The 72,089-nt window shown below is 41.4% G+C and overlaps 1 protein-coding gene across 4 annotated transcripts; it reads right to left on the reverse strand.

Moving 5' to 3' along the window:
• Positions 1-1,165: 1,165 nt before the first annotated feature.
• On the reverse strand, positions 1,166-21,876 carry LOC117878079 (mucin-17-like). Of its 4 annotated transcripts, XM_034772017.1 has the most exons (7): positions 21,151-21,331; positions 11,654-12,219; positions 11,299-11,506; positions 7,201-7,227; positions 4,660-4,739; positions 3,889-3,964; positions 1,166-3,444 (listed from the first exon to the last, which is right to left on the reverse strand). In XM_034772017.1, exons 1-7 carry the CDS (start codon positions 21,194-21,196, stop codon positions 3,428-3,430), a joined length of 1,020 nt encoding a protein of 339 aa, XP_034627908.1. In that variant the 5' UTR covers positions 21,197-21,331; the 3' UTR covers positions 1,166-3,427. The 4 variants fall into 4 exon arrangements, with proteins under 4 accessions (XP_034627908.1, XP_034627906.1, XP_034627905.1 ...); XM_034772015.1 differs by lacking the exon at positions 21,151-21,331 and adding an exon at positions 21,590-21,876 and having other exon boundaries at positions 11,299-12,219; XM_034772014.1 differs by having other exon boundaries at positions 11,299-12,219.
• Between the last annotated feature and the right edge of the window lie 50,213 nt (positions 21,877-72,089).

Consider the following 72,089-nt stretch of genomic DNA (forward strand, 5'->3'; position numbering starts at 1 on the left):
ATATCACTGTAAGATGTATAATTGTTTTAGCTTCTTCTCCCCCAAAGGCATTTTAAACTAATATAGAGGAGTGCTTTAATAGAGCTATTTTAAATTATTATTTATAATTTCCATAGCATCATAGCTGAGTATAGTGCAATTTTTAAATCATGTGAAATATAATCACAAATGTAAAATCCCCAACATTATTACTTATGTAGTATATATATTTCTTGCACTACCTTCTTGGATACATTTTCATTCCTTAAGTCATATTGGCACCAGTTTTAAAAACATTTCTTCACTTTTGTTAACAGACATATGTGATTAGTAATATTAGCTAACAGGGCCGGCTCCAGGGTTTTTGCCGCCCCAAGCGGCGGGAAAAAAAAAAAAAAAAGCCACGATTGCGATCGGCGGCAGCTCCACCACGCAGCTTTCTTCTTCGGCGGCAATTCGGCGGCAGATCCTTCCCTCCGAGAGGGACCAAGGGACCTGCCGCCGAAGAGCCCAACGTGCCGCCCCTTCCCCTTGGCCGCCCCAAGCACTTGCTTGCTGAGCTGGTGCCTGGAGCCGGCCCTGTTAGCTAATATGCATGAATAGACATCTGGACCATAGTCAGTACCTGACATAGAATCTTTGGCCCCAAGGCTTTTTTCAGAATGCGGATTTGAACTATACTTATACAGATTATTAGCAAACTACAGCACTGTCTAGTATTTTCTTTCAAATGCAGCATAAAGTATAGTGAGATTTTGATTAGAATAAAAAACAAACATAAATGTGCAGTATTTGTCCATTGACTGTAAGGCGGTAATGAAAATATTCCTTGATATTCCTGAGAAAGGCCTATCATAGATTCCCTGAACCTTTGAATCAGAGTAGCAAAGTGCATTGTACTTTTTTGACAGTGCAGCCAAAGCACAGTACACCACTAAATCCATGTTCACTGATGCATATGCTTAATTTATATAGAGTAATCCCATTGCCTTGAATTGGAATATTCTGTGAGCTGCTTCTGCAACGTTCCACCAGCTCTATAGGACCATACAGGGCAATAAAATCTAGTAAAGCACTTAAGCATATGCTTAACTGTCAATTAATCCAAATTAACTATGACATTTCTTTAACAAAATACCCTGAAATCTGCAGACTATGTCTATATCAAGCAAAACAAAATGATAGATTGCTCTTCCAAAATTCGGAGTTTATTATTCTTTTTGTGGAAATGAAAATATAATTATAATTGCAATTCTTAGTAAGACTGGCGTGAAACAGAATTCTTGTAATGAGCTCATCCTTAACTCAGATCATGTTTACACAAAAGGAAGATTTTAGTTCCCATTCGTTAAGCACATAGGAAAAAAAGTGGCCTACATTTTCAATTACCCGTCTGTGTTATCAGTCTTCTCCTGATCCACTGAAGTCAATAGTAAAATTCCCTTTGCCCTCAATGGTGCTGAATTAGGTTTCATCTTCTCTTCCCCTGATGCTTTAGATTTTGCATCCTCATAGAATGTCGATTACTGGTTGAAGGCTGATATAACTCAAGTCCATATTATTATTAAGAAGGAAGATATCATGCCTGAGCAGATTTGGAAACACGCCAAAACCTATTATTAGATTTTCTGGGTACGGTACTTGCAAAAGCACCTGTTACATGAGCACCTCAATCTTTAATGTATTTATCCTCACAACATCCTTGTGAGATAAGGAATTGCTATTATTCCTGTTTTATATATGGGGAACTGAGGCCTAGAGAGGCTAATTAGCTTGACTATAGGCCACCCAGGAAGTCTGTAGTAGAACAGGGAATTGAATCCAGCTCTCCCAAATGCTGGGTTAGTACCATACCCATTGGGTCATGCTGCCTCACCTTGCCACTTTATTAATATGCCAACTTTACATAGTATACTGAGACTAAAGTATGCGACTACTAAGTGCTGGATTCTGCACTCACATTGCATAGTACTTACTCACATGAGTCGTTCCATTGACATCAGTAAGTAAATAAGTGCTACCCACTCAGAGTAGGGTAGTGGAACAAGGCCCTTAGATTGTACTATGAAATTCAGGAAATGCAAGATTCCCAACCTTAACTGTCACCTTTTTATTGATTATTGCTATTTTTAAGCACACGGGCTGAATGAGATAAAAGAAAACCACAATTCTACTCTAAAGAGTTTACAATTTAAAGCTTGCACATTTAGGGGCCTGATTATGCATTTATACTAGTTTTTGCACACATGAATCTTCATTAGCTCCGGTGGAGAAATTCTTGATTTATACAGGTGTGAGAGGAGAAGCAGACAGGCCCATATATTTGAAAAGTGTTATTCTGTCTAGGATCATACAACCCTGACTGAAATAACACTATTTAGCAAATAACTTCATACCAAGGAAATAAGCTGCATTGTGTTCTTACATTGTGTTTGTAAAACTGTAAACGTGGTATACAGGATTGTAGGCTTCCATGTTAAAACTACACATTCTTTTATAACACTCTATGAACAAATACAACATTTTGTGTTATTGCATATATACGTGTTATGATTAGATGATAAAAAACCCTACTGTGCAAAAGTGTCTCTGGAAACCTGGGACCAGATCTTCAGTTGGTGTCAATCAATATGGCTCCAATGAAGCCAAGGAAGCTGTCAGTTTGCACCAGCTGAGGCTCTGGTCCCTTAACTCTACATTTTCTGATTTTAGTGAGCATAACATTTCAATCTTAACAGTGCATCAGTAACATTTTTGCATTTAATAGAAATACACTGTGCTGAGACTCACTTTTACTTAGGTCATTTATTATAAAACAAGCTATGTACAAATAATTAAGGGCTAGATTTTCACAGGCTTTTGGACGGATGAATTGGTGGGAGCAGGAGGCATAAATAGTTTTCCCCTCACTTCTTAGGAGCTCCACATAAGGGCCCAGAAAGACCCCAGTCCCTATACTCAGGGAAGCACAAAGACTGCCCGCCTCCGTGACTCCTTCCTGCTGTGCACCCTAAAGGCCACAAATCCTCTAAAGGAAGCAGGCTGGGGCAGGAAGAGGAAGGGCCATGGCATGTTTCTTCTGAATGCTGGAGAGCTGGGAGAGGGATTATGCCTCCCCCAGTTCCTCATATGCTGATGCAGATTTGTGCCTAAATGGTGGAATGTGGCCCATAGATAACTATATTAAAGTAAGGCGAGCTTTTTTCCACAACCAAAAAGTAACAGGCAATGAATAAAGATTTGTAGCAGCCAGCACCAATGAATATCTGCTTATTACTATGACTAGATTCAGGAACACTCCAAAATGTGCCATTTAAAAAGAAGTTTACACTATTGAGAGTGCCAGTGGATCTCTTTGAATTTCAATCCATTTTAATTTCTCTGGTGATTCAGCCATATTAGTTCTTTTTGTGAGATCTTCTTGAATGGCTATTAAGTGAGAGTGCTTTCATTTCTTCTCCCCATCTGAAAATGATACAAAGAAAAACAGGAAACAGTAAAAATTCACATGAATTAAGAATAAAATGGTTAACACACCCCACTGTAGTGTATAATATAGTCAAATAAAAAATAAGGACCATAAACCAGGGTTCAGAAGTGAAGCTGAGTCCCACAGGTCATGGTATTGCATGGTTCTAACGCTGTAGCAAATGGCTTTGATTGAGTCTTGTTTGGAGATTGAGGGTTTTTTTTCAAAATGATACTTTTGGAGTGTGAAACTATATTGGTTGAAAGTGAAGAAAATGTTGGCATGGATTCCTGTGAAGCACACAGCTCTAGTATGTAGGTTCACAGAGTGAGAGTAAAGCCGCAAGTAGATTGTATATGCCCAATCATAAAGAGTACTCTCCTAAACCCTCCATTTTAGTGGCCATTTAAAAGAACAGAACAAAACCAAGGATACTCTACCTGAGCTTGGTTCTTTTGTTTCAATGGTATTTAAGGGAATAGTTGCTTCTATTGAGTTCAAGTCAAATGAGCTTTTCTATACAGAAAATAGAAATATGTTAACATCACTGCTGTACACATTCAAGCTGTAGAAACCAAATGGAAATATTATTATAATAAATAATAATAAAAGATCTGTTGGTCTTATTTTTAATCTCTGCAATCTATTTTCCTCATACTGATCAGTTTCAGTCATATCATTGCATGTTAAAATTGTTCACGCTTTAACATTTCAGTAAGCATTAATTTATTTTTTAATATTAAGGTTACAGATAAATGGCTTGAAATATTAATGTGCCAACATATTATTAACTTTCCATGCGTCTTGCCTATAGTCCTCAGTCAATTATAGAGCACAATCGAAACTGGATAGGCTATGTTCACTTAGGGTCAGTGACATTTTCAGATGGACTGTCCTTTGCTGGTGCAGAACCCCCTGGTGACAGAAAAGTATCTCAGAAAGGGATAGCATTGCAAACTGGGGACCAGCATTACTCCAGAAGAGGCTGGCATTGGCCAGGACTGGAGTATAATCAAGGTATCAGGAAAATATGTATATCCTAAAAGGATTAAGGATGTCATCCACTGGCAGACTCTCACAGGGAGATCAAGCAGTGGGTGAAACCCCATTAAACGATCACTGCAAATCTGAGAGATCACTGAAGAAATTAAAAAATAAGAATAATATAACAAAACCATAAGAATAATAAATATAAAAAAGTTTACACTTACTCTTGACTTTTTCCACCTACAGCAACAAACAATGATGACAATAATAAGGAGTATCCCAAAGAAAATGCTGAGTCCTATCTCTGAATAAGCAAACACATAGCATCAGTTACTGTGAATCATCAAGAAAGGGAACAAACAAATACATCCTTTGGCAGGATATAATGACACAAGAGAGAACACTTATATAATACAGTGAAATCTCAATCTTCAAAAATGAAAGTGCAAAATTAAAAAAAAAATCTTGATGAGCACAGAAAGTAGCAAATCAGCTTAGGACAACTAACCCCTAATCTCCTCTAAGTGTCTGTTGAACTTCATGAAGGACAGCACTAAGTTTAGAAACATTTTCCCAAACAATAGGTCTATGTTTTATATGAAGACACTCACAGAGCTCCAAACTTTTTGACCTGCCTTGGAAAATGTTTGGAATACAAATGATTTGATTCAAAAACTTGGGTTTTGTTGTTTTTTGCCATCTTCTGCAGCATGGGCATGGACCACTTGCAGATTTAAACTAGTGTAAATGATGGAGTCTCTGTAACTTTAAGTCTTTAAATCATGATTTGAGGACTTCAATAACTCAGTCAGAGGTTAGGGGTTTATTACAGGAGTGGGTGGGTGAGGTTCTGTGGCCTGCAATGTGCAGTGTGTCAGACTAGATGATCATAATGGTCCCTTCTGGCCTTAAAGTCTGTGAGTCTATGATTAATTCCTTGAGCAGTAAGGTATCACAGTGATAGGGGAAGCTTGAAAATTTTACCTTTGGATTTGGTTCAGATAAGCAGCCTGTATTCAGGTGTTAATACTATGATTATCTGAACTTCTTGGGCTGTTAGTCAAATAAGAATAGGCTTTTTCAGTATTTATACCTGCTACTGTATTTTCCACTCCATGCATCTGATGAAGTGGGTTCTAGCCCACGAAAGCTTATGCCCAAATAAATTTGTTAGTCTATAAGGTGCCACAAGGGCTCCTCGTTGTTTTTGCTAAAACAAAACAGGATTTCTGCCAATCTGACCTAAGGGAAAATTTCTTCCGGCCCCCAGATATGCTGGTCAGTTGGACCCTGAGCATTTTGGCAAGACCCAGCGGCCAGACACCTAGGAAAGCATGCTCTGAGGTAACTCAGAGCCCTCCCAATGAAGTGGCTCATCATCAGGCGTTGGGGATATTTGCTGCTAGCAGTCACAGATAGGCTACATGCCAGTGTAGGCAGTCTTATCACTGGATCCCTCTACAAACTTATCAAACTCAGTCTTGAAGCCAGTTAGGTTTTTTGCCCCCAGTGCTCCCCTTGGAAGGCTATTCCAGAACTTCACTCCTCTGATAGTTAGAAACCTTCATCTAATATCAAACCTAAATTTGCTGATGGCCAGTTTATATCCATTTATTTTTGTGTCAACATTGGCCCTTAACTTAAATAACTCCACTCCCTCCCTGGTATTTATCCCTCTTGTGAAGTGCTGGGAGTTGAGGGTGCTTAGTACCACCTCATGGGATCTGACCCCCCCAAAATCCATCACAATAGATGTGTCTTTAAAAGCCAAAAATTCAGGTCATGTGATGAAATGGTATAATTTTGACTGAGTGTTTGTCTTTTCAACAAGAAGTCTAGCCAAATCAATAAATTCCTGAATGTAACCATTTACAGAAGGTTTACAATACAAGGCAGAGATTCCCAACTGTTGGACCACAGGGAGCTGGCTAGTCACATATTGTTGGCTCCTCTTCCTCACTTCAGCCTGATAAGACAACTACAATATGTAAAACCCTTGTTTATTTCTGTATAAGCAACTGCTGTAGTAGCCACAGAGATGTTATGTAATTGTGGAGGGGAGAGGTTCCATGAAACAATTCCTTTGTTAAAAGGTAGTCCACACTATGAAAAAAACTCAAGAACCTTTGCTTAAGGCATCTGAGTACTGTAAAACCTCAGCAAAAAGTTCTCTTTAAGGAGTTAAATGAAAAAAACATCATATAGCGGGGGGAAAACACACTAATAACTATTGCTAGCCACAAAACCAAAAAGTACGTTTGTAAAGTAATTGTAAAGTTTTCCTTTGTTTTGTCTCTCCTAGCCACTCACCACACTCTCCCATTCTTAACCCCAGTCTTGGTTTACAAGGAGTAACATTATCATTGGAATTAAGGTACTTAGTGAGAAAAAAAGATATTGAAAAAACAATGAGGAGTCATTGTGGCACCTTAGAGACTAACAAATTTATTTCCACTCTGAAAGATATTGAAGTTATTATTAAAATAAAAATAAATCAATAGTACTTCAGTGGATACTAACTACTAATATAGCACAATGCATTATTATTAGTCAGATGAATATACAACAATAATATTAAGGTTTGCGCTTAAATAAAAAGTCCTTTAAAATTTCCTTTATAGATGCAGTTCTTTTCAGGCCATTGTGGGCATGCAATATAATGTCTGGTCTTCAAAACTAGCAATGGTAAAATAAACCCAGCAATGAGAAAGAAAGGGGTGGCCTATTGGAAAGTGGAAATATACATATTAAAGTTGTTGACATACCTAGTTCAGATGTTTGCTGTTCTTTCTCTATGGAAAAAAACAAAACAAAACAACAAATTTAATTTGGAGGGGGAAATAGGCTTTTTGGAGGCAGGGGCCTAGCCTTCTTTTGCGCTCATACAGCATCTAGCATGATGTGGGCACTACCAGAAACAAATAATAATATGCAACTTCTTATCTGTCACAGTTAGTAATTTTCCTTCCAGCTATTAATTACTGCATGCTTATATTCACTCTGACCATTTTGCTTGTATGCTGCATCCCATTTCCCCCTCCCTACATCTCTCTTTTGTCTAGACCGTAAGCTCTTTGGGGCAGGGACTGTTTCTTCTTACATGTTCATACAGCACTTAGTGCAATGAGGCCCCAATCCTGACAGTAGCCTTAAGCTCCACTGTAATACAAATAACTATTAATAATAATCTGTTACTAATGAGGTAAGGTGGATCCTGACAGCGTGGGTTGAGTTGGAGAGGACCACGAGGGTGCGGCCTGATGTCACTTCTCCTTCCTGACTTTCTTCTGGTTACTCCACTCTCTGGCTCAGGTGTGTGTTGCAGTGAGAAGCATAGAGCAGACAACTGGCATAGGGGAAGGAAATCCAGCAGCCATCTGCAGGGCAAGCAGAATAGCTCTAACAGCTGTTGGAGGAGAATAATACACCACAAAAAACCATCAAACTCTGGCCTTGTGGCCATGCCATGACAAGAGCATAGCTCTCAAGTGTTGTGAAGCTCTGTGATTTTATGTAAATTGTTTTATGTAAAACTTCAATAAAAATGGTGGCATTAGTGCTTGTGAAAGGCATTGGTTTGACACCAGATTCCCCTTACAAGGTTCCCCCTAAAGCACAGGGCCGGCTCTAGGCATCAGCGCTCCAAGCATGTGCTTGGGGTGGCACTTTCCAAGGGGCGGCACTCCGGCTCCCTTTTTTTTTGTTTGTTTTTTTGCTTGGGGCGCAAAAAGTTGGGAGCCGGCCCTGAGTGGAGGTGAGCTGTGGCGGTGGGAAGCGCGGAGAGGGCCGCAGGAAGTAACCCAGGGGGGGCAGAAGAACCGCCTCCCTCCCCAGCTCACCTCTGCTCCACCTCCGCCTCCTCCCCCGAGCGCGCCGCTGCACCGCTTCTCCCCCCTCCCTCCCAGGCTTGCTGCACAAATCAGCTGTTTTGCGGCAAGCCTGGGAGGGAGGGGGAGAAGTGGAGCGGCAGCAGCGTGCTCAGGGGAGCAGGCGGCGTGGAGGTGAGCTGCAGCGGTGGGGGGTGTGGGGAGGGCCGCAGGAAGTAACCCGGGGGGGGAGGCAGTAACCACTTCCCGCCCCAGCTCACCTCTGCTCCACCTCCACCTCCTCCCTGAGCGCATCACTGCTCTGCTTCTCCCCCCTCCCTCCCAGGCAAGCCTGGGAGGGAGGGGTAGGAGGAGAAATGCGGCACGCCAGGGGGAGGAGGCGGGGCCGGGGATTTGGGGAAGGGGTTGGAATGGGGCAGGGAAGGGGCAGAGTTGGGGCGGGGCCGGAGGGTGTGTGAAATTTTTTTTGTTTGGGGCGGCAAAAAACTTGGAGCCGGCCCTGCTAAAGCAGCAGGAACAGGTTTGGGGAGGCAGGACTTTATTTCTTACATCACTCAGAAGATGGGGGGGACCTCAGAAGCAGCTTTGTGGAGAACCAAGGATAACCAAGTGATCACAGTTCATGGGCAGGATGGAGTCTGTGGGTTATTGGAGTGAACCTGGCAGAGTAACTGCACAATGACATTAGCCCCATTCCCCCCTATTCTGTTCTCCCACTAGATCATTTCCCACACAGAAACTCCTACTCCTCCCTTAGCTCATGTCCCCTCTTAGCTAACTTCCTATCTCCTGTCCCCAATGGTTTCTGCTCCCCATCATTCCTGCTCCCTCTCCACAGCTCCTGCTTCCTCTCCTTAGTTCCCCTCAGTAACCCATCTATTCCTCACAAATAGATCCAGCTGCTTTCCATAGCTCCTGTGCCTCCTCCATTAGCCCCTCACCTACCCTGACAGTTGGACACTGCTGCTTCTGCTGCTATCTCCTGCCTTCTGTGAGCCAGATGAAGGGCTAGACACAAGAGGCACAGGATGAGGGCTCATTACTAAATTCCTGTGTTGGCTTAGATTCTACATTTTCATTTTTAAAATTGATGGTTGCACAGAGAAGCTTGAACATGTGACCAGAATATAATCAACACAGTGATGTCTGACTGAATCTGCATAGAGGGAGGAGAAACTGCCAGGAAGCTGCCTGGCCTCACATCCATCATGAAAGCAGACCAAGTATGCTTTGGGAGTCAGTCTGATTAGGGACAGGCTTGGATGCCCCGCTAGACCTGTAGAACTGGCTTCTCCTTGGTGAGGTGTGAATATTCTGCTAGCTCTGCAGGATTGGCTCCCTTCAGTGAGGTGTGAGATTCTGTTTGAAATCCACTCCACTTTTGGCCTTTTGGCTCCATGGATAAATTTGGAGACAAATGCTGGTAATACCTCCAGTGACACCCATTCAATGCACCAAACAGACATGTCCCTCACATTAGGCTGAGCAGTCTTGTCCCTCTCTTTGTTTGGTGACGAAACAAGTTAAAAGCTTAGTATTTAAATTATCAATATTGAGCATCTGAGCTAACCCACCGAAGAGATGAAAGAGTCAGTTCACAACGCTCAGAAATATTGCTTTAGGCTATCTGTACACTAAGGTAGATGTCTGTGCCTAGGTTATACTTGTTCATATTTCCGTCATATTTGCTTCCTTGGGTTGTGATAAGGGAGAAAGAGAGAATGCACACACACTAGAGCTGGTTGGGAATTTTTAGACAATTTTTTGTTGTTGAAGAATTCCTGAAATGCTGGAACAGAAACTGTTTGCAAAACAGGGTCTGTTTCAACAAATTTCCCTACTCCAAAAAATGGAGACAGGAAAAAAAAAATCAAAATTGTCAAAATGTTTCATGAAATGAAAATTTCTTGTCTTACAGCTTCAAAATGTTCATTTTGAAATGTAAGCTAATTAGAGTTTTAAAGAGGTAAAAAAATGACCAAAATGTAACATTTTGACTTTAACTGAAAAAAAAAATCAAATTTTTGGTTCATAACATTTTTAAGATTTCAACTTTTCATCCTGATTCAAAATGGCAAAAAGTTTTGAACTCTTGAACATACACATGGAATGGGAATACCATTTATAGTTCTCCCTCTCTCTCGCATACCTCCCCCTACCCCGCCCATCCATGTACCTGGCTTTTTCCTCCTGCATGCTGGCAGGATGGGGGTATTTTTCCCTAACTATTCTAAAATTAGAGAATTAAAACAATTTTAAAAATAGGACTGATTGAAAAGCCACTGAAAATGAGCAATTAAAAATTCTACTTCTTTAATGTTTAAATTTTGTTTTTTTGGTGGTTTTTTTTAGAAATAGAAAAATGTCATACTAGTCTATGGCTGATCAACCCCCCCAACTCCCTCCAAAAGAGTCAATAAAAATTTGTCTGAAATTTTCAGGGGGTTGTAATCAAAATATTAATATTTGAAAAATTTAGTCCAACAATGTTAAAATAATTTAACCAGTAATGTTAATTCAGTCTCAATGAGGTTTATAATACTGCAGTTACTTCCTTAAATCAAATCACTGAGGCATTATTAGCTCTTTGGCCAGCAAGTACACTCTGGCCAAAATTACCTTGATATAACAGCAGGCCGCAAAGGACTGCTTAGCTTAAACCTGGACTGAGCCCTGCATTTTCTGAAACTGGGGATAGCAAGATCTTTGCTGAATCTCTAAGACTGAAGTGCAGGCATTTTAACTCCATGGCACCTTCTTGGATGGTGATTTAAGCAGCAGGTCTTAACAGCAGTTAAGAAAAGGAGCCTTGTACCATCTCCATTGCACTAGCAAGGATGAATGGGCAAAGAAAATTCTGTCTAAGCAATGTGACTTTGAGGGAGAAATCTGCTTTGAGGGGGAAATCTGCAAGAGTCCATCACTGGAGGAGTGGCAAGGAGAGCAGAAAATAGTGCCGTAACAGGACTAGTATATGCACAGTGAGGGGAGAACGGATTCAACATTGTAAGGAAATAATGAATTAAAAAAACAGACCTGGCCCAAAAGTCAGGTTGGTAGAGGTTGATCTGACTAACTTCTTGTCCTCCAAAGTTAGTTCTTTAGCAGTAGACTTGAAAAAGAATGTTGATTCTCTACTTATTTTCATTGTAGAACTTGAGAAGCTTTTTACTGATGGCAGCCCTGAAGTTGAGATTTTTTTATGTCCAAGCACTATGGTCATCGTCATGCCTAGGACGGTTGCCTCCGTGACGGGCGCCACCGTCTCTTCCGCTGCCTGCGTGACGGTTGCGTCCATGATGGGCAGCACCAATATATTCCTCAGCGTGTCTGGGACTGTCGCCTCCGTGGTGGGCGCCACCGTCTCCCTCATCTTGTCTGGAACGGTCGCCTCTGTGACAGGCGCCACCGTCTTCCCCGGTGTGTCTGTGAGGGTCGCCTCCATGATGGTAGCATCCGTGACGGGCGCCACCGTCTTCCCCGGCGTGTCTGGGATGGTCACCTTTATGACAGGCGCCACCGTCTCCCCCATCGTGTTTGGGACGGTCACCACTGTGACGGGCGCCACCGTCTCCCCTATCGTGTTTGGGATAGTCACCACTGTGACGGGCGCCACTGTCTCCCCCATCGTGTTTGGGAGGGTCACCACTGTGACAGGCGCCACCGTCTCCCCCATCTTGTCTGGAACGGTCGTCTCTGTGACAGGCGCCACCGTCTTCCCCGGTGTGTCTGTGAGGGTCGCCTCCGTGATGGTAGCCTCCGTGACGGGCGCCACTGTCTTCCCTGGTGTATCTGGGACGGTCACCTTTATGACGGGTGCCACCGTCTCCCCCACCGTGACGGGCGCCACCGTCTCCCCCATCGTGTTTGGGATGGTCACCACCATGACGAGCGCCACCATCTTCACCGTCACGTCTGGGACAGTCATCTCCTCCGGTGCCATCATGACTACTAAAACTTGTGGATACATAATATTAAAAGAAAAAAATTATTTATCACTGGTGGGGCTGGTAGCACTGCCTTTTATTAACTTTATCTGACACTTTCCTTATAAGACTCTGGTTTCAGCTGCTTATAACTTTGCCAAACTTTAATGATTCAGGCTGAGTTTTTTGGAAAGTTTCAGCTAAATTGGTTTACCCATTTAAACAACAATTTACCGCTGTGAAAAATATTCTTACATCCTTTTCTCCTAGATGGGCTAGCACCTCCATGCTTTGGTGCAAGGACTTGATATTTGGAATAGATTCACACTGGTTTTGGGGTTGTGCCTTTTGCCCTTCCTATGAAAATCTGCCTAAATCTGGCTGAGTTATTATTAAACCTCTGACTAGAACCCAGGATTTCCTTACGTCATCATTCCATTGCTGTCTAACAAATAGCTGTAAAAACGACTGGCAAAGTGCGTGTCTGATCCCATCTAGTGGCTGGTTCACACAGAAGATAACAACCTATTACTGCTACCAGTTATTCCATTAGTTCATATGTTAGAGTTCTATGCTGTGGCCCTAAAGGTTACAACCCTGCTAATGACAAATAGGAGAGTCAGTATTGTTCCACATGATAGTTTTGTTATTGTTGTTTGTTTGTTTGGGCTTTTAAGAGTATAGGAAACTACATACAAAAATCTATGTTAAAAGAATGTTAAAGGTGCAAAGTCAAGCTTGTAAAAGTTAGGAAATACCAGAAGTCAGGTTGCCTGTCTAACTTGAATTCATCTTCCTTGCGTGTAAGCAGCATGATACACACTGTAATCACACATTACTATTTCCACAAGACCCCTTGCCTCATTCAGTGTATGCACAAGGGGATTCCTCTTTATGAAGAACAGAAAAGGGATGAAAGAAGAGAGAAATTTACGTAAGTAGAAGGAAGGAAAAGTTAACCAGAGGGAAAACAAACATTGGACTACATTGAAATAGAGAGTCAGAGAGAGAACAAAAAACATAATGAGGGAAAAGAAGTAGAAAAAGAATGTCGTGGTAAGTTATCATATTTTGTTATTGAAATGGCAGTCAAATATAAAAGATATTGTATAGGAAGACAAGTAAAACAATGCATATATAATGTACATCAAATACAATGTTACCTATAGTGAGTAATGTGATGAGAAAGATTCACCTTGCATCACTGCATGAAAAATTAAATCAATCTATGTTTGAAATAGTTAAATGTCTACCTGGGGTGAAATCCTGCCCCTAGTAAAGTCAACAGGAGTTTTGTCATTGATGATCTTCAACTGTCGCCATGTATTTTACTTATAAACACGAAAAAAACTTATTTGGTTAAACTCTCTTATTTAAAAGAGAACTGGATAAATTCATGGAGGTTAAGTCCATTAATGACTATTAGCCATGATGGGTAAGGAATGGTGTCCCTAGCCTCTGTTTGTCAGAGGGTGGAGATGGATGGCAGGAGAGAGATCACTTGATCATTACCTGTTAGGTTCATGCCCTCTGGGGCACCTGGCATTGGCCACTGTCGGCAGACAGGATACTGGGCTAAATGGACCTTTGGTCTGACCCAGTATGGCCATTCTTATGTTCTTATGTAATGTCTTCATCCACCTTCTGCCACAACCAGCAGATCTGCATTGATATAGGCAGAAGCACAGGCTGGCCCCTTTTGAAGGCTAGAGCTGGAGCCCATCTGCCTTACTGTCTCCAAGAAGCATTGTGCCCCAGCACCGCTAGACCCAGCTATATGCTATGGTGCCAGCATGACTTAGGCACCTAAAGCGGCAGATCAGTGCCTAAATACCTTTGATCTGGACCTCTGGGCCTCAGATCCCCATCTCTAAACTGGGGAACTTTTTATCTTAGATACCATGGTAATAGGCAGCAGTATAAAAACTAAGTTCCTACCACGTAAAATCAATATCCATAACAAAGCCCCGATAGATTTCATGGAGTCATTGACACTTCTCCCTTTTGGGGGTCAAAACTGCTTGGGATGGAATTTTTTATTTTGATTGGTAGGGATTAAGAGTACATAAGGGGATTGGTGTTGTGAGCATTCTTATTCATAGATTCTAAGGCCAGAAGGGACAATTGTGATCATCTAGTCCAGGGGTTCTCAAACCGAGAGTCGGGACCCCTCAGGGGGTTGTGAGGTTATTACATGGGGGGGGGTCATAGCTGTCAGCCTCCACCGCAAACCCCGCTTTTATAAAGGTGTTAAATATATAAACAAGTGTTTTTAATTTATAAGGGGGGGTTGCACTCAGAGGCTTGCTATGTGAAAGGGGTCACCAGTACAATAGTTTGAGAATCACTGATCCAGTCTGATCTCCTGTGTAACACAGGCCTTAGAATTTCCCCCTTCCCCCCAAAAAATCCTTTTGAACTAAAACATAACTTTTTAAAAACATCCAGTCTTAATTTTAAAAATTGCCAGTGATGGAGAATCCTCCACAGCCTTTGCAAAATTGTTCCAATGGTTAATTACCCCCACTGCTAAAAATGTACACCTTATTCCAGTCTGAATTTTTCTAACTTCAGCTTCCGATCATTAGATCTTATTATACCTTTGTCTGCTAGATTGGAGATCCCATTATCAAATATTTGTTCCCTACATATGTTCTTATAGACTGTGATCAAGCACTTTCTTGGTGGAAAGACTTTTTCAAAGAGCGAGCATTTGCTGTATTTCCTAAAGACAGACACTGGAGTTACCTGATCTCCCTGGGTAATGGCACTTCCCTACCTCACAGGAATATTGTGAGAAAAAACACATAGAAGATTCTAAGGTGCTCAGATACTATGGTAATAAGTGTCATACAAACACCATAGATCGATAGCTTAAACATAGTGGGCTTTTTCCTTGCCTTCCTCCTACTTTTGTTGTTGTTTAGGAGTGGGCATGTCCTCTGTGACTCTGTTATAGTATGTTTAGTGGCATCCATCCTGAGTCTACGGATTTTAGTTTAGTTTTAGACTTTAGAGTTTTTTTAATTAGTTTCCCCACTGTTTTTTTAAAATCCTCCTTTCTAGACTTTGATGTTACAGTGCTAGTTTTTGGTAGGATTCTTCCCCCGGAGGATATCAAACTGTTCCACTGGCTTCAGTTGTCATTTAGTTTTTGTTGTGCTGTTTTGTTTTAACATGTATTTTCTGAAACAAAACCCAGACTGAACCCAGGTCTCCCCATCTGCAATTTAATTGCCTTTGCAGCTTTTGGAAGAAGCATGTTTCCTGTGGAAATCCATTCCAATGAATTGAACAACCAAATGCTCAAGAAACTTGCAGAAGCACTGCACAGATTTATTTACAGACAGTCACACGTCTGAGGGAACCAGAAAGAGTGGAAGGGAGAGAGAATATAGTGCCCTTGTTAAAACAAATTAATTAGTTTAATATAGGATGTGGGTGAAATTCCTCTCTGGGCAAAGAGCCAGCAACACAAGGCCTCAAATTAGGGCATATGTAGGACTTCAATAGCGCATAGGTCTCATGCTGGCCCTTTGCACAAGGTGGTGCTCATTCTGTATGAGGAGAGAACAGAAAGCAATGAGCATTCCCCTTACTAAAAATATGCCATTCTTAGACACTATCCCCACTCCAAAAATTTGATGATCTATGTCTGTATATGTACAGAATCTATCATAGCAAAGACCAAGCCTGATAGGCATCTCTGTGAGCTAGTATAATATAAATATTAAATAAGAAGAACATTCAGACAACAGACTGGTACATCAGTTAGCTGTAAAGGTGTTAAGTTATTGGTGTCTGCATTTAATAATTAAAGTTACAGCACTCTTCAGATAAATAGTGGATGTTCTCTAAGTCTGGGCTACTCTTTCAGAGTGAATTTCACCCCAGTGCAGAGGGCCAGCAAAAGGCCAACACCCCACTTAAGTGCCACCTAAAGCATATTTAGAAGATCAAAGTGGTGCATAGGCAGTGTGCTAACCTTCGGGCCCTCTTGGTGCAAATTCAACAAGAGAACAGTGCTTTGTTTACTCTGGAAACTTTACCTTAAAACCAAATGTCTAGAAATGGTAGATTCTCGTAAGAATTGCCATACTGAGTCAGACCAATGGTCCATCTAGCCCCGTATCCTGCCTATGACAGTGGCCAGTACCAGAGCTGCAGGGAGAGTATACAGAACAGGGCAGTTGAATGATAACCCCCGTCTCCTCCCGTCTTCTGGCAGTCAGAGATTTAAGTTCTTCCCAAGCTTGGGGTTGCATCCTTGACCATCTTGACCTATAGCCATTGATGGATCTATTTCCATGAACTTATCTAGTTCTTTTTTGAAGCTAGTTATACTTTTAGCCATCTCAACAACATATGGTAATGGGTTCCTCGGTTAACTGTGTGTTATGTGAAAAAGTACTTCCTCTTGTTTGTATTAAACCTGCTTCTTATGAATTTCATCAGGTGACCCCTGGCTTTTGTATTGTGGGAAAGGGTAAATGACACTTCTCTCTTCATTTTTTCCACACCATTAATGATTTTATAGACCTCTGCCATATCCCGCCTTAGTCGTCTCTTTTCTAAGCTGAATGGCCCTAATTTTTTTAGTTTTGCCTCAAATGGAAGCCATTGCATACTCTCAATCATCTTTGTTGCCCTTTTCTGAACCTTTCCCAGTTCTTCTATGTCCTTTTTGAGATGGGGTGCCTAGAACTGCACACAGTATTCAAGGTGTGGATGCACAATGGATTTATATAGCGGTGTTATATTTTCTGTCTTATTTTCTATCCCTTTCCTTTAAATGAAGACTAGATCCCTTTCTAAAAGTTATGCTATATATCCAAGAGAAGTTATGATTACTAGGTGAGGTTCTAGTCTTTAACTCGACCTGTTAACGTGTAAAAACAGTGAAAACTTGTGTCTTCCCTAGAATTTTATCTCTCAAGTTAGTTAGCTCAAGTTAAGAACACATCTTTTTTCCTAATGAAAGCACAGCCTTAATGCTTCCCCTGATAGTAAGCAAGCAGAGTGGAAGAGAAGGAGATGAGCCTGATGGGAATAGTGAAGAAGGGTGAGGAATGCTGTGGGGGCTGAAAAGCAGGTTGCAGGGGCCAGAGGTGGGAAGAAGCAGAGGGGCAGGTGGTCAGGAGCTGATGAGGGTAGACAGGAGCAGAGGGAAGGGATCTGGAATGGCATATATGCACCGAGAGGTAGTGGGTCAGGACCAGGGAGGGTCAGATAGGAGCAGAGAGGAGAAGGGAGAAGGAGTTGGGAGGGGAGCAGATGATGAATCAGAGCTGTATAGTGAATGAAGCTGTTGTCTGTAAGACCCTGGCCTCTTGTTGCAGAATTGGGAAGGCGAATGAAGCAGGAGATTACCAGAAGAGAAAAGATGGTCTCATAGCCAAAGAAGCTAAATACCACCCTAGAGAATTGGATTCTATCCCCGTCTTCCTATGTGATGCTGGAGAAGTCATTTAAACTAATTTTTTCACAGGTGGTCACTAATAGTGTGTTCCTCATTTTCTGGGTGCCCAATGTGATTCAGGGGGTCTGATTTGCAGAAGTGCTGAGCACTTATGACTACAGCTGAAGTCAATGGGAGCTGTGCTTAGAACGTATAAAGTGCTATATAATGCTAAGTACTTTGAAAAATCAAGGCCTAGGTATCTCAAGCTGGGGACCCAAAATTAGTGGGTACTTGACAATTTTGGCCTTAATCACTCAGTTCCCCATGTGTAAAACAGGGGTATTAATCTCACAGGGGTGTTGTGAAAATAAATTCACACTGATACTATAATGATGAGTACCACAGAAAAGTCCCTATGGAAATTCATTTTGTGCTCAGTGCAGGCTCTGAATGGAGTGCATTTAAATAATGGCCACACATTCAATGAAGACGATGAAAAGAAATATTGAGTAACTTCTCATTCACTGAATGAGGTAGGGGGAAAAGGGTATGTTATCATGTAATTAAATTAAATTAAGGTTGCGCAGGTAACCTGAACTCTGGTATTTCCTAATTTTTGAGTGCTTGACATTATAATTTTAATGCTCCTTTAATATAGTTTTTTGGATGTAATTTAAAATATATTGATGTATATCACATATTGGCATAGCATTGAGTTTAAATATTGGGGAGAGCTTTGTTACATTTTAGCATGCTTCAGTCATGGCAATATCTCTGAATTATATGTGCAGTGCATTATTACAAACTAATGGAAAATTAAGCAATAAGACAAAACAGTGTCTGGTATCTAGCCATCATTGTGATGATATCACAACTTGATACTGCAAGTTATCTTAGTTCACTTCCACTTTTTGTACAGAATAAATTACATCTTTTTCCACTTTTATTGTAAACATTGCAAACATTGGAGCTATTGACAAGTATTGCCATGTTTGGGGAAATTCCAGGACCACAATCAGATTCCTGTTTTGGTGCATGTCACTTCTAAAGCTAAGTAAGTACTCAAAATATTTCTCACAAATTAATAATAGTTTACATTCATCTAGTACTTTTCATGTGGTGAGTTTCTTAAATACTGTAGTCATAGGTGCTATAGAAACCTCTGAGACAGGTACAGTAGATTAGCTAGAACTCAAAGACTTTAAAAAAGTTGGGCAAATATCATTACTTCATTTTATGATGGTGTAATTAATGGAGAAGGTCTATGTGCTTATCATTGTAGTAGTTGAGGGATTGATTTTTCTCTTATTTACACAAGTTTAAATCTCCATTGGAGTCAGTGGAGATAAACTGGTATAAGGAAGTTGATAATCAGGCCCAGACAGAAAGTTTAAATGACTTGTCCAGGGCAACAAAGTCATTCAGTGACAGAAGTTCAGAACAGAACTCTGCCAGTCAGTTACAGAATGAAATAACAAATATACATTTTTAAATAAAATCTTAGGTACATTTAGGTTTACTTCTCAATATTCTGACATCAAAATTACTACTAGAGTGTAGCCAAGGTGCTATTTCCATTAATAAGGCTAGGTAACATACTTTTCACCTCTACTGGGGAAAATGTGCAAGAAAACAACATGAAAGTGATTTCTAGAAGGAAAAATTCCCATTGGACAATACATTAGAGTCTTTTTGTGGTGCTGGTTTTTTTTCATGAATCTTGTTAATTTCTCCATTTTAGTGTCACCCTCCCAAACCAGAAGCATTGACTCCAACATGGGAATCTGACTGACGGCAGTGATTCCAACTAATGCACTCAACTTCTGAGATAAAGTGACTGATGAAATATGCATGTGCCACAGAAGACAGCTTAGTTTATTTCTCACCCATTTGTTGGAATAGAGAAAAATTATTTTAGTATATGTACAATATAATTAGGAAACATTGGTTAATGTACAATACCCCTTTCCCCAAATCTTTCTACACTTTCAAACATATGAGTACATTCAGAACTGTTCTCCTTTGTCAATAAGTACTGTATAACTTTTTTCATGACAAACAAAAAGCCTCAAATCCGTTAATATGACTTTTTAATGGATACCAGTGTGATGGAAGGGAAGGAACTTTGTAAATTGCTGCAACATTATGTGGATGCATCTTAAAAATATTTAAGTCGTGATATTAAAAACAAAACAAACCATGCTTTATGGCAGTGAGTGAAGTCCCACACATGAATTATACATTCTGAAATGGCTTATGGGGCTAGGTTGTTGCAGCAAAGTTTCTTGGATAGACAATTAAGTAAAAAAAATAGCATCCTCTAGTGTACATGCTAATCAACTCCTATTGCCTTGCCTGAGATGTCTTCCCATTTAGAAAGTTCTTCCTGAGCTATTTCAGGATCCTCAGATATCACACTTATAACTCACAGAGTTAATCAAAAGGTGACCACAGTGGTGTGTCTATGAGATTGCAATAAGGGAAGGCAAGGACTCTACCTCCCTAGTTGAGATACCAGATAACAGTTGTGGATCTCCAGATTCAGAATATGCTACACCCATTTGCAGTCTGTTTATGTTGTTCAGTAGTTAGAGCAAAATATTGTCCTGTCACTGCTGCAAAGGAGGGTAAGAGTGCTGGCACACACATCTTGTTTCACAAGTATCCTGCTAGCCAGAACACAATTCCATGAGGTAGTCCTGAAGGAGGTGTAATTGGGTGCACCTGCCTACTCCTTTGAAAAGGAACAGCATGAACTCTCAGCTAGCACGTGCTTGAGTGCAGTATGTGCACTAAAAAGAAGATCATATTCCCATGTGCTAGTCTGGTGCATCAGACGGACACCCTCCCCTCCTAGCACCTTTCAGAGGGCTAAGTAGAGTTCCTGCAATACTACTGCATTTGAGGTGAGGGACGAGGTGGAAAGTAAGCTCCCTTTCCACCTCATATGCACCGACACAGCAGATGGAAGGATCTTGCCCTATCAAATAAGGAGGCAAAAACTTGATTAAAATTCAGGGGATAAAGGCTACTTAATGTTCAGTTGCACCAAATACAATCACGTTTCGAGCATTGCATTTAAAAATCTTTCATTAGACATGGCTTAGGGCAGGGCCACTGCCTCCCTGCTCCCCACACCAAATACTCCTTGCAAACTCCCAAAATAGCAAGTCCTAATAACACCAGTAGTAAGGATGTTGGAAAACTCATGAAAGCTCACAAAGGGAGAGACCATGGTTTTTCACTGCAAGAGACTACAACTCCCATTACTGTGATCAACAGCACTTTGGGATTTACAATTTAGTGGGGGGGACAAAGCTCTTGGAACATGAAGACAAGTGCTTCATATCTAAATGACGTGCACTTACTTATATATGCAGCAATAGTTCTAGTAATACAATATATTAATACATAGCAGTTAAGCATCAGTATGTTATTGATATTTAACTCATATGTAATAGGGATCTAGGTATGTCTACATAAAATCAGGAGACAAGTTGAAGCAAAAGCGATTTGTAACTGACAAGAAAAGAAGTAAAAAGAACAAAAATGTTCACTCACCTGACAATAATAGAATACAAGGAAGTATAGTTTTGCACATCTTCATTTCTAACCACAGAGAAAAACACCCAGAAAACAAACCAAAACTCCTCGCGTTGTTCCCTCCAACCAGCAAGCTATGTGTGATTCTATACCCACAGGCAACAGACTAAACTCGCTATCTCTCTGCCCCTGTGGCTTCCTGAGGTTCTAATCAGCCAATAAGAAGCAGCCCAAGTAATAAATTATCTGCTGAAAATGGCTAACACATCATGCAGGATATGAAACTTTCAGAAGTCAATTTCATACACTGAATTTCAAAGTGAACTGTGCAGAGCGTATGAGAGTTATAAAACTACCAACTGAATGGCAAAATCACATGTAAAAACAGGTTCTGAGCCGTGTAGTCATTTAGTAATGCTTAAATTATAAGGACCATATAATGATATTTAACACTTACCGAGTGATGTTCATCTATAGATCTCAAAGCACTTTATAATTATGGATATGTCTCATTAGCCTCATTTTGAGGATGGGAAAACTGGGGCCCAAGGAGGTAAAATGTTCTGAAGATCATACAACAAGACAATTGCAGTCCCTTGTGCTAGTCACTGGACCACAGTCCCTTCCAAAATATTCTGCATTTCATGAAAATAATTAATAGGTTCTTTTTTTAACTCTGTTATGATCTTGGTCTTCACAACGTCCTCTGGCAAGGAGTTCCACAGGTTGCATTTTGTGAAGAAATACTTCCTTTTATTTGTTTTAAACCTGCTGCCTATTAATTTCATTTGGTGACCCTTAGTTCTTGTGATATGAGAAGTAGTAAACACTTCCTTATCTACTTTCGCTACACAAGTCATAATTTTATAGACCTCAATCATATCTCCCCTTAGCTGTCTTTTTTCTAAGCTGAAAAGTCCCAGACTTATTAATCTCTCCTCATACAGAAGCCGTTCTATACCTCTAATAATTTTTGTTGCCATTTTCTGAACCTTTTCCAATTCCAATATATCTTTTTTGAGATGGGGCGACCACATCTGCACATAGCAATCAAGATGTGGGCATACCATGGATTTATATAGAGGCAACATGATATTTTTTGTCCTATTATCTATCCCTTTCTTAATTATTCCCAACATTCTGTTCTCTTTTTTGACTGCCGCTGCACATTGAGTGGATATTTTCAGAGAACTATCCACAATGACTCCAAGATCTCTTGGGGGAAAGGGTACAAAAAAGTATTCAGAGCCATTAGGAACAACTACCAGTAAAAATGTGTGATGTAGGATTAGATGTTCCAAGAAATGTTTCTTCACGTCATTTCTGAAAATTGCACGTGAACTGTGCTGGAGACTCTTACTTGTGAGCTCCTGTTTTGGACTGATAAAGTGAGAGTGGATGAAACCAAACAGCAACAAAATGCAGAACAGAAAAGCAACTGTGTCTCAGTGATTATTTGGCGTCTCATAAAATGCTACCTCTACAGTATGTGATACTATTTAAGGGCCTCATCCTTCAAGTAATCATTACCACTTGCTAATTGGCAAAGTCCAGCCGAAGTCAGAACACGAACTAGGAGTCTCCTCTCACCAAGATTACTTTGCAGGATCTCATTCTTTACATGTACATTTTCATAAGAGATTCATGTATCAGAGTTACATGGAAAATCAGTGCAAAAATGCTAATGTTCATTAAATTTCTTACACATAAAACTTTCAAATATGTAAACTTCTATTGAGCAGTTACAAATCCTTATGTAAATAACTGGTCACAAGTGCAAGATGAATTAGAGGGTGTGTCTGACCTTGTATTCCTGGCATACTTAGGCCCCTATCCAGTAAAGCACTTGAGCATGTGCTTAACTTTAAGCACATAAGCAGTCCCATTGTAATCAACATGGCTAATTATGGGTCAGACTGCAAGCCCCTTATTCCTATTCATAAGAAGTTAGCCACACAAGTAGCATCCATTGTCTTCCCTGGGACTATTCATGAGAGTAAATGTTCACCGGTGCGACTAACAGGGTCACAAATTGATCTGTGTGCCCAAAATTAAGCACATGCTTAAGTGATTTGTAGGATTTAGGGCCTTAGAGCTCCCGCTGATGTCATTGGGCATTTGTGATGGGCAGGGGATTCAGCAGGAGGAGGCTTGGTTTATAATAACCATAAAACTGGAAGCAAAACACATGACTGAAATGTGCACTTCATCCTGACACCCGTGTTGTCCCATGTAAAGAACACGTGACCCCCGTACATGAGTGTATTGACTAAGCTAAAAGCAGGCACTGATCCTGAAAAGGAATCTGTGTGGAAGGACCCCTGTGTTCCTATGAATCTCTTTGTAGAAATGCGATAAATGAGGAGTTCAATAATGCATAAATCCACCTCATGTCTTTATTCCTATTCTTTCCTCACTAAGGAACCATGTCACTAAATAGTGGAAAGTGTCACCTTTGTCTGCATTGTTCCAGTGTGTAACTCTGGTTAACGAACAAACCTAGGTAAAACGAATCTGGGCAGGTCTGTGAATCCCAGCAGGCATTGTGATTCCAGTACTATCACATGATCAGAACTTTTCAATGGAGAACAAGCTTCTCTAGCATCCAAAATAACTATTGGTGCTCAACTGCTCTTTTTGTGTTGAGGTCATGTCTTTCAGGTCAGAACACCAGCTCTGCAGTGAGACATCCTGGCACATGTGTCTGTATTTTTTTAAATAAAACAGAGGACATTAGATAGTCATAACTCAACTACCTGCCTTCAGAGTCCTTGCATCTAGAGCATTATAAGTAATTATCTGCTTTTAAATAATAGTGGCAGATTTTTCAGACTAAGGAACCTAACGCTGGGAACAAAGTTTGAAAATTTCAGCCACAGTTTAGTATATTGAGGTTAAATTTTTAAGTGCTAACATAACATGAGACACAGATCTATTTAGTATTTTTAAAATACCATCACTGAAATTTTCTGTTTAGACATAAGACAACAGCTAAAATATGAATGTACAAATAACTAAGTACATAAATTAGAAACCACTTTCATTTTAGTTTATATTTTGTTTATGCTTGATTCTAGATAACTACTGTGAAGCCAGTACACAAGACCACTCTTTTTAGGTAACCTCCTGTCTTAAGAGGCAGCTCCAAAACATCTGCAGATATAATGGGATAGGTTCTGCTCAGGTTTTATTAGAAGACTGCCACAAGCTATTTTTGTTTCCCGAGTGGTCACTTAAAAAGGTTTTACTACAATTAAAATAAATGGCAATCAAATCATCCAGAAAATTTCCAGTATGCACTAAATCTATAGTTAATTAGTCTCCAACAGGTTAGTGTTTTTAAACTTTATTACAGCTTAACAATTTCCCTATTGTGAACTTAGAAAACATCCAAATATAAATGAAGAGAGAAAACATAGGAATAAAATATGTATCCAAACACAGGGGAATACAGAAAAAGTGCAGAAAGACACAAAGAAGTAGGCTGTTCACTGAAGTTTAAATATAATAGAATCTCCAGTTGTAATGCTATGAAAGCCCTGGTATCCACAAAGATCAAAACTGTTTGTTGAGATAGTCTCTAGTGTAAGATGTTCATGCCCACTGTTCCATAACAAAAATCTCTCCCAGCAATTGGACAACATGGCCATGAGCAGACATTAATGGCCATATGCTCCCTGTTTTGAGCCAGATTCCTTGGTGAGTCTGATGGCCTGTATGAAATGAAACACTGATCCATATCACTGCATGGACTTTTTTGAGTCATTGCTTGTCACATCATCCCTTCAGGAACATTTGGGGGCAGAATGGAATGCTCAGCAGGGGCATAGGCATCTCTTCTTGCAGAGGCTGAGGATCCATGAGGGAAAATAAAACCAGTTTTTGTGGATCTCAGCATGTGTTTCCCCTAAAATACCCCTACCACACAGACAGAACAGCAGTCTACCCTGGCACGCTGCCACTGTTTTTTCTTTCACCTGCTACCCACCATATGTTCTGGATAGTTTGTCAAGCTATGGTGTTATCTCTGCTCCGAGCTGCCCAAGAAAAAAACCCCCCTAGAGACTGTCTTATGAGTACACCCGCTATCCACTTAGCTAGCACCTAGCTCCACGGTGCTCAGATTCCATGTAGGAGCCACAGAGGGGTGGGGCTGGTGCTTATGCCATGGGATGCTACTGTATAAACCTTCCTCCACATGTGCAGGGCCCTTCTGCATCTCCTTTCTTCCAAAGTGGTTTTTATTTTGTTTTGTTTACTCATAATTTTCATCCACTTTGGCACAATATATTTAAAAAGGAATAGAACACTGCTGCATTTCTAGCACTCCTGTTTCAAGGAACACATACCCACATACACCTCTACCTCGATATAACGCTGTCCTTGGGAGCCAAAAAATCTTACCGCGTTATAGGTGAAATCGCGTAATATTGAACTTGCTTTGATCCACCGGAGTGCGCAGCCCCAACCCCCGGAGCACTGCTTTACCGTGTTATATCTGAATTCGTGTTATATCGGGTTGCGTTATATCGAGGTAGAGGTGTACATTATCTCATAGTGCAAAGTACCATAGACTCACATTGCAATGAGCAACACACACAATACCTGAGAGTCATTGGCCAGCAGTCTTCCTTCACGTTTGGCAGACTTCACACAGCTGTGAGAAACACACCATCCCACATCCCACAGTCAGCCACATTGAGTGCCCCCTTTGGGCATCTCCAGCCATTGGCTCCAGCCCCTACAACACTTGCTTTGGCAATCTTCCTCCGCTCCTTCAACCCACATGTCCCACAAACTGAAGTTTTCTTTGTTTGATCATCTTGATCATAGAATCATAGAATATCAGGGTTGGAAGGGACCTCGGGAGGTCATCTAGTCCAACCCCCTGCTCAAAGCAGGACCAATTCCCAACTAAATCATCCCAGCCAAGGCTTTGTCAAGCCTGACCTTAAAAACCTCTAAGGAAGGAGATTCCACCACCTCTCTAGGTAACCCATTCCAGTGCTTCACCACCCTCCTAGTGAAAAAGTTTCTCCTAATATCCAACCTAAACCTCCCCCCACTGCAACTTGAGAACATTACTCCATGGTCTGTCATCTGATACCACTGAGAATAGTCTAGATCCATCCTCTTTGGAACCCCCTTTCAGGTAGTTGAAAGCAACTATCAAATCCCCCCTCATTCTTCTCTTCTGCAGACTAAACAATCCCAGTTCCCTCAGCCTCTCCTTATAAGTCATGTGCTCCAGCCCCCTAATCATTTTTGTTGCCCTCCGCTGGACACTTTCCAATTTTTCCACATCCTTCTTGTAGTGTGGGGCCCAAAACTGGACACAGTACTCCAGATGAGGCCTTACTAATGTCGAATAGAGGGGAATGATCACGTCCCTCGATCTGCTGGCAATGCCCCTACTTATACAGCTCAAAATGCCATTAGCCTTCTTGGCAACAAGGGCACACTGTCAACTCATATCCAGCTTCTCGTCCACTGTAACCCCTAGGTCCTTTTCTGCAGAACTGCTGCCTAGCCATTCAGTCCCAAGTCTGTAGCAGTGCATGGGATTCTTCCGTCCTAAATGCAGGACTCTGCACTTGTCCTTGTTGAACCTCATCAGGTTTCTTTTGGCCCAATCCTCCAATTTGTCTAGGTCCCTCTGTATCCTATCCCTACCCTCCAGCGTATTTACCACTCCTCCCAGTTTAGTGTCATCTGCAAACTTGCTGAGAGTGTATTCCACGCCATCCTCCAGATCATTAATGAAGATATTGAACAAAACCGGCCCCAGGACCAACCCTTGGGGCACTGTGCTTGATACCAGCTGCCAACTAGACATGGAGCCATTGATCACTACCCGTTGAGTCTGACGATCTAGCCAGCTTTCTATCCACCTTATAGTCCATTCATCCAGCTCATACTTCTTTAACTTGCTGGCAAGAATACTGTGGGAGACTGTATCAAAAGCTTTGCTTAAGTCAAAGAATAACACATTCACTGCTTTCCCCTCATCCACATACGCAGTTATCTCCTCATAGAAGGCAATTAGGTTAGTCAGGCATGACACTCTTGGTGAATCCATGCTGACTGTTCCTGATCACTTTCTTCTTCTCTAAGTGCTTCAGAATTGATTCCTTGAGGACCCGCTCCATGATTTTTCCAGGGACTGAGATGAGGCTGACTGGCCTGTAGTTCCCTGGATCCTCCTTCTTCCTTTTTTAAAAGATGGGCACTACATTAGCCTTTTTCCAGTCATCCAGGACCTCCCCCGATCCCCCATGAGTTTTCAAAGATAATGGCCAATGGCTTTGCAATCACATCCACCAACTCCTTTAGCACCCTCGGATGTTGCGCATCTGGCCCCATGGATTTGTGCTCGTCCAGCTTTTCTAAATAATTCTGAACCACTTCTTTCTCCACAGAGGGCTGGTCTCCTCCTCACCATGCTGTGCTGCCCAGTGCAGCAGTCTGGGAGCTGACCTTGTTCGTGAAGACAGAGGCAAAAAAACATTGAGTACATTAGCTTTTTCCACATCCTCGGTCACTAGGTTGCCTCCCTCATTCAGTAAGGGGCCCACACTTTCCTTGACTTTCTTCTTGTTGCTAACATACCTGAAGAAACCCTTCTTGTTACTCTTAACATCTCTTGCTAGCTGCAACTCCAAGTGCAATTTGGCCTTCCTGATTTCACTCCTGCATGCCTGAGTAATATTTTTATACTCCTCCCTGGTCATTTGTCCAATCTTCCACTTCTTGAAAGCTTCTTTTTTGTGTTTAAGATCAGCAAGGATTTCGCTGTTAAGCCAAGCTGTTCGCCTCCCATATTTACCATTCTTTCTACACATCGGGATGGTTTGTTCCTGCAACCTCAATAAGGATTCTTTAAAATACAGCCAGCTCTCCTGGACTCCTTTGCCCTTCATGTTATTCTCCCAGGGGATCCCGCCCATCAGTTCCTCGAGGGAGTCAAAGTCAGGTGTCACTCCAATTATGCTGTAAATCTCTTCATTTGTCCTGCAGGAGATATAGCTAACATGCATTGCCTGCAGCATTTCAATTCAAAGGCAGAAAGCCTCTTAATGTCCTGTTTGCTTATCATCCATGTCTCCCATGCATACAGCAAGAGGCTAACAACAAAAGACAGCAGCAATTTCATTTTACACTACATGGTAATACCTTTGTTTCTCCAGATGCGGCTGAATGTCATGAAAGCAGCAGTCGCAAGTCCAATTCTATGTTGGATCTCTAACTGATGTTGAGAGTCCCTTGCAGTGATACTAGTCACATATTTGAAGTGTACAATGCACACCAATGCCGCCTGAGATTTGGGTAGGGATATCTTTGCCTTTTCAACACGCTTAGGCATTGGCTTTGACTTTTCATGTGATATCTTTAGACCCAACTCCTTTGCTTTCACCACTACTCTTTTGAGGAATATTTTTCAAAGAGCCACCTGAGAAAAAATATTTTGGACTGAAGGGCTGAATCTTTGATATCAAATAAAATCTAACCTAAATGACATAGAACTGCACTCGTTTTGCTTTGCTTTTATGTTACAGGGATGGGGTTTCCCTTATTGTGGGATTTTGCACAGAATTATTCTAGGCTTCCTACTTTAATAATGACCATAGTGGCAGATCCTAGTGTAATATGATGTTCTCTGTCAGATAAAGGGCACGCATTGTTATGTGGATAGCTGTCCACTGGGAATTTGACTGAGAGTATAGTCCACCAGACTGTAACATCCGTACTGGACATTGAGGTGGGCTGGATTTGCCTATCTCACTTCCAATTTCCTCAGCCCTCCCATCTAAGACACTGTAAACAGTCCAGAAGTAAATGCAAATTGCCTAGATCAGTAACTTTTAGATCACCTGACCTAAACTTAGTTTCGATTCAGAAGTAATTTTGGCCACAAGCCCAGATCCAGAGCCTGGGAACTGGTCAGCAAAGGCCCTGCTCTCCAGTAGTGTAAACCTGTGTCTATTGAAATCAATAGAAATTTTGCTATGGACTTCAGTGATATCACTATTTCATCCTAGGAGTCCATCCCTGAAGCCTGAGCTGCCAGTGTAAGCCAGTCAAAGAAAAACACAAGGAGCCTAGGCCCTAGGACTCAGTCCCTGCTGTGTGGTTTGTTCCCAGTCCCTACAAGTAGACTTCTTTGCTCCTAAAACTTCAGAGGTCTCATGTTGCCAGTACTAAAACATTTTTGGAATTGTTAAACATTATAGATGACAATTTCCTAACTCAAAAAAGTGTTGCAGCCAACACAGAGGAATTCTTTATTAGATCCTGTACTAACAGATAGAGAGGAACTGATCACTGAACTAAAAAATAATGGTAGCTTAGGTACAAATTATCTTGATCACATTTATAACGTGCAAGCAGAATAAAGTTCAGACCAGTAATACATATACCTGGTACTTTAATAGAACCAATTTCACAAAGCTGAAAACAATTATGAGCCAATCAGCTGGGAGAAAGAATTTAATCAGAAAAATGTGAATGATAATAGGTAATAATTGAAGAACACCTTATTAGATGCCCCAAAAGTCACAATCGAGGAAGAAGGCCACATTGGTTAAGGGGTGACTTGATTACAGTCTGTAAGTATCTACATGAGGAATAGCTAATAATGGGCTCTTCAATCTAGCAGAGAAAGGTATAACATGTTCCAATGGATGGAAGTTGAAGCTGGACAAATTCAGACTGGAAATAAGGAGTAAATTTTTTAACAGTGAGAGTTATTAACCACTGCAACAATTTGCCAAAGGTCCTGGTGGAGTTTCTATCACTCAAAACTTTTAAATCAAGTTTGGAACTTCTTCCAAAAGATCTGCTCTAGGAATTGTTTGGGGGAAGTTCTATAGCCTGCATTATGCAGGAGGTCTGACTAGGTGATCACAATAATCTCTTCTGGCCGTGGAATCTATGAATATATAAAATAATCTTGTTTGGGGAGAGTGGGGAGATGTGGTGCCACCAGAGTACCTTAGGTTGTGGGATCTGATATACTGATGAATGTTCAATGGTTGCTCTATGGACAATAGGATGTTATAAAGCACACACCAAATAGTTGAGTCCTCCTCCTCTCTAACTCTAAAGAAATATCTTCAGAAACTGGACCATAGTGAAGGGAAACCTGTACAATAAGTAATTGAATTTGTTTTTATTTAAAATTAATTTACTATTAATGAAACATGAGAGATTAATACTAGAACTCCTTTGCTTAGCAACAAAATCCTGAAAATACATGTGTCTATTTAACCTCAGAGCAGGTAGGTATCCCCATGGTGCTCCAAAAACCTGCCTCAAAGGTGACCTCTTGAAGGGACACTTCCAGCCCCCTTTAGCAAAATTTGTGGTTGCATTTTATGATAACTGAAGAATGATTGCCTGGCTCTGTAACAAAATGAGATTGTTCAGACAGATTTGGGAGCCCCTTTTGGACAGCATACAAAGGAAAAAACACACATACATTGCTGCACCTACATTACTGTTGTGATTTGGAGTTGGAGAATGACCTCTAGTGGCAGATCGGTACTGAGACATTTATTACTGAGAAAACTGTCAACCATTCAACTTTGAAACTGTACTGTATGTAGCTATGTAATTGCAAGGCAGATTTCTATGTACCACATCTTTAAGAGTAAAGTGAGCCCCTCACTCCCATCCTTGTCTACTGCCTTTGCACTAGAATAATCCCTGTGGGTCAGGTTATGATGACTGTTATTACACATTGAGTCATACAAACTGTGCTCTTTTGCACTCTTTACACGGGTTTTTTTCCCCCATAGTTGACTACAAAATTTCATGCATATCTACACTGAGTTTCCTCAGAATCATTCCGATAGAAGAGCAGGGTTTGCCCCCCTGTGAAACTAGCAGTGGGATTTGGCTCCAGAAATAAACAGATCTTGGGACACCCACAAAAGTAACTACAGAGAAGCTGAGGCTTTCTGCACTGTTCCCTAAGCTTCCCTCTTCCCTTTGTGTGGGAGGGTGGCAACTTTTTGGCCCAAGAGCCACACCGGGGTTGCAAAACTGTATGGAGGACCGGGTAGGGAAGGCTGTGCCTGGCCCCCAGCCCCTATCTGCCCCCTCCCACTTTCCACCCCCTGACCTCCCCCCCCCGAACCCCCTCTCCCTCCCCCCCCCCCCTGCTCCTTGTCCCCTAACCGCCCCCTGGGACCTCCCCCATCCAAACCCCCTGCTCCCAGTCCCCTGATTGCCCTTACCCTGATCCACACCCCTGCCCCTGACAGGCCCCCCGTGACCCCATGCCTATCCAACCCCCCTGTTCTCCGTCCTTTGACCCCTATCCACACCTCTGCCCCCTGACAGCCCCCCCAGGACTCCCATACTTATCCAACCTCCCCTGTTCCCCATCCCTGACCGCCCCCCCAGAACCTCCACCCCATCCAACCGCCCCCTACTCCCTGTCCCCTGATTGCTCCCTGGAGCCCTCCGTCCCTTATCCGACCCCCTGGTCCTCTTACCATTCTGCTCAGAACAGCATGTTTGGCAGCCTTGCCGCCCTGTGAGAGCTACATACGCTGCCTCTCTGCTCGGCAGGAGCCCGCAGCTCTGCCGTCCAGAGTGCTGCCCGCGTGGCTGTGGGAGACAGGGACAGCAGGGGAGGGGCTGGGCACTTGCCTCCCTGGCCGGGAGCTCAAAGCCATAGTTTGCCCACCTCTGATGTAGAGGGAGTTATGTTAAGTTTGACTAGCAACGACTCCTAGGTGGATTGTCACTTGGAAATCTACCCAGAACTGAGGGATCAGGAGGTGGAGAGAAGTGGTTCCTTGCCCTCTTTGCTGACCTTAAGTTGTGAAACGCATATTAAACAAAAGGGCCTTCAGGAGAGCTGGAGGCAAATAAAGGTCCCACTTCAGATTTGGGGACTGTTGCCATGTATTTTAACACCCTCTATTTTTTGTACCAGAGAATAACCCCACATGTAGCCCCATTTATTTTAGGTCTCTCTCTGTGCCATTGCTTTAACCAACATGCAAGGAAATGGAAGATGGTAAAGGGTGAACCGGAGAAGTTCCTGTCTATTTTATTTTAAAAAGAACTAGAATACTGAACAATAGTAAGTACAGTCACACCATTGTAAATCAGGAATGACACCACTGAAGTCAATGGAGTTTCATTCATGTGAAACTAGCATAAAAGAGAGAAGTATCAGGTCCCCAGAGTACTGCTCACAGCCGTGCCTGTAAATTAAATAATTTCTACATGAAGAGCATGAGGCTATTATATTAAGAAATTGTTTTAATGTATTCTGTTAAAGCACCACTCAAATTCTTCTAAAAATACTTTATTAATTTAATACTCTGGGTCACGTCTCAGGTCTGGTGCTTTTCCTGCTGGGCTCTGCCTGACTTCTCTAGTCAAATTTCATGTTCATGAGATCTCTGGGTCAGTGTATCCCAGAACACATTGTGAAGTAACAGATTCAGGAGATCTAAGGACAAGAGTTGATCAAGCAGAGATTGTCAGGTCCACTAAGACCCTAAGAGGGATTTCAGCAAAATTATTGGAGGAAGATTTTTGGGAAGAAGAAAGGAGTTTCAACAAATGGTTGCAAACCTAGCCAAGAGCTTAGATATGGTTCTTCTTTCAATTTGGAATGAGGATTGGACACATTTTTATTCCTTATGAGCCATATTAAGCATACATAAGAAGTTTCTGGTTTTCCAGGAAACACAGACTGTGCATGTTGCACTTTGAAGAGAAGGACAGAGCCCTAACTGGAGCAGTGTAAAACTCAGTCCTGTGGTTCACAATGAGTTTGAACCATTTATACTTTTTTGTTTGTTTGTTTGTTTGTTTGTTTCATTTAACTTGGGGTTATGCCTGATGAGTTTCACTTTGAATTTTGCATTCAAACTTACCCCAAACTCAAAGCCAAACTTAGCTGAAGCCAATGATTTGGTGTGGTTTCATATAGAAATCATTATTATTATTATTATTTATTTGTATTGCGGTAGTGCCCACTCAAGGATCTGTGCCCAATTGTTCTAGACACTGCTCACAAATGTAATGAAAAGACAGTCTCTGGCTCGCAGAGTTAATAAGTAATGTGAGACTGTCTAATTTCTCATGCCTGCCACCCAAAATGATAGATCCTTCTCAGCTGCCTACGGAAAGGGAAGATTTGAAAACAGGCCCAGATACAATCAAAACTAAGCCTGAAATATAGCTCAAGTTATTCAAAAGGTTTGCCAAGCTGGTTTCAGTAAAACAATTCCAAATTTTGTGTTCAAAACAAACCCCCAAACCTGGTGAAAGTTTTGGCTTATGTAACAAAAGTCTCACAGAGATCTTGCCCTAATGATTATCTTAAATTGGCCCAACTCATCTCAGTTCACAAAATGAATGTAGTAGTTTGAATTCAGTGCCAAGCCTAATTTGCAAAAGGAGGAATGTTTTTTTACATGTACCTATTTCATCCCCAAGCTGTGATATGGTTCAATCACTATTGACTCCAAGTTAAGGATTTTGGATTTAACCTTTTCCTAATGTATTTTAATTAATTTAAACTTTAGTGTTTATTCTGCAATCCCTGTTCTGTTACCATAAGAACATAAGAATGGCCATACTGGGTCAGACCAAAGGTCCATCTAGCCCAGTAGCCTGTCTTCTGACAGTGGCCAATGCCAGGTGCTCCAGAGGGAATGAACAGAACAGGTAATCATGAAGTGATCCATCCCCTGTCACCCATTCCCAGCTTCTGGCAAACAGAAGGTTACCATCACCAAGGTAACCATAATACAGTAAGTCTGGATGTCTTTGATAGGTTCTGAAAGCTTCTCGTTTCAAATTTGGGGACATACTCTTCTATTCAGAGCAACAAAATATGGCAGAGAAAACTTGAAAACTGTGGAAGGGGTAGAACAGCATCTCTACTGAGTATTTCCCTCCTGCCTTCCAGAGGCCATGAAGACACCAGTGCTCTAACTTTGTCAGGGCTAGGCCTTTACTGCTTTGAGCCACGGTCGAGCAGAGGAGCAGCCACTCTCCATGGCATGCTACTTTAGATAAAAGGTGGTTTATTGAATGAAAATCCACTTGTAAGTTACTGCTGATTGGACTAACAGTAATTCTCACTTTGTGCCCCTCACAAGGAATGGGGGTTAGGGTGCCGATAAATAAGCAAAAACAATATGGCTCCCTTTTGAGCTGTGCGGTAATGGAAGGAGGCCAGTTAGCTGGTTGGGTGGGAAGATGCAACATAGGGATCCATGGGAATCTGTGGACCCACTTCTACTGCAAGTCAGCTTCCCTCACATCCCACACCCTACCCCTTCCATGTCCCCCTCCAAACCCTTCACTTAGGGGAGAATTAGGCAGAAGCTTCTCGAGTTCAAGGTTTTAACACTCTCTAGACTCCTTAGGAGGATAGCAGTTGGCTCCTGGGTCAGAAGTGCCAGAGAATGTACTGTTTTTCTGATGCCAAAGAACCACTAAAGATCACAATATTAAAAGACAGCAACAAGTCCAATCTCCCCAGAGACTTACTATAGTATGAGCCCAGCATGAATTGTATGTGATCTCGATGTAGCGGAGAAGCCTGATAGGGCAGAACATTCATGGATAAAGTAGGGCACCAAGCTATTTATCTTAACGTTTCTGAGCCTTGCAAATTGTTCTGGTTTGTGTTTGGGCTAAGATTCTAGCTGGTCGTATTACTTTAAAATAAAACCAGTTCACTCATCCAATACTATATAGTCTCTTTATTAGACTATTGCAAATCACTTTATTTTGCCTCTCTTGCTAAACCCATAAGTAAACTGCAGACTGATTTAAATGCTGTGGCTAGATTGCTTACATTCACTGCCCATAATCACCATATTACATCAGAAATCAAGTCATATAATTGGCTTGGACTTACCTGACATATTGATTTTAACTTGGCATTTATGGTCTGCAAGGGTGCTAATGGATTGGGCTTGGTGTACACTGCTGGCAGATGGTTTCTTGTCGCCCTCTCTCCGCACTCCCTTGCTCTGACACATGCTAAGATGTTTTTCAGCGAGCTAAGAGCTGTTTGTTGTTTCATCAGTAACGGTAACATTAAAGTCCTTTGAAGCTAGGCCATTAGCCTCTTGGGGCACAAGTTTAAAAATGTTCTATTACTGTTTTTAAAACAGCAGTTTTGCCTCGTCTACACTGATTCAGCCAATTGTTTATCCCACATTGGCAGAAAGCATTTGCAGACCTCTGTTGTAATAAAGTAATTTCCTAGCAAAGATAAAACTTCCAATGTAGACAGGGCCATACCCACGAAAACTCAATGTGAAGCCACATCAAAACCTTATGTTAACATTGTTTTTAATGTGGGTAGCTGACATTTGCCACATAATGATGATGGCTGTTTTCCTATAACCCTCTGAGAGGTTACTGTAGAATTAAAGCTCAGTTTGTATTTTTTTTTACACTCATACCACATCATACACTTATAGCTATTTTCAAAATAAAAGACAAACAATTATGGTACAGAAGATCTATAAAATATAGTTTATAGGGCCAGTTACTGTATGGACAGAAGAGGACTATTAGTGTAATTTTAAAATGGCTCATTTTTCTGCTAACTTAAAAAAATATGTGGCTAATTCACTAGCTTAATAATATAAGTGGGCAGATGTCACCACATTTTTTCAAAAGGATCTGAGAAGAGATATATCTGAACAATCCCATGTTCTTATGAAATGGAATATTTTTCCACTTTTATTTCGAATTTCTTCTATATGCTGCATTTCTTATCTGCAATGATGAGATTAATTAATAAATTATTAGGGTAATGTTTAGTGCAGTTTTAATTGAAGATGGAATGGAATACAAAACCAGAAGGGCTCTGTTTCCTAGATCAAAGTTTAATACAGCTCAAAATAATAGCAATCTCATCAGAACAACTAGTTTCCATCATTTGGGAACAAAATCTTGCAAGATTTTTAGTACCAAATATCAAAATCCTAGTTGTAGTTTGGCCTTGAATTTGAATTCTAGCCTAAACCAAATATAGATCCAAACATCTTTCTCCTTGGGCTAACACAGTGTAAAATACTTTCATCTCCTACATCAATATAAAGTGTATATTTTCAGTATCTAGAATATATCTCATGCTTCATCTTATGCCACAGGATTTATTTTATCACTCCAGACTATGTCCCACTTCCTTCATCGTTACTTACAGATAAGTTTTAAATTCCAAATAGTAGAGCTGGTTGGAAAATGGTAAATATTGTCCACAAAATGATTGAAAAGAAACAAAAATAATAATTTTCACAGCTATCCCCTAGTTTTTCAACAAAAAACTAAACATCTATTTTATTCATTACTATTTATTTATTTGTCATTTTGGTAACATTTATAGTTTTGGGGAGGCTTTTGTCCCCCAAATTGAAACATTTTGAACGAATCAAATATTTCCTGCAAATTTGTTTTTAAAAGAACAAGGTTTTATTAGAAAAAAAAACTTGATAGAGAATTTTCAACCAGCTTTACTGAATGGTGGTTGGTTATTAACTAGTGACTGACTTTGGAAGTTTTGCAAATGCATTAACCCTTGTCTTGGGGAATTGTTTTCTTTCCTCTTTGTTCATTTCTTCCTTAAAAAGACAAAAACACAATCTTGGAAATTATGGGCCAAAAAACAGTGCACTCCCTAATACAGTGCAAAGGTTGCACAGTTAAAATCACAAAGTCAAAAAATAACAGTAAGGGCTGAAATCCTGACATCATTGACGTGAATGGCAAAACTCCTATTGACTTTAATAGGAGTCATGATTTCCTTCAAGGTCCCAACAACTATATTAATTTAGCAGCATTCACCACATGTACCACTTTCTATCCCTCCTTCTTGTTAAAGAGAGTCAGTATACTTCTGTTGAGGTTGACAGATGTGTATTATGCATGACAGCTAAGTTAACATTGCAGTTGGAACCTTGGGACAGATCCTCAACTTGTATAAGTTATTGTAGCTTGGCTGTAATTAATAGAGCTCTGACATTTTACCTCAGCTGAGGATCTGGCCCCTTATCTTTGTCATTGCCTGGCTTTTTGTTATTTTAACTGTACAATTGTCAGATTGTCCATCTAGTGCAGAATCCTTTCTCCAAAGGTGGACAGCGGCAGATGCTTCCAAGGGAAGTGCCAGAAACAATTCAGCAGGCAGTTATGAGATGACCTTCACATAAGGAAAGTTCATTGCTATTAATGTTTTACTGAAGTGGGGAGCCCCACTTTAAAGACGATTCCATGGATCACTTCATAAGGGGGTCCAGTAGAGTCATGTTGCTGAAGTGTTTGCAGGTTCCAGGGCCAGCATAGATGGCCCTTACCTCTAGTCATGTCAGAGAATCTGTGAGCTTTGGAGGTAGAATTGCAGTTTGATCCAATGAGGCACCCCCTATTTGATTAAACAATTTGGAAGGAAATCCATGAGGTGAGAGTATTCCTCTCTATGTCTCTATCCATAGGAAAGGTCAATCTGGTCCTATGTTAGGGACTATTATGTGGCTGGAGGTGTCATAATGCCTAAAATCTTGAGTTCTTGACCACTGGATATTTTTGTAACAGAAGAGACTTAACCTCTCCCCACTTTCCTGGCTAAATTCCAACTGGCTAACAACAATGTGCCCTACCTACATTTCCTCTGTAGTTTCAATTCCATCTTGAATTGTTGTGTATAGTGTTGCTATGCATTGATCCTGAAAGCATCTCTCTGCTACTGCAGAAGTGGCTCCCTTTCACTAGTAAGGGAAGTGATCCAGGTATGTAAAGCTTGGGAAGTGCTTTGGGATGCTTGGATGAAAGAGACAATATAAATGTGAGTACCATTATATGTAAACAAGTGTCACTGTGTCTAATTTGTTTTCCGCTACATGCTTCAGGAGGATATGGCAACATTTTGAACTAGATTTTTTAGAAATCCATGATATTTTATTTTCATAAAAGATGACTTTATATTTTTCCAAATATATATCTTTTCTCTGCCCCATAAAAAAAAAAAAAAACCTCCTTACAATAGCAAACTAAAATAAGTAAACCAAAACACAAATATAATATATGTAGGCTGTAGTGTGAAATTACTGAAGTTCATGTAGTAGTTAATGTATTCTGCAAACCAAATATACATTTTCTCTCACTATATTAGGATTTATGGTACTGTAATCAGAAAATATGTTACAATATAGACAAGGTGGGTGAGGTAATATCTTTTATTGGACCTACTTCTGTTGGTGAGAGAGAGAAGCTTTTGAGCTTGCGCAGAGCTCTCTTTCCAGTCTGGAAAACCAACTCAGAGTGTACCTCACCCACCTTGTGTCTCTAATATCCTGGGACCAACAGGGATACAGCACTATGGCATGTTACTATATTTCATTTTGATGAGAAGAAAAACTCAGGAATTGAGACCTTGAATTAGTATTCTCTCCACTGAACACTAGAGGTCACCAAAACCACAGACACAGTTAAAGGGTTTGATGCTGATGCTTTTGAGCATTTCAGACAGATGCTTCAACCTCACTCCTGTGACTTTGATTTAGCTCTTACTGGAAGCCCTTTGGCTTCTCATTTTTAAGAAGAGCGAACCGCTTAGACTATTTCTTCCAAGCATTAAATGTCTAAAAGTATGGTTATGTAGCTAGTTGAAAGAGATGGGTGTTTCATGGAAATATGATTTATTTGTCCCTCAGATACTTGAGAGCTCCTTGGCTGATACCTGCTGTATTTGAGTTCTGAGTAATGTTGTTGAGACAGAACCACAGAACACCCAGCAGAAACACATGTCGTTTCAAATGAAACAGCATGGCCCATTTCAGGGAAGAAACAGTACTCCTTTACTGGTTCCATATGTGGTGTCTGAAGGGTTCAGTGAAGCAGAACATTCAAGAGCACCGATTGCATTTTTGATTAAGCAAAAACACTACCTTTTAATACTTTCATGATTTTGAATTTCTAGAACCAGTGCTTATGACAAAATACCCCAGGGCCCATGAGTGTGGAAGAGCCAGGAAATGTTCAGATACCTCTATATCATACACCAGAAAACAAACACTCTTTAAAGAAATTATATTAATCCTTCAACTATAAAAGATGGAAATCGATTTGAAGATTTGAAGAAAATGTTTTCTACCTACCACATTGATAGTTTAATATTAAACAAGTGATCCGTTTGTATGCAAAAATCAACCAACTGTATTTATGTAATACATGATAGTGATGCAACTCTAGAATAGGCTTTTTAGCAATGATTCATTTCATAGCAATATACAACTGGTGGAGTGTAATAAAAATACTGTTGTACTTGTGACTAGGATCAGATGGTACTAGCTAACAAAAAATCCTCTCAGTAAGTTGCAAGTTACTCCTTCTTTAAGAAGCTACTCAGACCTTGCTTTGTCACAAAATTGACAGCCCTTGGACACTATAGCAATCCAAGATTGAAATTTTGGTACACCCATAAACCCTACAAATTCAAGCAAATAGCTATACCACATAGTTTTTATTCATGCTTGTTTTCATCATGTAGCCTTCATCTGACTTTGAACTTCATTTCACTTTGAGGTAGAGTACACACAGATTTTTTTTTTTAAGTTATGCAAAGTTAAAAGTTAAATCAGACACGGGAAATCTTACCCTTGAAAGAAATCAAAACAACTGGACACTGTAAGTTATATATTTTCACTACTTTGTTTAAAGTAGCCCATTGCTGTACTTAAAACACTTCACATCAGTGTGTTATTTATGCTGCTGTAAACATATAGAAAAGCATGAAAGTCACATTTTCCATTGCATTCAAGGAGACAAATTTAATACTACAGCTATTGGAAATCTGTTTTATGATTCATGTGAAAGGTGTAGTTAAATGCAATGCTAGCTGCAGGCTGTAACAGCCTAAACACTGCAAGTACTAGACAGTTGTTAACTGAAAGAAAACATATTGGGCTAGATTCATTGGCATGCTCAGCCTTTTTTGCACCTCTCCACAAAGCATTTGGAGCATACTAATGAATCTGTCCCAGTATATTTAATAAATACATTCTAATACTGAGACAGTCCATGAATGAAGAGTATCAATTATATAAAGATAGATATAGTGTGACTAATGTGATCTAATATTAACAAGGGAGGAATCTCAGAAAAGCAGGGCCATCAGGGAACTGGTTACAATTCCTTGATTCTAAAGGGGCAGAGATCATACACTGAGCCTTGGAGCAGGTTGGAGCATCTTGGAGACTCCTTTAACTTCTCCCTGATAATCCCCCTTAGAGGCCGTGTGCCATCTGAGCATAACCAGAACGCAGCGTGCTGTGACTACATCACTTCCCTGTTCATACCCAAACTCAGCCTATCCCCTGGGCTGGGACAAAGTTTGAGAGAGGGAGGTGAAGGGGCCAGCTCCACACCAGCTGAGAGCTCCCCAAGCTAGGGAATTCAGCTCTGCTTGCTTTCTGCCCCCGTCTGTGCCACTCAAGCAGTGCAAAGAAGCTGGAACACAAACCAGAATCTGGCCCCACATGCCGGCAGATCTACAAAGTGAGTCGGAGCCAGTTTCTTTTAAACAATTGTTATACTTTAGCTTAACCCCGCTGTCATTGTTTAAAGCCCAGTATCTCTGCAGAACTAACAACTTGAAAGTCAGAATAACTCATTATGAATTAAGGACCTGATCCAAAGCCAATTGAAGACAATACAAGGCTTCAAAAGGCATTGGATCAGGCCCTAATTATTCCCCCTTGGTCTTTAGCGCCCAGTTTTGTTGATGTTCAGGGCATGCTGCAAAGCCCATCTCTTTTCTCAGGCTTTTGCAGATGGAGGGCTGAGCTGAGGGGTGGGATACGGGATTGTGAATGTGGAGTCAAGGGCATTTGAGGCTGAGAGAACTGGGATTGTTTAGTCTCCAGAAGAGAAGAATGAGGGGGGATTTGATAGCAGCCTTCAACTACCTGAAGGGGGGTTCCAAAGAGGATGGAGCTCGGCTGTTCTCAGTGGTGGCAGATGACAGAACAAGGAGCAATGGTCTCAAGTTGCAGTGGGGGAGGTCCAGGTTGGATATCAGGAAAAACTATTTCACTAGGAGGGTGGTGAAACACTGGAATGCGTTACCTAGGGAGGTGGTGGAGTCTCCTTCCTTGGAGGTTTTTAAGGCCCGGCTTGACAAAGCCCTGGCTGGGATGATTTAGCTGGGAATTGGTCCTGCTTTGAGCAGGGGGTTGGACTAGATGACCTCTTGAGGTCCCTTCCAACTCTGATATTCTATGATTCTATGATTCTATATTGGTTTCAGGGAAGGTGCTGACTTTTTTATTGTATTTGTTTATCGCAGTCTTACTATTTGGTGAATGTGTCTGGAGCTCTGGAAAAGCCTTGTGAGTGTATATATATAATTCTACAATAAAGAAGATTTATTTCTTTCATATAGCCATCGTGTCACTCTGGAACTAGGAGAAGTCAATGGCAGATCCAACAAATGTAATATCTCATGCACATAACCATTTTGCTCATCTTTTTGCTCTTCAATTTCACTTTCATCATGTTGTAAAAGCATTTTGGATTTTTATGTTTAGGGGGGAAAAAAACCTTTCAGTTAGAAAGATCTTACTCCTACAACTGAAAAATGTGGTTTCAGAGTAGCAGCCGTGTTAGTCTGTATCCGCAAAAAGAACAGGAGTACTTATGGCACCTTAAAGACTAACACATTTATTTGAGCATAAGCTTTCGTGGGCTACAGCCCACTTCTTCGGATGCATATAGAATGGAACATATATTGAGGATATATATATACACACATACAGAGAGCATGAACAGGTGGGAGTTGTCTTACCAACTCTAAGAGGCCAATTAAGTAAGAGAAAAAAACTTTTGAAGTGATAATCAAGATAGCCCAGTACAGACAGTTTGATAACAAGTATGAGAATACTTACAAGGGGAGATAGATTCAATGTCTGTAATGGCTCAGCCATTCACAGTCCTTATTCAAGCCTAAGTTGATTGTATCTAGTTTGCATATCAATTCCAGCTCAGCAGTCTCTCGTTGGAATCTGTTTTTGAAGCTTTTCTGTTGTAAAATAGCCACCCGCAGGTCTGTCATTGAATGACCAGACAGGTTAAAGTGTTCTCCCACTGGTTTTTGAGTATTATGATTCCTGATGACAGATTTGTGTCCATTAATTTTTTTGCATAGAGACTGTCCGGTTTAGCCAATGTACATGGCAGAGGGGCATTGCTGGCATATGATGGCATATATCACATTAGTAGATGTGCAGGTGAATGAGCCCCTGATCGTATGGCTGATGTGATTAGGTCCTATGATGATGTCACTTGATTAGATATGTGGACAGAGTTGGCATCAGGCTTTGTTGCAAGGATAGGTTCCTGGGTTAGTGTTTTTGTTCAGTGATGTGTGGCTGCTGGTGAGTATTTGCTTCAGGTTGGGGGCTTCTCTGTAAGCGAGGACAGGTCTGTCTCCCAAGATCTGTGAGAGTGAGGGATCATCTTTTAGGATAGTTGTAGATCTTTGATGATGTGCTGGAGAGGTTGGGGGCTGAAGGTGACAGCTAGTGGTGTTCTGTTATTTTCTTTGTTGGGCCTGTCTTGTAGGAGGTGACTTCTGGGTACTTGTCTGGCTCTGTCAATCTGTTTTTTCACTTCAGCAGGTGGGTATTGTAGTTTTAAGAATGCTTGATAGAGATCTTGTAGGTGCTTGTCTCTGTCTGAGGGATTGGAGCAAATGCAGTTGTATCTTAGAGCTTGGCTGTAGACAATGGATCATGTGGTGGTCCTGGATGGAAGCTGGAGGCATGTAGGTAAGTATAGCAGTCAGTAGGTTTCCGTTATAGGGTGGTATTTATGTGACCATCGCTTATTAGCACAATAGTGTCCAGGAAATGGACTGCTTGCGTGGATTGATTTAGGTTGAGGTTGATGGTGGGATGGAAATTATTGAAATCATGGTGGGATTCCTCAAGGGCTTCTTTTCCATGGGTCCAGATGATGAAGATGTCATCAATGTAGCGCAAGTAGAGTAGGGGCGTTAGGGGACGAGAGCTAAGGAAGCGTTGTTTTAAGTCAGCCATAAAAATGTTGGCATACTGTGGGGCCACGCGGGTACCCATAGCAGTGCCGCTGACTTGAAGGTATATATTGTCCCAAATGTGAAATAGTTGTGGGTGAGGACAAAGTCACAAAGTTCAGCCACCAGGTTAGCTGTGACATTATCGGGGATACTGTTCCTGATAGCTTGTAGTCCATCTTTGTGTGGAATATTGGTGTAGAGGGCTTCTACATCCATAGTGGCCAAGATGGTGTTTTCTGGAAGATCACCGATGGATTGTAGTTTCCTCAGGAAGCCAGTGGTGTCTCGAAGATAGCTGGGAGTGCTGGTAGCGTAGGGCCTGAGGAGAGAGTCCATGTAACCAGACAATCCTGATGTTAGGGTGCCAATGCCTGAGATGATGGGGCGTCCAGAATTTCCAGGTTTATGGATCTTGGATAGCAAATAGAATACCCCTGGTCGGGGTTCTAGGCATGTGTCTGTACAGATTTGTTCCTGTGCTTTGTCAGGGAGTTTTTTTAGCAGATGGTGTAGTTTCTTTAGGTAATCCTCAGTGGGATCAGAGGATAATGGCCTGTAGAATGTGGTGTTAGAGAGCTGTCTAGTAGCCTCTTGGTCATATTCCAATTTATTCATGATGACGACAGCACCTTCTTTGTCAGCCTTTTTGATTATGATATCAGAGTTGTTTCTGAGGCTGTAGATGGCGTTGTGTTCAGCATGGCTGAGGTTATGGGGCAAGTGATGTTGCTTTTCCACAATTTCAGCCTTTGCACGTTGACGGAAGCAATCTATGTAGAAGTCCAGTCTATTGTTTCGACCATCCGGAGGAGTCCACGCAGAATCCTTTTTTTTTGTAGTGCTGGTAGGGGGGATTCTGTGGGTTAGTATGCTGTTTAGAGGTATGTTGGAAATATTCTTTGAGTCGGAGACGTCGAAAGTAGGATTCTAGGTCACCGCAGAACTGTATCATGTTCGTGGGTCTGGAGGGACAAAAGGAGAGGCCCCAAGATAGGACAGACTCTTCTGCTGGGCTAAGAGTATAGCTGGAAAGATTAACAATACTGTTGGTTGGGTTAAAGGGGGAGTTTACTCCAAGGAAGGCGGAATCCAGCATAGTCCAAAGTTTTGCATTGACTTTTGTGAATCCTTTTTTCTTCATAGGTGAAACCCAAGTGATTTTCAAGAGAAAAATCAGTTTTTAAAAAATTAACTGGCAAGATCCTCATCCCCACTCTAGCTGCTTTGCACTGGCCTGGCAGTGCAAAGCTGCCCTAAAGCAGGCTTCCTCAGCCACTTGAGATTCCTTGTGTGCTGTAGCAGTATGTATGTATGTATGTAACTTCCCACCCAGTCCCTGGCTCAGGATGTATGTTCAAGAAAAAGGGGACCTAGCCAAGGCACTCTATGCTTGGAAGTCCCTGGCTACTAGAATAACTTTTTGGGGACCCTGTTCAGCCTGCATAAGTCAGGACAACCTGAGGCACTGGACCGTGCAGCTGGACCCCTGATTTGGGGGAAGGGGTCACAAAGGTGGCGTAAAGACCCCTTTGAACCTTTCTGATCAGGGTCTTCTGATCATTTACTGAGTGCAGCATGGCAGGTCCAGAGGATGTGGTCCCATGTTTTTTCCTACCAAGTCTTTGTTATGCCTGCAATGAAGATAACAATGAAAGATAACTTTGTGTTCTGATAGCAAGGCAAGGACATTCTCCCAGACCAGTGAACGGCTGCCCAGAGACAATGTAGCTGCTAGATTGCAATGGAAATCATTGTGCCACACGGAGAATATAGTGTATGTGCTGGGGGAAATGCACAAAATTTATGGCTACCCATTGCATAAGAAAGTCTGGGTGCTATTTTTGTTTCACTGGTGATCATGGAACTGTTAGTAGACATTATCCTAATTTAATGCATATTTCTGATCCAAAGTCCTTTTATGTGGCTCTGCATGGAAAAGGGCTGTGGTATTTGTCACAGAAAGTTGCAACTGATTAATTCTGCTTTTAGAATTTTGAATGTTTTATGAATTAGAATTGTTAATGAGACATAGTTGTAAGTGCAAACTCTTGGTACAGACAGGAGCCACAGAATCACAGCGGAACAACTCTTTCACCCATTTCAAATTTTCATGTAGCAATGGAAACAACAGAACAACACGGGCAAAACCAGAAGAGAGCATGAACATAATTAACCCCTGACATGCAGTGAAACATATCTCAGTCATTGTTCAGTTTTCTAGACAGTTATGCAGCCTCTAAAACAAAAGTAAACTTCTTGTGCTATGAAATCTTCGCAGTTCACATTTAAAAATGCTAGATGCTCTGCACATTCTGGTAGCAATCTGGATCTTGGGTTTGTTATATTTTCTTCCATGCTAAAATTATATTCAGAACATCCATGTGTCATGGGTAGTTTAGCAACTCAAAGGTTACACAGGCAAGTTTAGGTCAGTGTGATTTTTCTTTCCTGTATTCAAAAGATAGGATATGATACCCGTAAGTGGTTCACTGAGGCAGCAGGACACCATTTCTGGTATGGATTGCTCAACCTGCATCTAGATTAACAAAGAAATTACCTGTGACACATTCCTTCTAAAGCTATCTGTGAAATCCCCAATCAAAGAAATTCTGCTATTGCCAGTATTTTGAAAAACTGAATACAGTAAGGAAGGGCTTGAGATACTATTGTGCCAGAACTCTTATGTCCTTTCTTTACACTCTAAATTCCCTGCTTAGCCAATCACTGTGATGGTTTTTTGCCAAGTCCTATGTAAGCTATGGATCTAAGCCGTAAACTTTGGATCCATTAACACGGCAAACATATGTCAATTTGTACATGCCTTGCAACCTTTCATCATTTCACCGATGGTCAATGATTTTCGGAGCCACACTGCTGCATATCCAGTGTGGTCCATTAAACCATTAAAACGCTCTGTGAAAAGTAAAGCTGTTTGAACAAGACGACATTCTGTAAACTTGTTTTCAACATTTATTTCCTGTTCCCTCCCCTCCCCAAAGTGCAAAATTTGAAAGTCAGAAATTGGAAATTTCATCAAATATTGAAAATTTTTGACCATCTCTTATGAGAACAATTTCATGTTCCAGAAAACCTAGTGGCATTATGACGGGACTTGTGGAAACTGTTTCAAATTAGAGAAGGATCTTGTATAATTGCTGTATCTATAGCTGTGTCTGTTCATTAATATATATACAAAGCAGAATTGCATCTTTTTGTAATATACAGTATCAGTTCTTCTCTGGGTCAAATTTATTCAACGAACAATATAGTCATGACTCTGAGAGAACAACTAAAATGACCTGTAAGTTTTCTGGACGTGGTAATTGAATTCTGTACTTTCCACTTATTTTCCAGAAATTCCAACGATAAAATTAATACAATGTGCAAAACAAAGGACATGCCTTAGGATCATAAGCAAAAAGCTTCTGTGTATGGCAATGCAATGGTTAGCACCAGCAGTAGCTATGAACAGCTGTAGAAAAAAAGCTTCCTCCTCACACACATACTTTGCTTCATTTATGTACCTACTGCATATATTTACTTTGATCTCTGTTTTTAGTCAAAGGATTTTACTCCTTTTTGCTGTTATGTTGCAGCCTGAAATATATATTTGTTCTTTGCATTGCAAAAAGAATTACCAATTATTTTATTTTAATGACTAAAAATATCATCCACAGTTACATTATACAGGGTAAAAATGTACAGTGCTTCAGGGCATAAGACAATTACTAACTGCCTGGAGTTAGGAAGGAAAAAATCCAAAACAAAAACAAAAAACTTTGCCTATGAGCAGATTATTGTGTTAAATTAAGACAGAATAAGTCTTGGAATTGGAGGCAAAGGCAAGGGAAATCAAGGAGCACAGATAAATGAACAGATTAAACTCACAACAATTAGATCCTCCCCAAATAAAAATATCCCTTCTAACAAAAGTATTCAAAACCCCACACAGACGGGGTGCTGCAACAATGTATATAGTGGGGATGCTGAGAACCATTAAACTAAACTGTAAACCCTGTATATAATGGAAACCACTTCAAGCCAGGGGGTGCGCCAGTACCCCCAGCACCCCTAGTTCCAGCACCTATGCTCAGAGATTTAAAACAAGCACAAGTCTAGAGCTTACCTGCAGGTTTCAGGTGAGTGGAGTATACACATTGCCCCATATCTGGAGCTCTTTAGGTATGACCAAAAATTAAATACAGTTACAGGTACATAAAAGTCACAGGCCTGACAATTGCTTGTGTGCAATGTGATGCCTATACAAACTTTCAGCTCTGCGTGAACACTCACCAGGCACCTACTGTCACTGAGCCAGACTTTCCTCAGCCTGGAGACCTTTCCTAACTAAGAAGGTGCAGAGAGCTAACAATGGATGAAGAACTGGCTGTGTCATCTTGCTATGAAGCAGGCAAACTTCTCACTGAGCAGAGTAGGTTCTGGATGTCTCAAACCCTGGCCTTTCCTTGGCCTCCAGAGCAATGGAAGCCTAACTAGTGAGGGACTTCTGCTAGATACGGACTCTGCAAGCTTTATCCCTTTGCAGGTGATTGCTAGACTGGGAGAATTGGCTTCTCTCTATATCTGATACTTTCGATAGCCAAGGCATTTCATGGGGCATGGGGACAGTCACCCCTTATGATCTGGGTAGCTTCTGGGCAGTGGGGTATCTCTGGCTGAAAGATAATATGAAATTCTCTCCCATACTGAGCAGAGAGCAACTCAGGAGCTACACTTCTTTCTGTGGCTGGAAGCTGATACCCAGCATCAACTCCCTTCCCCCATGTCTGTCCACCATGTTTAGTGGAGATCTTTGGGCAGGTTTCAGCTATGTGTAGGCTGTTGGGGTTCAACTTCTGCAGTTGGTTGCCCTAGCATGTCAGTCGGGCCTCTGGTCTGGTAACTCCTCTCCCTTTTCTCTGTTTCAGCCCCCACAGCTGGGTTACATCTCAAACACAGGTTACACAGGTAGTTCCAGTTCCTCAGCGTTTGCCTCAGTGCTGCTCATTGTCTGTGTGAGCTACTGGAAGCTGTGTCTCTCTAGCCCTCAATAGGTCCAGGGGGGTACATAAAGAATCTACAACTGGATCATAATTAACAATTCTGCTGATGTAAGAGCCAGACTAGACTTTCACTCATCCTCTCCCAGTTGTGTTGGTTTCATAGGGCTAATCTGATTAAAAAATAGTAAAACTTTATATTAGTCATTATTGCAAGCAGCTGTGATTGTGAATGAATGCAGATAGCAGATTGGTTCAGCAAGAAGCTGCCACTTTTATACAGTCACTCTTGTTGGGCTCAGTAACTCAATGTATTAGCACCCTACCTTTTCACCTCTGGAAACATGTCTAAGGACACAAGTGATGGTGAATTTGATGGATTTGTTTTATTCTGTCTTTGTATGCACCACAAACCCACCACATAATTTAATACCACTTGAGTTTCTAGTTTAGGAGAAGCCCCGGGGTGGAATAGCAAGGGGGCGAGAGATTAGAACTGAGATGCAGTCAGTGGTATGCGAAGAAATAATGCAGTAGCACCCGCATTCTGCTGGAATAAGCAGTAGTAATAGATATCTTTGTGAGAACAATACCTTATATTGTGTTCTCTCTCTAGATTGTAAGCTTCTCAGGCCAGGGAGGGTGATTTCTTAGACACACTATAAAGGATACACACACAGAGTATACATAACATTTCCCTTTCCCTTCTGGATGCTCAAAGCAGAATAATGAGACAATCCCACCGGACCTTCCTCCAAGGCCCTTCTGCCCAAAAAGTATTTAAAGAAGAAAACAATACATCTTTTTCACATGTGTTCTCCACCTCCCAAGCAGCCTGACACTTGGTTCCTGGAGCCTCAATGTTCATGACACAACTGTTCTGAGCATCAGTTAGGCCACTGAAGCATCAGTAAGCTCAAGGGTCTCATGTGGCCCCTAGCCTAATACAGAAGCTATTCTAGCTATAGGCAGCCTCGGCAGCTGCCTAGAGTAGCATATTTCTGAGGACAACAGATTGGTGGCTGCAAGGGATGAGGCCGGCAGGGCTGCCTGGAGAAAGAGTTGACCAGCCAGGGCTCCGAGGGGCAGGAAATGGCCCACACCTGGGCTGCTGGGCAGTGGTAGTGCTCCCTCCCCCTCCTCAAACACTCTCCACTCCCAGCACAAGTTAGATCATGGGCATGGCCAGGGCTTGGAGGCCGAGCAGCTCAGGGCTGCACCAGGTGGCACCGCAAGCACTGCCAAGGCTTTGTACACGAGCGCAGTGACCCATCTGGCTCTATGTTGACTTCCAGCCCACCCCAGCCACCCCACACCCAGCCCCTATGGGCCCTGCTGCCTAAGAAGCCCCCAGCCCCTGCCACTGCTGCTTCAACTTGACTGTTTCTGGTTTCAGGAGGTTCCTTGCTTGCCTGACATATTGTCCCTGAAGGGGTTAATTGAGTTGCTCAGACTGCCAGTGCTGAGTTGGAACTCTGAGGGAATGTGTATAAGCTTGTGAGGGCTGAAGCACTGGTTTGGAGGTGTAAGGCAGCCAGGCTGCAGAGCCCCAAGTCCCAGGGAAGGATGGCAGACATGAAGTTTGCACCTGGAGTATGCCTTAGGGTATGTCTACACTGCAATTAAAAATGCACTGCTGGCCCATGTCAGCTGACATGGGCAAAGGAACTGTTTAATTGCAGTGTAGACATTTGGGCTTGGGCTGTGACCCTGTGAGGCGGGGCAGTTCCAGAGCTGGGGCTGCAGCCCAAGCCCTAACGTCTACACTGCAATTAAACAGCCCCGAAAGCCTGAGTCAGCAGGCACAGGCCAGCCATGGATGTCTAATTGCAATCTAGACATACCCTTGGAGGCCCAGAGTGAGGAACAGTGACCTGGCTCTGGAACTTTCTCTAAAAAAGTAAGTGGAACAACAAGCCATATAAGGATTGGTTGGAGAAAAAGCCTGTCAGCAAAGCATAAGCTCTCACTCAATAATCCTCCACTTGTGTAGAATATAGCATGCAAGAATACTGCACTGATAAGCAGTAAACGACATGCTACCATTTCAGGAAGTCTTGAAGCTTCATGTTTTTTGTTGTTCTCTGCCAAGTCATGATTTCTTCTTTCATTCACACAGTTCTATTTCAGGAGAATCTCTAAACAGAAGGTTAGCTCACCTTGTCTAGAGAGAAAGAAAGGGGAGACTGCATAGTTGGGATGAGTCTATATTGCAGGAACTACTGTGTCTGACATCAGTTGTCAATCACTGGTGACCCCATTGGCCCAAACACGGTTGAACAACGTTCACAGGACAAAAAGTCAAATAGTGGTTAGTGCAGATGTAAAAAGCACTAGTGGTCCCTGTTAGAATGAGGGATGAGCACGCCTCTTGCAATGGGTGTTGAAATGGTGAATGCTGCCCATTGGTGAGCCCCCTGTTTGCAACTATCTATTTTAGATTTTTATTCTATGCCTATCACTGTGGTATCTAAGTACAAACACTGCCTTCAGCTGTCAATTGCAGCTGCCCCTCTCCAGGTCAATAACAGAGTTTCTGTATTGTTGATACTGCCAGACAGCTCTCTATATAGCCAGATGCCACAAATTTGTTTGTAAGTGAATTTAGTGCTATTTGAAAGGTGCCTCTGTTTACCTACAGAAAAGATACAGCATGGGCAGTAGAAGTGCATGCTTCCTCGGTTTTCCTCACCCCTGATCTGGAGCAACCATCTTCAGATTTCCAGTCATCATACCAAACTGGACTATGATTCAGCAAATCAATGGGATTCAAGCCCATGCTTAAAGTAGAGTTAAAGGCATACCCTGTTTCCCCGAAAATAAGACATCCTCCGAAAATAAGGCCTACTTACAGTTTTGCCTCTCGTTGTAATATAAGGCATCCCCCCGATAATAAGACCTCCCCGATAATAAGGCATCCACCGATAATAAGGCATTTTTCATTTCTGAAAAATAAGACATCCCCTGAAAATAAGACCTAGCGCATCTTTGGGAGCAAAAATTAATATAAGACACTGTCTTATTTTCGGGGAAACAGGGTAGGTATTTCCAAACCTCTGAGAAGCTGCTTATCTCTGGTCTCTTTCTCCTCCACCTCATCAAAACATTAATAGTTGATGTTGTTTAGTGTGATATACAGCAAATTACATCTCTTAACCTTGATGTGTGTGCTAGCAGACTGATGGACTGGTGTAAAGAAAGTTTAGCAATGCAGAATGTCAATTAACTATCCTTTGGAAATGATAATGAGGCATAAACTATAACACAGTCAGACATAAACAAACACAGTCAGATCTCCAGTGTTTTTCAAGGGTCCATCCACCATTGGCAGAAGAGAGGGAATTTATGCATAGGGGCCTGATCCTGAAAGGCCTCCACATGCAGAATTCTCATTGACTTCAATAGGAGTTCTGAACAAAGAGGAGTTTGGGGAATTAAAACTTTAATAATTAATGTCCTAAAACCCCACAATGTTATTAATTTTATCTATTACTTCATGAAGAAACTCTATTAATATCATAACAAATATTGCATATCCATTAACTGCAAAAACCAACCCATCTAAAATGGCTCAAAACAAACCTGACATTTGCCAGTAACTGATTTCCATGGTGAACAAAAAGTTATTTAGTAATTCTGAAAATTATACCAACATGAGCCTCAATGCTTTCAATTATTAAGATTAACTAAGCCAATAAGCATCTATATTGTTTAAAAAAAATCAACATGAATTTCATTTTATCAGAATGAGAACTGCATAGGATTTACTTATCCTAAGTTTGTCATTTTAAAATGTAGCTTTTACTGGGCTAAACCTGGACTAGAGTCCTATTAAAATGTCTCAGTCTTTGCAGTGATTTGGTGAAATGGATACGATTCCTTCCAGAGGTGAATGTGCTCTTGCCAGATCATTCAAATCTTTGCATCTTTAAACTATACTTTTCCACTGTGCTATGGTGAACTGGACTTTTAGCCTATCATAATCTGGACCTAATTAAGAGAGAGGGTTTAGACACTGTGACTTTTCTGTCTTAGCCAGACTGTCGAGGTTCGTTCAGATACCTTGGTGTGTACCCATTACTATTTTTCTTAGTAGCCAAATGCCTCTCTTTTCTCCTGGGAAGAGTACTCAGTCAGCCATGGAGACTGAGATTATGCCTTTAATACCACCATCAAAATGGCATAAAGGAGGCATTTTTGATGAGACAGCAATATATATTAGTTTAGTACAGTAGGTATTCACTTCTGAAGCCTTTTAATATGTTTCTAACTCATCCTCCATATCAATAAAATAAAAACCACACAGGAAAATATCTTTTTTCTTATTAGACTGCTAAAAATCCCCAAATTTAGTGATATCTGTTTCCAATTTGTCTTTATGGAATAGAGGCCAAATAGTTGCTTTTCTTCCTACATTCAGAACTCAGCCAGACTGTAGTTTAACCTGGGTGCACCCACACACATTCACCAGTGTGTGCCTTTTAGTCATGATTCTACTCAATACATTTGATTAGGTTGTACAGCATTCCAAACCAGCAGCCCACAAGGCAGGTTCAACCAATACCTTTGCTTTAGTTGCGGTTCTCGGCAGGCCACCATGACGCTTGTTTGTATTTTTAAACCTGGGTTAAATTGTGGCATAACCACAAACCATTGTATGCTATTAACAGTGGGGTTACGATGGATGACTGATAAACAAAATCTTAGCACACTGAGCCTCCTTCTCCCAGTAGTAAACATATGTTGTTAATAAAATGGTTCTAACAGGCTAAGAAATTGGAAGCTTTTTCTTGATTGACAAGACTATAATTTCTAAGTGGGCTAAACAAACAGCATAAAAGTTTTTGTTTTACTTTGTTAGAACGTTTAAATAAAACACAAAAGTATATGTTACAGATTCAAATACTTCAATGAATCTTTCTTCCCCAGTCTTGTAGCCTAGTGTAATATTTCTACCTCAATATTCACTGTATGTTGTGCTGAACATAGAGGACTAAAAACAAAAGGGGGGCAGAATGTGCTTCCTCTTTTATTCTTCTAAAGGTACAAAATGGAAGGACAGATCCATGGCATGTGTCCCACTCTTGCTCCACCACATTATCATTGGCACAGCTTGGCAGAGTAGCAAGCTGATAAGAAAAGGTACCAGCATGCATGTTGCATGGGACATGACACAGACACCCTGAACTACTGCATGCTAATATAATTCGGTTGTCAGCTGCTCAAAGCATTGTTTCCTGGGTTGGCCTGGGTAGTATGCAGTGGGATGGAAAAGACAGGTTTGCTCATATATGGATACTGTAGTTTGAATTCTTGAATAAGTCTATCTGTGGAGAACAGGGAGAGCCAAAAAACAAAATCGCCCAACAGTGTCTCATTCTACCACCCATTTTTATATTAGGAACACACAAACTCCAAATTCAGCATGACAACTTTTATGCCACAATATCCTATCACAACTTTCATCGCAACATTCAAGGCTACTGAACTTGACCTGTGACATTCTGATCTAATCCGGTGATGCCAGACTGGTTTAGTAGGTTTATATTCTGAATTGTTCCCCCAATCCTAATTACCATTGTACTGGAACGGAGGGAGCCGCCAACCAGTAACTTGTGATAGGCCAATGTGTTCTGATTACTAACTAATTGGTGTGGTCACACAGTAGCCGTGGAGTTCCTACACAATCTCTTGTGGCCTGACCACCTACACAGTGGAGCCTTGGTTGTTACACTGCATAGAGGGGCTTCTGTGCCCATAAGGAAGGAAATGAGGAGATAGGTTTGTCTTTCAGGCCAGGAGTACTTAAGTCAGCAAAAGAAATTACATGCTCAGCAGCACACTCATCTTCTTCTTGTCTCAATCCCTTATCAGACCATGCCTTGCTCACTGACTCTGTGTAGAGACCAAGAGTGAAACATGGCTTTGGATAGATGGGAGGGGGGAGGGGGAGATGAGGTGAAATGCTTGATAGAAGGATCATGTGCCAATCAGACAGGCTCACAGCATAACCCTCTTAAACTGCAGCCAGGCAGGGGGAAAAAAGATGTTTCAAATGTTTCCCCGTTAGGCTGAAGAAGTTAAGGACAGACCCTGGGCTCCTGGCCTGCTGCCACTCTGCTACATCATCCCTTCTTGAAGATACAGCCAGGGAAGGACTAGATTTTGTAGCCAGGGTGCTATGAAAAGTTGAAGCTTGGGATCTGCAGTTCCTTGGGCTTTTTGTGCAGCTGGATCTCTCAGCTCCATGACACTGCTGCATGATGTATCCCATTCCCAATATGTGCATACCCTATCATCGACTCTGAAAAACAGCTAGGGTGGTCACTGCTGCCTCTAGCAACAATGATTTATGATACAAAATACTTTGCTCTGATTGCCTACAAGGGATACTTGCACTGTACAGGCCATGTAGAGTGCCCCTGATTCCTTCTATTTTGGCAGAGGAAAACATCTACATTACAGTGACTTGAGTGAGGAGAGGCATACATGCAACTATAGAGGAAAAGTATGCAATTCCTCTGCGTATCATCCCCTTCTAGCTTCCACCCTCCTCGGCAAGAATTGTGCCATTTAGTTCTCCTATCTTTCGAGCTATGGCCTGGAGCACAATAGCCCTGGAAAATCTCTAAATACAGCATAGACTAAGATAAAACTGGAAATTTTAAAGTATGTACTAATTTGGATTATAAGTCCAGGCTGTATCCCTTCAGCTGTCTGATCTCAGTATTCTTGTCAATGTAAGTAGAACAAATGCTCAATTGTCCATGAAATTTGTGAACCAAACAAGTTCAGCTCCTCTTAAAGAGAAGAAACAAAGATGAAATTGATGTTAATTTGAGAAAGCAGCTGTAGTAGCAGAAGCAGCAACTTCTGACTCCATCTGTACATGTATTTCCCCACACTCTGAGCCATCTTGTGTTCACTGTTACCCTGGTGTAAAGTCAGTGGAGTTACTTCACATGTACATAAATGTAACGGAGAGTAGGATCTGGCACTGTACAGCCATTTTTTTTCTCTTCCACTATTATGTATACTAGTAGGAATAAAGCTGCCGCTTAAGTCAAAGAGCTGAACAGATATGTCAGGGGTTTAAACTGTAGTCACAAAGATTAACAAAATATTATATTACTACATTTGTCAGAATAAAATTGCTTCACTTATACCTTGTTTTAAAAGTGGTTACTAGAAATTGATCTGTAGATATGTTAGACACATATGAATGATATTGTTGCTGTAGAAAAATATTTTCACGAGATTTCTGCTTTCATCTTACAGAATCAAGCTGTGGAAGTAGGAGAGAGATCGAGGCCCCCTAACAGGTCAGAGTGCATGTCAGACCCATCCTCAGCAGAAGAACTGAGTCACTGGCATTCAAAAGACTGTGGTGTGTTGTCCTCCTCCCAAGGAGTGGCCCTGCTGAGCTGCATGAATTGTGATAGTTTGGGCTTGGAAAGGGTTTCGCCAGCCTCCTTTGTTTTCCTTTACACCTTTAGAGTTTGGCTTCACATCTCTCAACTTTTACAAACTATATGGGGGCAGAGAAGTGTGTATGTGGGTGGGGAAATGGAATCCTAGGGAAGGAGGGCCTGAAGGGAATGCAACAAGCTTCAGGCAAGGTAGTGGGGGGAATGTCCTGTGGCTTCAGATTCCTTTCAAAGTCCATCGAGGACATGGCCTGCTTGCCCTGCCAACTACTGCTGGAGACTTTACTTACTGAGCCTTAAGCTATGGAACCTATTGCATGTTCCTTCATCCATGCCTCTCCTCCATCCTTCCGGCACACTGTGGGAATGAAACACTCATTCCTCTGAAGCTTTTGAGAAGTGACTAGAGCCAGCAGCTTGGCTGTTAGCAACTCCCCATCTTCTCCTGCTCATGGCTTGCAGTAGCCACAATCTCATCCTAAAAGCCCCCTGCGGATTTTGGTCCCAAGGACTCTTTCCTCTCAAGAAGTGAGCAAGCCCTGTTCAAATAGGCAAGGACTCAAACAAAAGCTGAGATTCTGCCTGATTGTTCAACTAGCATTGCTATTATCTTCTGTCTCCCTCATAATTGGAGCAGCAGTACCCCAGCCCCATCCTTTACTTGGAAGCTGAGACAAAGCAAGATGATAGAAAATAACCTATATTTAAACTACTTTAAAAACAAGTTTTTAGAATCCAATTTAGTCAGGGCATTTCCATATCCTTCAGAGCATGGCGTATTCTGAAATAAGGTGACATCCACACTTTAAGCCCTGGCAATTAACAGGGAATTGTCCTAAAGCTTTCACTTGTTGAAAGTAGCTTCAATGGGATTAATGGCTTAAATGCATTAATATAAATGTTGATCCTAATTTTCATTATTCTATATTAGATGACAGGCAAAAGGTAATCTGAGCTGTTGCTAACTAGGGATTGTTGCTTCTTAAAGACTAAAGGGAGAGAGAATCTGGAGTCCAATTTTTATTGCTCCAGGTTTGCTGGCTAGAACCACGGACTGATTCTCTCATCACATAGTACAAGCAGTTCCCACTGATGGCAGTTAGACTCACTTGTATTCTATGACAGGAGAATTGGGCTGAGCCTGGGAATGCTATATACTTTGTGTTGCTATGTAAACACCATGAAATTCATCCAGAAAGACAAGAACACAGATGAAACAGGCAATTTGCCGCATATTAAGTAATGGCATAAATGTCTGTGAGTGAGAGACAGAAAACAAAGAACATGCCTGCAACAGAGAAAAATTGACCCGTCTGACCTCAGTAATGCATGTAAGAAAGTAGAGGGGCCAATGTTATATTCACAGCATGCACACAGAGAAGCTGGATAAAAACATAAAATACTCTTCCTGGAAGATTGTGACATAACACTACTTTATTTCTTATAGTTCAAAATGATAACACACAAGAACCCCAAAATAGAGACAGACACAAAGCAGGCTGCTCCCTAAAACAGAGAGGCACAACTCACCACCTTACTCTTGGCTAGCTCTCTGCAGAATGGATTCGTATTGCATAATTTCCTACAATGCCCTGTAGCTTACAAGCAGGACCAGGAAACCTCGTACAAATGAAATAGAGAGTTTGTAATTTAAACACGTCAATATACCAGAATCAGTTAGAATAAAATATAATTATTCCTCTCTTTCAAAGGATACAGCAAGGGTCAGTTGGCATTAATGCAAGAGAAGCCACTTGTTGATTATGCATTTTCATTTATAACAGGGCAAATATTGCTTTCAGTTGGATTCAATTTTAGAAAATAGAAAATGTATGGGCCTGATCCAAAGCCCATTGGAGTCAATGGAAAAATTTCAGTTGCCTTTGGATCAGACTATATAATAGCTTCCTTGCATATATGCACAACTACCCGTTTTGTGCATGCAAATGGTAGTTAAATCCCTTTCCTGTTTACATGGGCACATCTTTTGTAGGTACAACTTGGGTCCCTTTGTTTGAAAATGTGGCCCTATATGATCAAAACATTCTCTGAAACCTCAATACCTATGTGTGATTACAGTCTATTCTCCCGAGGCTTTCTTCTGTTGAATTCTGACATGCAAAAATGCAATATACACGCATTTAAAAATCTAGCTGAGTTCATTGATCAAAGAACGCATTTTAAAAATCCATGTTTATGTTTAAACAAAGTTGTTCATGACACAAACACCAAAACATTTCTGTTGGTCCCATGGCACTGTTTATGGCATTCAATGTACAGAATATCTTCCTGCTCTTTCATTTGTTAATAACTATTTCCTGATAGTTATTTTCTGTATCTGTAGGGCTGGAGGTTTGTCATGGTGGGGAAAATGTCACAGATAATGTGATCTTCCTGTTTGTTCAGGAATTGTGTGTGTGTTTGTGACTCTCCCTGTAGCGGCATCTCCTGTTGCTGGGGGCTGGGCCCAGTGCCGGTGGGGCATTGTGACCTGGCATGTGGGGTTGCACCGCCATTCAGGTTCCCCACCTCCTCCCCATCACAACAGAATGGCAAAACTTAAGTGAGTGAGAGTGCAACCCAGCTCATCAGGTCACAGCACCACTCAGGTTTTGATCCAACCGTCCCTCTGTCATTATGGGGGACAGGTGGGATGGGGAGCAGATTTGAGCAGTGCAGTGATTCCATGTTCCAAGTCATAATGCCCAGACCGGGATGTCAGGCCCAGCCTGTGGGGCAGAAGCCGCAGGAGTTGCTGGTGTAGGATGAGCACCAGGAGCTGGGCCCAGCCCCATGGGGCAGAGGATCCACTACTACTGGTTGAGCGTGGAGAGGGTTCTCTCCAGCCCCACTCCGGGAACTACCCTCCGCACCTGGCCGGAATTAGGGTTACGGTTCTGGGTCAGAGAGTGCTGGTGCAGGTGGGCGGCACCCCCTTGGCAGGACAAAAAGGAGGGCATTTTTTAATCAAATGATTTTTATTAAATGTAGCGTGACTGCTCTGTGCTTTTCGATTAAAAAAATGATATGCCAAATCTGCAGCCCTCATCATCTGTTATAAAGCAATATGGCATAAAACCTTTTTAATTTCTAAAAGTTGGTGGGGGTTATGGGTTTGAGCAGAGAACTGGGGATCAGGAAGCCTGGCTTCTACTCCCATTTTTGCCAGCCACTTGTTGTGTGACCTTGACCAAGTCACTCGCCCTCCCTATTCCTCATTTCACTCATCTGTAAAACAGTATGTACCTAGAAAGGCTGTGCTGATAGGAAAGGGTTTCAGCTCCCCTAACCCACCCGCAATTTTCCATGTCATGTGGTGAGAGCTCCCTCATCCACGTGGCCAACTTCTGGGTGGGCTGGAGCAGTTTTCATGATTCCTATCCCCCAGCTCACCAAGGAATTAAAAGTTGTTGAAAGCAGTGGTTGGAAATAGACTGGCTGTGCACTGGCTTTTTGTTGTGATCAGGGTGGGGAGTCTTGGAATCAAGACTGAGGGATAGAATCAAACTGGTGAACTCCCATTCACATTGCCTGCTGCTGTGGGTAGGATGAAGAGAAGCTGAGCTGCATTGGGGAAAAATTATGGGGAAGCAGAGGAAGAAAGATGTGTGGAGAACAAAGAAATCAGAGAGCACAGAAGGTGGGGAAGAGGAAGGGAATCAGAGGGGAAATGGAAGACAAAGAAAGAACAAAGATAAAGTAGAAGCTTCTCCAGTCCGGAAAAGAGGGAAAGTTTGGTCCCTCCTCCTTCCCTCCCCCAAGAAAAAAAGTGTGAAAGTGAGAAAACAATATTGGAGGGGAGGGAGAAAACAGAGCTGAAATGATAGTAAAGAGGAGGAAATTAACTGTAAACAGGCAAACAAAAAACAAGTGGTATCTAGGTGTGGAACACCCTCATTATGATTAATACTAAAATTGTCCACAGGGACCTTGATTCTCTATGCCACAGTGGCTCAGCTCTCTCTCACCCTATTCTCCTCATGCATATCTAGCACTGTAAGATGTTAGCTCATCACTGGGAAAGTCTTTTGCAAAGGATGATTGGTAGATGTATAAAGCAGGCATCTTTCAGTGACCCTGTGTGGTGTTTACTTTCCCTTAATTAAGGGAATTTTTGGGGCCTCAGTAATAATGATGTTCCAATAACTGAAATGTCCTCTTTCCAAAAAAACAGCTCACATTTGGTGTTTGGACAGGAACTGAGCCTGCTAAAAAAAAAGTAAAACATGGGTCACTGTCCTAGATGCTGTGAACTTGCAGGAAGATAGCAAAGAGAAAGAGAGAAACAAACAAGCATTCATTTCAGATTAGACCAAGACAGCACAGAAAGTATGTTATTGTAGGACATTGCCAGCAATGAAATTGCAAAAAGTGGAGTTTAAATTCAATTCCATAATAGAGTTGCAGTCAATAAAATAACCTGACATGTAATATTTTGTCTTCTGAATCATTACTACATTGTCACTGGGAAAACAAACTCTGCAAAGATGTTGGTTTTATTATTCATCTATTCTGAAACTTATCAAAAAGTGAAACATCTTATACAAAAAGCTCTTTCCAGTCTATTCTTAATGACACAAAACTGAAGCCGATAACTGTAAGAGCTGAATAGGATGAGGGGTGATAATACTTAACAGATGTCCTTTTGGGTGGGGGGGTGGAAATGTACATTTGATGGGATGATTGGTTGTCTTATCAACTATTTAAAGGGTTGAACACAAACAGATCCTTAGGGTATATCAGGGGAGCTGGAATAATTTGTATAGTGGGGATTCCAAGAGCCATTGAAACAAACTGTAAACCCTGTATATAATGGAAACCACTTCAAGCCAGGGGGTGCTGCAGGACGCCCTGCACTCTTAGTTCCAGCACCTCTGGGGTATATTGAACAAACATAACTGTGCTTTAGAGCATGATATTTCCAGCTTAGAAGATGATCATTTCACTTCCAGGTCAGACAGGGACTAATAGCCTATTACAGAGTACCTGAAACCTTGACTTAGCAACATTTAAGGATACACATTGCCTGGTCACACACATTTCTGAGGTGCAGAATTATAAATCCACGTCAAAGCTATATGCTGTTCAAGATCCATGTTTGTGAAACCTGAGCCAATTGAAAGTATAAAAGCAGAGCAATGCAGATTTGGAGAAATATTAGTTGGCTCCTAAATTTTTTTATTAAAGGAAGAAAATATGTCAATTAGCATAAGAAATATAAACTGATGCCAACTCCAAGTGGTACTGCTCTTCAGCTAACCCAGGTTGGGATCTTCAGCAAACTACAGCACTCATAATATAAAGGACACTTTTCTTCTGTATGGAGAGCCAGGGAAATGTCATATCTATATTTAATTCTGGGGGTGCAACTACCCACCTCCTTTCTACCAGACAAGCCTCCTGTGGTTTGCAGCAACTGGACTCATCTTTGACAAATCAGAGGGGTGGCGAAAGCTGGGAAGAAGTAATGCTTTCCCCTGCTGCACCTCTGAGTGGCTCCTGAGTAGCCCTTTCTTACCTCAGTCCCTCTGCTCCTGGCATTGCTGCTGCCCCTTAAGCAAGGCACCCAGCATCACAACGTCTTCGAGCCCCAAAGACACTCTCTGGCTGATACCCCACTCCATATGCCTGTTCTTCTCCCATTGCCTCAACAAAAGACACAGTTCACACTTTCATTGGGGTGGGGGAGAATCCAGGAGTAGCTCAGGGCACAGAAGAAGGGGGAGGAAGCACTAGCTATTTCCCTTCATGCTTCATCTAGTGAGCTTCCTCTGGGAAGGTACCTGTGCGGTGAACAACAGGAGATTCATTTGCAACAGAATTCATGGAAGTGCTACTTTCTCAGGCAATGCAGAGCTGTTCATCCATTTCCCTACTTAGATTTCTCTGCACTTTGCAGCCCACTATGAAAGCTCACGCTCTTCAGTGCTGCCAAAACCTCCTACACACCTTGGGCTTGGGGGCTCACATGTATAAGATAGCGACAAGCTTCCTAGTGTTTGTAAGGATTATGGAATCCCTTGCAAGCCGCACACAGGGGCTGATTTACTTACTGCTTACCAAAGTGGAGCCCACCTGTTTGTTTGGATGGATAAGGTAGTGTGTGCGTCTGGTTTTTGTTTTATTTCCAGAGCATTGCTCCAGGAGCAGAGTTAAGATAACTGGGTCCCTGTCTGGCAAGTTCACTCGTAACTCTGCAGTTCCTAGATTTGTACGGGTAGCTTTATTTAACTCTAACATTCTTGAAAAGTAATATACACTTGAACCACTGACACTTGCCTGCCGCCTCAGTGAAGTGTCTGTGTGGGTGTAGGCTTAAAGAGTTCACTGGATTTACAATGATTAACATCAAACCACAGAGGAAGCTGAATTATACAAAAGCACAAAGTCATCTGAAGGACTTTAATATTTCACTTCTAAACCTATCCAAACAGATCTTTCAGTAAGCAAGACCTTAGGAAAAATATGTAACAAACTTAAGGAAGCTGATATTAAGAAAAGCTGCTTGAAGCCTTAGATTTTTTGTTTTTGTTTTTGTTAAAAGACACACACAACACACAAAAATCACTTATCAACCAAATAACTTTGGTTCTCTGATAAACTTCGCAGATCATGAAAGTTCTCTTGCTTTAAGGATATTTTTAAGTGGTTTCAAATTGCCACAAATAACGTGCTGTTCTGTGGCCAAAATGGGGAGGGAAAATAGTCATGTCTACTGTAGAAATTTGCCAAATAACCTAGAATAATTGTGAATCCACAGTGGCCCACCCACAGATTTGTAAGGAGAACAGGTTCGTTTTACTGACTACATCAGTAGTTCTTTCTAGTCCACAGTAACCTCTGCATATCTTTGATGCAATATGATAGGTGCATCAACATATCACTTTACACAATGGAATTTATGCAATATAATGAGCTATGTAAATAGGCAGCAGATTCCAATGGAGAGGGCCCTAGGCTGAAAGCCAGGAGATTTGGTTTCTGCTTCTAGCTGTGCTACTCACCTTCTCTGTGACCTTGGTCAAGGGACTTCACCTTTCTATGCCTCAGTTCCCCCATCTGTAACAACACTTTCCTTTATGTGACACTTTTCTTGGGGTGTCCAGGACCATGAGTCACCTTGCTACCCTGCTGCCTCCAGCGAGGAGTTTTTCTTGTAGCTGGACTTCAGCTCCCTTATGCTGCCAGCCCTTCAGCCACTCAAGCGCTCTCCTCTGGGCTCTGCCAGCCCGTATTTTGCTTTGCAGGTAAATTCTTGGTGTATCCCAGGCCCCAAACTCCTTAGAAGCATTGCCTGTAGTGTCCAGCCCTGTCACTAAACACTCACAGTAATGACTAGATTCGCTATTCCCAAGGGAATAGGATACACACATCAGCTTGATTGATTCAACTGAGTATCAGCTCCAATCTAACAAGACAGCACTGTAATCTATTTATAGTCAAAACAAATATAAGTTTATTAACAAAGGTAATGACTTAAGAGATAGTAAGCAAGGGTAATAAGAACAGGTTAAAAATAAAAACAAAAGTACAACACACTAAAACTTAACTTTAACAGGCTGATCTTGTCCAAAGCAATTTCTCACCCAAGCCCTTTCTTGCAGCATTTCAACCAAGGTTGGTTGAGATCCTGTTTTCATGGGCATAACAGCACTGTTTGGTTGCCCCCTCAAATGCACGACAAAAAGAGGGGTCATTGTGCTTTCCTTCAATACCCCGCAGTCCATTGTTTTTGTCCTCAGAGTCAGGATGACTCCTTGTGGTTTCCTTCCTGGGGTGCAGGCTCCAACGTGTCTTCCCATACTCCTGTGTGTTTCTCCCCACCACCACCAGTCAACCTGCTTTTCCTGTTGACTTTCACATATAAATAAGACTTCCTTTGTGTTGGCTTTACCATGCTCAATTTACATATGAACCAAGGCAGGTGGTTGCATATCTCTTTGTCTGGCAAGACCAGTTTGCTACAGATTCTAAAAGGTAATTTCAATATATACAACTTCTTAAATATCACCTGCACATACATCACAAAACAAATTATGATGACCAGTGGGACGTAAACTTCCATTGGACACCTCACACGACCCTTTTCGGGTAAATACTAAAAAAGGAGTGTGTTAAGTGTAGTGAGTTTGTCAGGCCTGATAGGAGTGGCTGTTACAGACCAATGAACACTTTGCCAGTCGGCTTTGAGGGTCACAATTTGTCAACCACTTTGAGATCTACAGATCAAAGTATAGGAGCCAAGTATTGTTACTATGTATTTCATATTGCAACAGAGATTTACAGAAAACTGGGAGTTTTGCTAATTTCATGCCATAGTGAGATATTTGTTTCCCTGCTAATAGTCCTTTGTAACATTTATTTTGAATGTATTGCACTGCCAACCTCCACTGGATTATGCACAACAAAACAAACAAACAAACAAACAAACAAAAAACCTACTTGAATTAATCCAAAATACTAGAGAACAGATCCTCAACTTGTCATAGCCACAATTAAAATAATTGGAGCATATACAAGCTGAGGCTCTGGGCCTAGAACTTAAGTAGATGTGTACAGGGTTACACAAAGGGAGCAATGTGCAAGTAGTCTTTGTTAGTTATGTTGTTTTTTGTCATATTCAAGACACTGAGCTACAAAAGAGATACACAGGTCTGGCCAGACATATGGGATGAAATCCTAGCCCCAGAGAAGTAAATGGCAAAACTTCCAATGACTTTCATAGGGCCAGAATTCCACTGCTGATATTTAACAGGGATAGAAGTTTCTTCCATAAAAATTGTCTGATTTATATAGGAAAAACCAACATTGGAAACAGTTCTCACTTTAATTCCAAGGTTCACTATTAAAGCAAATGAAAAATATGCTTCAGTAGATTAAAAATAGATTTAAAACTTCATTTTTATCCTAAAGACTTTTACAACATAAAGCCTCCACTGTCCAAAATATCAGGGAGCCAGGACTCTATTCAGGTTCTGAAGGGCATAGTTCATTTTGTATCATTCTTGAATCTCCACACCCTATGGAGGAGACATTGCCCCACAAAGTCAGTGATCAAAATGAAAAACTGATCGCAGTGGTACTTGACAAAAACCTGTAAATCTTGGGAGAGTTGTAACAATATAAAATAAACAACCCCCTTATTTACCTTTTAGTATTGATGGGTGTTTTTGGCCTTCTTGAAAGTAAGGGATTGTTCTAGTCCCTGATTTTCCCTGAGCAGGGTCTGCCAAACTGAGAGATATAGAAAGCAGGAGCAGGGCGGCAGGTTTGTATAATTTTTGGTGTTGCCCAGAATGGGTCCAAGTCGCGCCCTCCCCACCCACCCACACACCTGCATATTGGTGCACATAAAAAAATTAATGGGGTGGGGCCAAGGGATTTGGAGTGTGGGAGGGGGCTCAGGGCTAGAGCAGAGAGTTGGGGTTTGGGGGGATGGCTCTAGGGTGAGGCTGGGGATGAGTGGTTGGGGTATGAGAAGGGCTCAGGGTTAGGGCAGAGGGTTGGGGCCAGGGATGAGGGGTTCACAGTGCAGGAGGGGACTCAGGGCTGGGGCAGAGGGTTGGGGTGCAGGAGTGTGAGGGTTCTGGCTGGGGGTGCAGGCTCTGGAGTGGGGCAGGGCTGGGGATGAGGGGTTTGGGGTGCCAGGCAGGTTGCCCCAGGGCTGTGGCCAGAGAGGAGGCCTCCACAGTCCCCCCCATCCCTCTCCCTGCCGGCAGCAGTGGGCTCCAGAGGAGCCCCCCCTCCACTCCCCTGGCAGCACGCTCATCCGGCACCGGCACTGCATGTGCTCCTAGGGGCCAGGCCCCTCTCAGGTCCAGGAAGCTTCCTCGCCTCCCCTGTGGTGAGTGCTGAGGTGGGCTGCTATGACATGTGCACCTCCTTGCTCCGCAGATGGTGCCGCCTGCTGCCGGTGCCGCTCCCTTTTGTAGCCGGCAGCAGCCAGCGAGGGAGCGCAGTGTGGAGTAGCAGGGCAGTCACCTGCTGCCCAGGACGCAGGCAGGGATGCTCCGGGGGAGGCAGGTGGGGCGGTAGACAGGTCTGGGAACATTGGTGGAGCTAGGCCCCCATGCCCTGAATTTGCTGGAGCACAGGCACCTCGGGTCCATATAACTCACCGCCCCTGAGCAGGAGAATCATTTCAGACTGCCAAACTCGTTTTTCACTTGTGAGTGGAGTCACAATTTTTTAACCCATTTAACCTGTGAAAAGCCAGTACATTAACCCACTGCTATGGACTGAGTTTTAGATCCTAAACATTAATCCTTGCATAGTAAAACCAAGTAATGCACTATACACAAAGTTGATGAAGCTGATACATAAGCCATCTTTGTTCCAGGGATTGAATTTTACTTCCCAAACATGGAAGTCTAAAATCCCCATAGATAAATGTTCCTTTTACAGAAGTAAGAAAATATTTCTAATGAGATTATTTACTGGAAGTGCTGTAAATGCATGCCCCATAGTAAAGAGGACTGGTAAGTCATTCAGCATCTGCAGGAAGGATGGATAATGAAGCCAAATGAGTGTCAAATTACTTCAGGGCTTTCCTTTGCCTGATCTGGATGAGAACATGAGGTTTTATCATAAAGGAGAAACTGCAAACTGAACTGACTGGTCTGCAATCCTTGAGAAAAAGCACCAACATCTGTTTCTGGTCTTTTGCTGAAGAATCTCTCCAGTTGATAATTTGGATTGGAAGCAAATTGGTTTGTTTTCATAGGTCCATTTCTTCCAAGCACAGATAAAACAAACCTCTCCTGTGGGTCCAATGGTTTGTACTCTGAATTCCTGGTTTACATGGCACAGATTCTCTGTATTATATTGCTAGCACATTATCCATCTTGACAAGAACAAAACTGGTATGCTTTGGCAAGATTTCTATGGAATAGGACTCCCTGGTCTGATACAAGCATGAAAATAGGATTCTGATAAATTCCCTATGGAGAAGAACATATCTAGAATATATGTTACATTTATCACAAATGTCAAATTCAGTATTCTAGAAGGGAAGCTGTTCTGTGCTAGCAAATTCTGTCCTTAGATTTGACAGATTTTACCGGTCATATTACAGATGGACCCGCGTCACAAGATTTGGGTCTGGGTATGAGATTCCTCAAAGTCTGCAGCCATATGGATCAGGAATTATGGATCAAGCCTCATCTCTTATATGTGAAAGAAATTCATCTCCTTCCCTCTACTTCAGAAACTTTCCTTGAATGATGGAATAAAGGGGTGGAGAGGGCAAAATAATGGTAAAAATCCTTCAAGAATGGTTCCAGCTTCTTATGCCTGAAGTAAAATGAAATCAAAGCATGTAGTCTACAATGAGAAGGCCATTCTGAAGAGTCTCAAGGGGCTAAGTGCTTTCTCTTTTTAAAAGACAGCAAAATGCAAAAACCATGAGAACCTTGTTTTGGAAGAGAGACTTATTAATGTGCACCCATATTAAAGTTGTGAAATACTTCCTACAATGTCTTTTCCTTGAACACATCAGTACATGATAAATGAGGAATTCATTTCTTGTACTGAAGGAGCCATAAAAATAGCTAGAGGAAGGAGGAACATTGGAGAATCTAACATATGGGAGAGAGAGAGAAAGAATATATTATTGATTGACTATAGTCTATGCCACCCAGGTAAGCTTTCAGCATGGAACCAGTGTGGGGCAAACTATCTAGATTCTTAAATATAGGATATGGATAAAATATCTATTTCCCCAAGTGGAGGGGCAGTATCTACTATTTTGTGATTTCATTTTCCATCAGGAAACAGTTATGATAGCATTAACCAACCACAAAAGAAATGCAAAGTAAAGGAATTCAGCTGACAGTGCCTTCTGGTCAGAGTGATGTGGCTGTTTGATGGCTTTGGAAGTGACAATTGCATCTGATGTGATGTCTAGGTTACAGCTGATAATAAGACATAAAAAACTGAGTGCAAGTCAGCTTGATGTGCAAAAATGCAGTATCTTATTTGACTCAATGAGTTCTACCCTAGCTTCAAATTTCACATCTGAAATATTTGTGTGTATCTAAGAGTATGTCTACATTTGGAGGTGTAATTTCCAACTCAAGGAGACATACTTGCACTAGCTTTGACTAAGCTAATGTGTTAAAAAGAGTGTAACCACAGCGGTGGGAGGGGCTAGCTGCCCAGGTATGTGCCTACTGTCTCAGACATGTACAAACTTGAAGTGTAGTGTGACAAAGTTCTGTCCTTGACTCCGTGGGTCCTGCGTTTCCTGACGGATTTAGCTAACCTCAGAGGCTCTCTGTGACCCTCCACATTGCCCTTCTCTCTCTAGAGGCAAGGGTCACAGTCTACTGAGCCATTTTCATCATAAGCCAGCAAGGGAGGTGAGGAGAAACAACCCTCCCTTGCACAGTCTCTGTTGTCTCCCAGTATCAGTGATTAATCAGGGAGGGGGGGGGAGCCCGGGCCCACCCTCTACTCCGGGGTCCAGCCCAGGGACCCTAAAATTAGCAGCTATGGAAGCTGACTTTTTGGAAATAGGATGTGTGCAATTCCCTGGGCTACTTCCCCACAGCAGCCCCCACTCAATATCTTCTTCACAATTACCTCAGGGCCTCCTTCCTTGCACCTGATATGGATTCATACTACTTCATTCCTCCTACAGCACAGTCTCCCACCTATAGCTCCTGACACCCACACCGCACTGACTTAACTGGGAGGCTTTTAAATAGTTCCAGCCAGTCCTTGATTGGCTTCAGGTGTCCCAATCAATCTAGCTATCTCCACTGCCTTCTAGAAGGATCTTAATTGGCCACAGGTGTCTTGATTAACCTGGAGCAACTGCCATTTGGTTACCATGGTATCAGGGATTTGTTTAGCCTGGGGCTAACATACCTGTTCTTCACTACTTTACTGTAGCCATCTGGCTTGCCCCATCACAGTAGACATACTCTATGTTTGTAGGAGGGGGAAAAAGTGTGATGTATTTGAGAAATAATGTGTAATCAAATAATTAACAATGCAATACTGATGGGGGCAGAGTTAAGGCTGAATGTTCAAACTAGAGTTTTGCATTCTCTGGTTTCTAAGTATTATGGAACAAATACTTTGCATTCAAGTAGTATTTTTGCATTTTATGGTATAGTTACATTGATTTTATTCACACACCCCAAGCATGGTTTTTCAGGACTGATGTTAAATTTGCTGATACTGTGTAATAAGAAAAGTGCTTGGAGCTATAAACACAAGTTTCTGAACCTTTCATACCGCAGTCATCAAGAAGCGTACCTTAGATGTGCATTCAGCTAGAAAAAATTGACATGGCTATTACTCTAGTTTATATGCTCCATATTATATCTCTAAGAATTGTACTAAAGGTATCGAACTTGCTTCTGTCCTTGGTCCAAAGTAGTCCAAATCTAGTGACCTGAGCATGCTGTAAAAGATAACTGTTGATAGAGTTTTTGAAGAGGGTTAAAGGTATGCTTCCTAGATGGAGACAGAAATGAGTTATTGTAGATGTCTCGTTGGCTGAGTTTCTGCTAAATTTATTTTAATACTGCTGAGATTTAATTGTATTAATGGTGTGTTATGTCACCTTGAGCCTTGGACAAGTGCCTTTTTATTGTTATTTAAAAATAATAATAAAAAATGTGTCAATCAAGAATGGATGATTTAATCAGAAGTGCAGTATAAAACTACAAGATACAAACAAATCTGTCTATCTCACTGCTTAATGAGTAAAAGAAAGCCAATTGAAATGTATTCAGGCTTCCAAAAGGTCCCACAAGAGGCTACCAAAGAAGTTTAGTAATCATGAGGTAAGAAAGGCAAAGTGTTGTTATAGGTCAAAAACTAATTAGGTGACAGGTGAAAAGCGATTGAGTTTGTTTACACAGAAGTTTACAAAAATATCAAAATGGATACCTTTCTAATGAAATGTTTTCATTTTGAAACCACTTTTTGTTTTGTATTATAAACATTTTAAAATGTTTCAATCATAATGGAACATTTATATTTTATCAAAATAAAACATTTTGATCAACATAAAACTTTTTTTTGCAGAAATTTTTTGTGGGAAATTTCAGTTTGTGGGTTTACTCCATTCCAGAATGAACAATTTTGAACTCATGGAATTTTCTACAAAATGGAAAATCCAATTCTCAGACACTTCACTGGCGGCTTCACCATTTTCACCCCTATGTGGATTAGGTCTGCTTAGTCAAGCCCAACGGATGTGGTATTGAAGATGTGTTGGCAGCAAGTGAGTTCATAACACTGATTTAGATGACCCAGTGTAAGCAACAGGACATTTTCCCAAAATTTTCCTACCAGAAACAAAGCAGATCACAAGAGTCAGAATTTCTTTAAATAGAGGATAAACTGACCTAATAGAGCTGTCAGCTAGTCACAATGTCTTTTGGAACTAAGACTGTGTTTTGAGAGCTATGAGTCACAAACAGGATAATAGAATATGACAAAATAATGAAGTGCTTTCTGCCCCCCCCCATCATTTAAATTTGGCAACATCGAGTCTTTGAAGTGTTGACTGAGGAAGACTCAGGGGCCTCACTTTGGTTTCCAATCAAAGAACAAGTACAATTGTCTATATACAAAGTGCTATGAACACTTGTATGGCTAAATTACTCCTTTATTTTTTCTATTGCGTAAAACTGTTGAGTTTGGAACTTTTCTTATTGGTGTTGTTCTTACAAGTGTAACAAAAGTTGTTAACTTTTCTGGAAGCTGGGCCCTAGGTTTGCAGGCTAGCACAGGCCTCCTTACATGAATATCAGTACATTCAACGATAATAATCCAAATAAAAAGATTGATGGGCATAGGTACTGGTTTCTGTATTCTTGTAGGAAGTGTATCAGCACAAGTTCTTTGGGGTAGGTGCTATATACTGGTCTGTGTTTGTACAGTACCTAGTACAATGGGGCCCCAGTCTTAGCTAGTCCCTAGGAATTACCATAATAAACATTATGAATAATAATAGAGAACAAAGAAACTGAATTTTGAATAAATCTAATTTCACATTGTGTGGGGAAGTATTTCTTGTATTGGTTTTGAATCTCCCTCCTTTTAATTTCATTGGATGTTCCCTTGTTATGAGGCAAGAAAAAAATAGTTCCCAATCTATGTTATTTATACCATTTTGTTATTTCATACGATTTATCATGTCCTCTTATTAACGTCCTTTCTAATCTTCTATGTAAACAATCTCAATCTCTTTTAACCTGTCTCCTAGCTAGTTTTCGACCTATAATACTTTGCCTCTCTCATCTCATGATTACTAAGCTTCTGTAGTAGCCTCTTGTCAAAGGGCTTTTGGAAGCCTATGTAAATGTCAATTTGCTTTCTTTTACACACGAAACAATGAGATATAAACAAAATCTAACAGTTCTATTCTGCCACCCATCATTGTAGTATCTGAGCATCTTCCATGTAAAATGAATAGCAATAGTGAAATCTCTAATGGAGTTCAAAAAAGGATATATTCCAGAGGCTCCATGGAGCTTACATCTAATTTTTTGTTTGGATTCTAGCTAACCTAGAGTCTAACCTTGAGGTGCACTGAGCTCCCGCTGTTCCCCCTGACATTAGTGGAACGGGTGAGTGCTCAAGCTATCCAGAAATAAAGATCTTATTTTAGATAGTTTTCATCTATTGTTTAGAAATACCAGGCCAAATCCTTAGACAAAGCTGCCAAAAAGTCTGAGACCTTGCCTGAATAAGGACCAAGTGAGTAAAGCATTTGGTATTTGGCCCTTAAACAATACAATGAGGGATTTAAATAAAGAGGAAAATAAATTAAGGGATAAAAGTTAAGAGACATTTTCAGATTTGTTTTGAGGCATCTAAAATCTAAGACTTGCTTAAGAGAGCCAGGAGATTGTTTTTTAGCATAAGTAGGATTTGTATTGAATTCAGTTATTTTTCTTTGCTTATTGAACAGTAATTTGAATCAGTGAGAGACTGCCAATTGAAGTCAACAGGAGTTTTGCCTGTGTAAAGGCTGTGTGACTGAATCCACAGGCATTGTAGAGGGAATGGTGGAGAAGACGGTATCTCCTATCATTCTTGATATTATAAAATAGAAAAGTAGTACCAAGAGGGGATCTAGGGTTAGTAAACAGAAATAACTCACAAATTTAAAACTTGGGCTGGTTTTGTATTTTGCCAGTAAATCTGGGTTCCAAATTAATTTTCATTTAAGACAGAATCAAAGAAAACCCCTATTCTATGCTGTTGACCTGCCACACTATTCTATGTGACTCACAAGCAGTCTTTATAAAAGATACATTGTATTCTACTGTAACTTCCCCAAACATTGCAATTTACCATACTGTCACCAGTCTGATTGCTGTAGAAGGCTAATGAGGTATATTTTAAATACGGGAAGTAATAAGAAAATCATACACATAGATCAGGCCAAGCTCATCATGCCACGTCAAAATATTTTTG

This window comes from Trachemys scripta, chromosome 5 (genome assembly GCF_013100865.1).
Source record: "Trachemys scripta elegans isolate TJP31775 chromosome 5, CAS_Tse_1.0, whole genome shotgun sequence".
NCBI lineage: Eukaryota > Metazoa > Chordata > Testudines > Emydidae > Trachemys > Trachemys scripta.

Bases quoted from the DNA above. Each gene is read 5' to 3' on its own strand.
- LOC117878079 (XM_034772014.1), bottom strand. From the start codon at position 21,196: ATGAAGATGTGCAAAACTATACTTCCTTGTATTCTATTATTGTCAG. The intron at 12,220-21,150 runs GTGAGTGAACAT...TGTATCCACAAG, and splicing joins TTGTATTCTATTATTGTCAG to TTTTAGTAGTCATGATGGCA. The intron at 4,740-7,200 runs GTATGTCAACAA...TTGCTTATTCAG, and splicing joins ACAGCAAACATCTGAACTAG to AGATAGGACTCAGCATTTTC.